This window comes from Squalius cephalus (assembly GCF_949319135.1).
Source record: "Squalius cephalus genome assembly, chromosome: 18".
NCBI lineage: Eukaryota > Metazoa > Chordata > Actinopteri > Cypriniformes > Leuciscidae > Squalius > Squalius cephalus.
Window position 1 is genome coordinate 32,966,885 of NC_137139.1, and position 72,089 is coordinate 33,038,973.

The 72,089-nt window shown below is 41.1% G+C and overlaps 4 protein-coding genes across 7 annotated transcripts in view; all 4 read left to right on the forward strand.

Annotated features, from left to right (window-relative positions):
* Window positions 1–2,760: 2,760 nt before the first annotated feature.
* Window positions 2,761–10,070, forward strand: LOC307146300 (E3 ubiquitin-protein ligase TRIM21-like; the record flags this gene model as incomplete). Its single annotated transcript, XM_079850198.1, has 4 exons — window positions 2,761–3,003; window positions 5,480–5,627; window positions 8,256–8,282; window positions 8,405–10,070. 4 exons carry the CDS (start codon window positions 2,761–2,763, stop codon window positions 8,947–8,949), a joined length of 963 nt encoding a protein of 320 aa, XP_079706324.1. The 3' UTR covers window positions 8,950–10,070.
* A 4,423-nt stretch (window positions 10,071–14,493) lies between these two features.
* Window positions 14,494–35,958, forward strand: LOC307146164 (E3 ubiquitin-protein ligase TRIM39-like). Of its 3 annotated transcripts, none has more exons than XM_079850035.1 (7): window positions 14,494–14,602; window positions 18,581–19,178; window positions 27,878–27,973; window positions 28,094–28,327; window positions 31,206–31,353; window positions 31,665–31,691; window positions 31,817–35,958. In XM_079850035.1, exons 2-7 carry the CDS (start codon window positions 18,624–18,626, stop codon window positions 32,353–32,355), a joined length of 1,599 nt encoding a protein of 532 aa, XP_079706161.1. In that variant the 5' UTR covers window positions 14,494–14,602; window positions 18,581–18,623; the 3' UTR covers window positions 32,356–35,958. The 3 variants fall into 3 exon arrangements, with proteins under 3 accessions (XP_079706161.1, XP_079706163.1, XP_079706162.1); XM_079850037.1 differs by having other exon boundaries at window positions 14,512–14,602; window positions 18,622–19,178; XM_079850036.1 differs by lacking the exon at window positions 14,494–14,602 and adding an exon at window positions 17,259–17,381 and having other exon boundaries at window positions 18,622–19,178.
* Window positions 35,959–39,999: 4,041 nt separating this feature from the next.
* LOC307146162 (E3 ubiquitin-protein ligase TRIM39-like) lies at window positions 40,000–53,253 on the forward strand. 2 transcript variants are annotated; one of them, XM_079850032.1, is made up of 7 exons: window positions 40,000–40,096; window positions 45,966–46,522; window positions 47,270–47,365; window positions 47,488–47,721; window positions 50,796–50,943; window positions 52,417–52,443; window positions 52,546–53,253. In XM_079850032.1, the coding sequence occupies exons 2-7, from the start codon at window positions 45,968–45,970 to the stop codon at window positions 53,085–53,087; spliced, it is 1,602 nt and encodes a 533-aa protein (XP_079706158.1). In that variant the 5' UTR covers window positions 40,000–40,096; window positions 45,966–45,967; the 3' UTR covers window positions 53,088–53,253. The 2 variants fall into 2 exon arrangements, with proteins under 2 accessions (XP_079706158.1, XP_079706159.1); XM_079850033.1 differs by lacking the exon at window positions 40,000–40,096 and having other exon boundaries at window positions 45,963–46,522.
* A 13,139-nt stretch (window positions 53,254–66,392) lies between these two features.
* Window positions 66,393–72,089, forward strand: part of LOC307146175 (uncharacterized protein) — a 9,182-nt gene continuing 3,485 nt past the window's right edge. Inside the window, exons 1-6 of the mRNA XM_079850052.1 lie at window positions 66,393–66,864; window positions 67,805–68,164; window positions 69,491–69,511; window positions 69,659–69,738; window positions 70,810–70,912; window positions 71,054–71,167. Of these exons, the coding sequence (XP_079706178.1) occupies window positions 66,831–66,864; window positions 67,805–68,164; window positions 69,491–69,511; window positions 69,659–69,738; window positions 70,810–70,912; window positions 71,054–71,167 (712 nt within the window). The 5' untranslated portion in view covers window positions 66,393–66,830. The remainder of the gene's footprint in view (window positions 66,865–67,804; window positions 68,165–69,490; window positions 69,512–69,658; window positions 69,739–70,809; window positions 70,913–71,053; window positions 71,168–72,089) is intronic.

A 72,089-nucleotide genomic window follows, 5' to 3' on the forward strand; every position in this document is an offset into this window, starting at 1 on the left:
GTGGCTCAGTGGTAGAACATTAGGCTTCCACGCGGGAGACCCGTGTTTGAACCCGGCTCTGGCGGCAGATAAATAATTTTTTCTGCTGGCTTCTCCGAGCTCGCGGCCAGCTTTCTTACATACAGAAAGCGAACCCGCATCTCGCACCCTCCCGCTCACAGGATGGTGCTTGAGTATTTATGAGCGTCTAAACATATGAGCCATCAAAGCATTTCGCTCTATCAGTTTCCTATAACGCTGATGGTGTTATAAGTGTAGAAAATGTGCCCACTCCCACGTGCTCACTGCTACACACAAACACGGTCTCCCTGGTAACGCTCACAGAGCGCATTCTCATAAATTCCTCCCATTTCTCCACGGTCACCATGTTCTAGTCCGCACGGACAATACATCGGTAGTGGCCTATGTGAATCGCCAGGGCGGTGTCAGATCAAAGACGCTCTGCACCCTGGCAGAACGCCTCCTCGTGTGGGCTCAGCACTCTCTGCGCTCGCTGAGAGCCGCGCATGTGCCTGGCCACCTGAACGAGGGCCCTGACAGACTGTCCAGGGACAACGTTCCCCCTGGGGAGTGGCCTCTACACCCCCAAACAGTCCAGTCACTGTGGCGCCGTTTCGGCAAAGCGGAAGTCGACCTTTTTGCGTCAAAAGACAACGCTCACTGCCCAGAGTTCTTCTTGAAGGTCATCAAGAGAGTCAGGGAAGCGCGCCACATAGTGCTCCTCATAGCCCCATACTGGCATGGAGCCTCAACGATTACACGTTGATCTGCCAAAAGGGGTCATGAACACGATCATACAATCCAGAGCCCCCTCTACGAGGCGGCTCTACACGTCAAAATGGTCGGTGTTTAACAAATGGTGCACTGCCAAGGGGCTCGATCCACAGACATGTGGGGTATCGCAAGTATTGTGTTTCCTTCGAGAGCTGCTGGACGCGGGCAGGTCCCCCTCCACGCTCAAAGTCTATGTTGCGGCCATTTCAGCGTTCTCTGTCTCAGAGCTGGGCCGCACATTAGGAAGGAACGAGTTCGTCGTCCGCTTCCTTAGGGGAGCCAGGAGGATGAACCCCCCGCGACCCCCCTCGGTTCCTATGTGGGATCTTTCACTGGTCTTGGAGGCCCTGAAAGCGCATCCCTTTGAACCCTTGGAAACTGTGGATATGAAATACCTCACGCTCAAAACCGTTTTTCTGATAGCGCTGTCTTCAGTCAAACGAGTGGGAGACCTTCACGCGTTATCTATTAACGCCGCGTGCCTCGAGTTCGGACCTAATGACTCTAAAGTTATTCTCAGACCGAGGCATGGTTACGTTCCCAAAATATTGGGCACTCCCTTCAAGAGCACAGGTCATTTCTCTCTCAGCCCTGCCAACTACCGGCACCGAGGCCGATAGTAATCTCCTCTGCCCGGTCAGGGCGCTGAGAAACTACATTTCACGCTCCGCCACTTTCAGGCGCTCGGAGCAGCTTTTTGTTTCGTTTGGTGGGCGCACCAAGGGTCTCGCCGCCTCGAAACACAGAGATGGATAGTGGACGCTATTGCTGCTGCTTATGCGTCTAAAGACCTGCAGTGCCCACTGGGCATTCGAGCTCACTCCACCAGAGGCATGGCCTCATCGTGGGCGTGGTCCAGCGGGATTCCCTTTCATGACATTTGTACGGCGGCAGGCTGGGCCTCCCCCTCTACATTTGTTAGGTTTTACAACCTGGAAGTTCCCGCCTTGCAGGCGAAAGTGTTATCAGTCTAAGTCTCGCGTAAGCCAGCCCACTATCTGTGCGCGGGCTACGTTGGTTGATTTAGCTCTACTGGTTGAGCTGCACTGTGCAGGGAATTGTCAGTTCGGACCAGCTGTGCCGCTCCGTGCTCCCTAGTATGTGCTTGTGTACTGCGCTAGCCCTCCGTTGGCTGCCCGGCTCTCTGCTATCACGTTCCCCGGGCTCTCCCTGGGACTCATTCAGTGGATGCTGGGCGCGCACGGCGTTGACAAGGGTGTTCCCGCAGCGTAAGCTACTTACGCAATACGAGAGAACCTCTCGTGAGAGAACGTTTCGGTTACTAAACGTAACCTCTGTTCTCTCTAGAAGAGGGAACGAGTATTGCGTAACCCGCCGTGCTCGCGCCACGAGCTCATTCGCTTCATGCGACAGAAACCAGTGAAGCAGCCTCTGAGCCCCGCTTATATACGCTAAGCCACACCCCTTTTGCGGGCTGTGACGCATTAAGCGCGCCAAGCGCGCTCATTGGTCGTGACGTCACGCCAAGGGCTCAGCGGTAGGCTGCTGCAGTTGCCGCAGGGCAGCCAATGGGCACGCTAGTAAGCCTGCCCTAGGTCTGCAGGCTGCCGCACTGTGTTGACAAGATTATTAAAAATTAAGGATAATTTTTGGCTTCAGTATCTCGAGAAAGAAGACTTTCCCGCAGCGTAAGCTACTTACGCAATACTCGTTCCCTCTTCTAGAGAGAACAGAGGTTACGTTTAGTAACCGAAACGGTTTATCCTCAAAGACATTTACTAAAAGCCACATAATTTTGAATTAATTTGGTCTTTTAATTCGATTTTGTAGTTATCTGTTTTTATCTGTATGTAGACTGACGTTCATCAGATGATCCAGGACAGGATAAAGAAGATTAAAGAGATCCAGCACTCAGTAGAGCTGAAAAAGGTGAGTGGAGGTTAAAATATTGTAAAATTGATAATGCATTATAATATTTAAATCGGTTTAATAAAGAACCTCATTTAAATGGATAAAACTTAATAGATGAGCCTTCTAATCATCCTCAATTATCAGAGAAACACAGAGAAAGAGAGATCCACCAGTGCTGAGATCTTCACTTATCTGATCCGCTCCATTGAGAGATGTCAGTCTGATCAGCTGAAGATGATGGAGGAACAGCAGAAAGCAGCAGAGAAACAGGCTGAAGATCTCATTAAAGATCTGCATCAGGAAATCACTGAGCTGGAGCAGCTCTCACACACTGACGATCATCTCCATGTCATAAAGGTCTGTCAACATCTCTCATCAGTCATCATGTACAATAATGCAGGACAAACTCTCTGTTCACAAACATGAGGAGCTGCTTGACCATTGTATTTGTACCAGTCTTTTAGAAATTGTACAAAATGAAATGGTTTTTGTAGTAGACTGAGTTCTACAGTTCTAGCCGTTCCAGTTGTTACCGCTTGGGGGAATTACCCATTACAGTAGAATGTTCTGTCCTGTTGGATAGGCAGGTCATGCTGGTGTAATCCTGTAATCCCATTCCTCTCTCTTGTGTGGTTTTATATACCACGTTACCAGAGTGATAAAGTCCAATTTGAAAAATTAGTTAACTGTGTTAGTGTCACAAACTATGGCTGAAGCGAAACTGACGTTCCGAAGCTTTTCGAGACCCTGAAGCGCAGATGTTTCGAAACACTGATCCAAAGCGTGATTCAAAACAATCATGTCACATGACTACGGCTAAATGAAGCTTCGTAGTGTTTCACTAGTGTTTCAACCATAGACTGTAAAAAAATATGGATGTAGTGTCCGTTACGTCCGTCACCCGCCTCGACACAATATGGCACATTTGCTTCAACTGTTTCATTGTTTCACGAAGCCTCGATTTGCCCACCACTATCACAAAATATATAAACAGGAAGAAGGCTAATTAGTTCATACAGTCTCTTTACTTGATAATTCACTAGGTTCACAATGAAGGAGGCAGGAGAAAGTACTCAGGAACTATGTACAGGAACACTATTCACAGATGAGCCCGAACAATGAAACACCAGGGCTGCGTTCGAAACCGCATACTTCCCTACTATTTAGTATGGGAAAAAGAGTAGGCGAGCGAAAAAGTATGTACGAATCCAAAAGAGTAGGCGAGAATTACCTGGGTGACGTACTAATTATCGCGAGATTCGGACTTAAGTGCGGTCGAATATGCCTACTTTCCTACTATATAGTAGGCGAAAACAGTACGTGAAGGAAGCAGTACGTTCGAAACATCAGTATTCAGTATTCACTTTTGCTTGTGGATGAAAATGTTTGGATATAAAAAAAAAAAAAATTAACAACATATTCAAGAGATGACAATTCGTTTTATTACGATTTCGTTATAAAAATAAATAATATCGTTAAGGATAAAACGGTGGGTCACATTCGTAGGGTTAAATATAAGAACTTAAATCAACCCTAAATGTATTCACAAAATAAATGGGCAACAGTTTCTTCAAAAAGTTGAAGAAAAAAAATGAGCAAGTTTAATCAAAATCAAGATATTTACAGATAGATGAATTAAACGTGTCGTTCAAATCTTGCGCGTGTGATAACGCGTCGTAGGTCACATGATAACGTCAACATGGCAGATGTCCGGTTCGCATTCATACTCAACGACAAAACGTTGCACAACGTTTCTTAAACAGAAACGGTGATGCGTTGAACACACTGTTCTGATGACGCAAGAGTTGCAACTATGGCAGCTGAGAAGGCCATTCTTTGTGTTCTTTGTGAAGAATTTTCTGAGCCTGATGAAGTCGGTATAAATATGTGTTTAATACTACAAAATATGCCCGATGTTACAGTTACAGCACTTGCCGCCCAGAACAAAAGAGAACATCCCAATCGAGTGAAGGGATTTGTGGAAACTGAAGCACACATCTTACCTAATTCAGACTAAAACACATCTATTTAGCCTCACATACTGACTTTATTTGTAGTTCATACTCTTTTAATACCCTGTATTTTCTTTCTCATTTTTAGGAAAAGCACTTAATTACCATTGTTTATTTCTATACCAAATGTCATACACTTGCAATGAAGCTAAAAATATAAACAACTACATCATTTTGTTGATATCCTATATTTTTTACAATAAAACTTTCGACAAACATGTCTTCTAATATCCTCAGTTGTTGCGTATACCGAGCTGCATCGAACACATTTGTAAATGTAATACTTTCCTTGAACCCATTGTGCAAGTTCACTTTAATACCGCATGCTTTATATACATGTTGCTGCTGATTGGACTGCAGTTCTGACACACCCACCAAACAAGAGAAAACGCATCTCAAACCCCGTTGCACACCGGTGCACGCCGTTTCCAGGAAACATGACGTTCAACCCGGAAACCGTAGAAAAACGTTGCGCACCGTTTTGAACTTGAACGTGCCCCTGGCTATAAAGTACCTACTCTTTTAGCGCTCATTAAGTAAGTACTTATTAAGTACCTACTCATTGAGTAGCCTATGTGGTTTCGAATGCAGCCAATCAGAACAGAACTTAAGTACACGTTATAATGAGGGAGATGAGTGCACAGCTGAACATAATGAGTAACCAAGACAACATATGACTTAATCAGGTAGAAGTTGGTGAGACACAAGAAGTCCAATCTAACAGAACTGTGACAGTTAGAAAAGTAGGCAACTGTGTAAAATATACTAACTTTAAATATAAATTAATTACGTATTTAACAGTCTTCTCTCTCCTGCTGTAGATGAGCTCATCCCTGGACACTCGTCCACACACCAAGAACTGGACTGAGATCAGGAGTGACTCTGATGTGAATGTGAACTCTCTGCATAGAGCTCTGACTCATCTGAAGAAAACTCATCAGGAATTAAAAAAAAAACTCAATCAAGCTGGTATGTGAATATTATAGAGTAGATTTTTGTCAGTAATTAAGAAAAAAAAAAAATTCCAGGAATATTACGGATTAAATGGCGGCTGGTCAATAAAAGTCGCTAGGGCGCCGCCCTCCCGGAGCCACACACACAAAACAATAATTATAAGTTATGTAAATTGATATATATGAATCATCTGTGCAAAATATTCACTTTTCCTATATGTCCCCTCTGCCTGTCCGCATGTCTCAAGTTCAGGAGGCGGGTTTATGTAGCAGTTTAGCCAATTGCTGTGAACATTAAACATAAATGACATAAAATCGACGTCCTCAAATCTTGTGGGCGATTTTCTCAATCGCCTCAAATGAGCCACCGCTAAAGTCAGGACTAGTCTGTAGAGGCTGAATAAAGCAAACAAGCATCTCACCAGTAAAGTTTTGATGGATGACGATTGTAATCAAGGTAAAGATGATTATTACAATGGCTTGTATACAGGCACGCGCGAGTCCGTTATTATTCATGAGAAAGCAGTGTATGTGTAATGTAGGCCAGTAGGAGCTTCCCGGGTCTCCGGTTCGAATCCCGCTTGGAGAGGGTCGATGACGACCGGTTACATATGCGGTCTCAGCACTCTGATAGCTTTTTCCACCATCACATTTCAGTATGGTCACGTGTCTGGTGAGTGTTTTATTTATGAGTTTGCGAGGGCCAATGATGTTTATGTACATATGGGCATCAGACTTCACTCCAAGCACAGACACAAACACTCACTCTGACAGAGGAACTGTTCACTGATGATCTCGTTACAGTTTTTTGAAAATCATCCTCAAAGTTAATCCTGAACTTGGTAAAACTTGGTAGAACTTTGTTTAAAATGTTTCAAGCCTTCAGAATATGTTCTAAGTCTTAAAGGTGCCCTAGAATGTGAAATTGAATTTATCTTGGCATAGTTAAATAACAAGAGTTCAGTACATGGACATGACATACAGTGAGTCTCAAACACCATAGTTTTCCCTTTCTTATTTAAATCTCGTTTTTGAAAAACACCCCTGAAAAACAGGCGAATCTCCACATAACACCAACTGTGACGCAACAGTTGGGATCATTAATATGTACGCCTCTAAAAATTTGCATATGCCAGCCCATGCTCAGTGCCAGGCGAAACTGCGCAGCCGAATCATCAGAAGTTCTGCAGGTGAAGAAACAAGCGAGGATCATAGGGAAAATGGCAGATCTATCTATCTATCTATCTATAATCGGATACCGCTACAGTTTAATTCGAAGTTGTTAGTTGCTCTGCCCGTTTCACCACGGACTGTTTTTCTAACCTGGAACAATATCAAGCACCCAGGCTTCTCTCGGCGTCTCATACTGACGAAGGGGGCAATTTCAACTAAGGTTATATTCCCGCAAGCGGTAAGTAGTGATTTTATTAACAATAATTTACACTGTGTTATCTAGATCCAGCGCGATATTGTTTTTTCCTCGAGAGACATCGTGGCTTGCAAACGAGCGAACGAAGCATGGCAGTTGCTCAGTGTTTGGATGTACAAATGAACACAAAAGTATTTTTTTAGTTCCTTCATCCGAGCCTCTGGAGAACCAGTGGGTTATGTGAATTTCTGATGTGTAATTGTTCAAGTTCAGACAGATAATCTTTCTCTCAAAGTCGTTCAACACTGTTTATGCATCAGTAGATCGCGTTGCCGTGATAAGATCTTCATTCACGCGATCAACAGGCTGTCATCTGCTCAATGCTGGAATAGATCTAAATACTTAAACTTCTCATGATTCGTTAATCCCGATAGCTGTAATAGTAAAAACGTATAAAAGCTGTAATAGTAAAAGTTTTCCAGATAGCTCTACATGTAATGCCAGATATTTCATATGCAAGCATGTCAGCCAATCACAGCAGTGGGCAACAACACTGAAGTCTCACAGCAGACACGCCCCTTCAAACAGAGTGTTCAATCCAGGGAATGAAATCAGGCTAGGAAATATGCCTTTTATTTCTAAATTATAACAAATTTTGATCTAAAAAACATACTAACATTATAAGGGCACCCCAGGAAACATTATAAAATAATAAAATAATCCACTCTATGGCACCTTTAATATGTTTTCCTCCTGTTAACTTTTTTCTTAAACACAGCCCTACCTAGAAAATGTTCCACCAGCCACCACTTAATCCAATTTAAGATCAGTTTGTAAAGGATCTCTGTTTCAAGAAAATAATCATAAACTAACCCTTTCTATGTAAAGTTCTATCCATGTAAACTCATGTTAAAGCAGTATTACTTAATAAATGACAAAAAAGGATGTGACTGTGTACAAACTGTAAAAATACATTATCTGTCTAAAACAAGTTTCCCACCTCACAAGGAAAATTTAGACACTTTACAGCTCAAATAACACTTTTTTTATTTTTTATTATTAATAGAAGAGCTTTGATTAAAAAAATACACGCTTCACATTCTCTTAAATCCTCAATGTTTGTCCCCTACACATTCTGCTTTTTTTTTTTTTTTTACAAACTGAGGGACGAGCAACATTTACATGCTATTGATGCTGTCAGTAGAGAGAACTCACTGTTAATTTAAAATTATTGCTATAAATAATTCATCATCACATTGTCATCTGTGTCCACAGGGTTGAAGTGGGCTCAGGCTTATGCAGGTACAGTGTGACTGACACCATTTTCTTCAATACACTAGCAATACTTTGGTAATCTGTATTATATGATCTACATCTGAAAAAGTTTGATCTGAAGTTGATTGATAATGTCTGATCTCTCTCAGTGGATGTGACTCTGGATCCTGATACAGCGAATCCATATCTCATCCTGTCTGATGATGGAAAACAAGTCAGTCGTGGACACGTTAAGCAGGACGTCCCAGAAAACCCAAAGAGATTTAGTCAGGGTCTTCGTGTTCTGGCAAAGCAGGGATTCAGTTCAGGGAGATTTTACTATGAGGTGCAGGTGAAGGGAAAGACTGAGTGTTTTTTTGGAGTGGCCAGAGAATCCATTAAGAGGAACATGACGTTCACACAGAGTCCTGATTATGGACTCTGGATTCTGAATCTGAAGAATGAGAATGAATATGAAGCTGGTGAAAGTCCACCTGTCTCTTTATCTCTGAGAGTGAAACCTGAGAAGGTTGGTGTGTTTGTGGATTATGAGGAGGGTCTGGTCTCTTTTTATGACGTGGAGTCCAGATCTCATATCTACTCTTTCACTGGTCAGACTTTCACTGAGAAACTCTATCCAGTGTTTAACCCAGGCCGTAATGGTAATGGTAAAGGTAAAAACTCAAACCCCCTGATCATCACACCTGTCAGTTAAAATAAAAAATTGAGAAGATTGCGTTTTTTTTTTTTTTTTTTTTTTAAATAGCAAAAACCACAATCAAGAAGTTTTTACTTTCTTTTAATATGTGATGCACAATATGTGTACACGTGCTAAAAAAGAATATTCAGGCCCTCAAAAATCAGTCACTGACAAAACATCAACTATAATGAAATATTATATTTGTGAGTTATGTTGTGTGAAAAAATTATTTGAATGGGCAATTTATCTACAGTGGGGCAAAAAAGTATTTTGTAAGCCACCAATTTTGCAAGTTCTCCCACTTAAAAAGATGAGAGAAGCCTGTAATTTTCATCATAGGTACACTTCAACTATGAGACACAAAATGGGGGGAAAGAATCCAGGAAATCACATTGTATGATTTTTAATGAATTAATTGGTAAATTCCTCTGTAAAATAAGTATCTGGTCACCTACAAACAAGCAAGATTTCTGGCTCTTACAGACCCGTAACTACTTCTTTAAGAGGTTCCTCTGTCCTCCACTCATTACATGTATTAATGGCACCTGTTTGAACTCGTTATCAGTATAAAAGACACCTGTCCACAACTTCAAACAGTCACACTCCAAACTCAACTATGGCCAAGACCAAAGAGCTGTCAAAGGACACCAGAAACAAAATTGTAGACCTGCACCAGGCTGGGAAGACTAAATCTGCAATAGGTAAGCAGCTTGGTGTGAAGAAATCAACTGTGGGAGCAATTATTAGAAAATGGAAGACATAAAAGACCACTGATAATCTCCCTCGATCTGGGGCTCCACGCAAGATCTCACCCCGTGGGGTCAAAATGATCACAAGAACAGTGAGCAAAAATCCCAGAACCACACGGGGGGACCTAGTGAATGACCTGCAGAGAGCTGGGACCAAAGTAACAAAGGCTACCATCAGTAACACACTACGCCGCCAGGGACTCAAATCCTGCAGTGCCAGACGTGTCCCCCTGCTTAAGCCAGTACATGTCCAGGCCCGTCTGAAGTTTGCTAGAGAGCATTTGGATGATCCAGAAGAGGATTGGGAGAATGTCATATGGTCAGATGAAACCAAAATAGAACTTTTTGGTAAAAACTCAACTCGTCGTGTTTGGAGGAGAAAGAACACCATACCTACTGTGAAGCATGGGGGTGGAAACATCATGCTTTGGGGCTGTTTTTCTGTAAAGGGACCAGGACGACTGATCCGTGTAAAGGAAAGAATGAATGGGGCCATGTATCGTGAGATTTTGAGTCAAAACCTCCTTCCATCAACAAGGGCATTGCAGATGAAACGTGGCTGGGTCTTTCAGCATGACAATGATCCCAAACACACCGCCCGGGCAACGAAGGAGTGGCTTCGTAAGAAGCATTTCAAGGTCCTGGAGTGGCCTAGCCAGTCTCCAGATCTCAACCCCATAGAAAATCTGTTGCCCAGCGACAGCCCCAAAACATCACTGCTCTAGAGGAGATCTGCATGGAGGAATGGGCCAAAATACCAGCAACAGTGTGTGAAAACCTTGTGAAGACTTACAGAAAACGTTTGACCTCTGTCATTGCCAACAAAGGGTATACAACAAAGTATTGAGATGAACTTTTGTTATTGACCAAATACTTATTTTCCACCATAATTTGCAAATAAATTCTTTAAAAATCAAACAGTGATTTTCTGGATTTTTTTTTTTTCTCATTTTGCCTCTCATAGTTGAGGTATACCTGTGATGAAAATTACAGGCCTCTCTCGTCTTTTTAAGTGGGAGAACTTGCACAATTGGTGGCTGACTAAATACTTTTTTGCCCCACTGTATGTTTCTGAGTCTATATTTTCTAATTGACACAATTACAGGTATTTGTTTGCTTTTAACTTTTATTAATACTTTGCTTTTGCTTTTCAAATCTACTTTGACATTTTACATATTATGATTTAATATTATGTTGTGAAATTCTACATAATATACAAAATTTCCGAACATGGTACATGTTATTTTGTAAAGAAATCTCTGAAGCCATTTTCTCTCTCGTCTACAGCTGTGAACACTGGTTTGCTTGTGAAATATTGTGATTTTTGGTTTATATTGTAATAACTGCAGCATCTGAATAAAGACAAGTGTTCAAAACTGATATTGTGTATTAACTAAACAGCTTTCTAATTATGCAAATACACATGGATCTTTATGTTGACTTACAGCTGTTGTGAATGAAAATACTGAATCAATGTAGTACATATTCTTCAAGAGAAGCGAGAGCATTAGAAGGCTTCACAATGCCAGTGTTTTTGACTTTGGTTTGAGCACAATATCAGTGAATCCGTGCACCTGAGTGAGCAGACGGCAGTCCATCGATGCCAGGAGCTTCTGAGAGCCGGAGACGGTGGGAACAAACTTCTCCATCAGTGTAACCGTCGCAAGCTTCTCCACATCACTGACAGACACTAAGACAATATCAACTCTCTGGAAGCTTTTCACTCTTTAAATATATTTAATGAAGTACAATTATGTTTTTAAGCAAATCTAAAATGCATGAACACGTCACAGCTGAAATTAAACTGCAGTTAAACACTGAAAGTCTTACCCACACGTGATCTTTCTGACACTGCATTCCCAATCCCTCTACAGTATATGGAACAAAACTTTATTCAACACTTGTGACGGCGGGTTCTGGAACGTGATCTTGATAGAGAGAACAAATTAAGTTTCTCACTTAAACATCATATGACCTCATATAGTGCACAGATATTATGACACTTTATAGATGGAACCAAAATGCAATAACATGTAAACATGTTTTGTGCTCGTTATACATCACAAATAACGATTAGTGTCTAATTGGCTTACAGTGATAATGAGGTCTGGTGTGCGCAGTCTGAAGTTGAACTGTGTGGCCAGAATCTGTTTGGTCTGATTGACCCGTCCGGTGACCGTGAGCATCAGAGCGCCCTGATCCACCAGATGATTCATGTACTCCTTATACAGCAGAGTCCAGGGAATAGTCTTAGCTGAAGGGAGACAAGGGAACATGGCATTAATGACAACAATAAAACAACTGTGTGTCATTTTACAATGTAGTTTTGTGTGTGTTTGAGTGAGTGTTTGTTTTCTACTCTACTTTTTTAGAGTGTAACCTCTTCTTTGCTGTCCATTTTTAACTGCATTGCTGATTTTATTTGGCAAAAATTTGCAAAAAAAAACTTGCTATGTGTTAGGGGGGGGGGGGGGGGTTGTGTATATTTTGCACTCTTGATATTTTAGAGTGTCACCCCTTCATTGCTGTTATTTGTAGATTGTACACACACAAAATTTGACCCGAACCCTACCCGAAACTCGTGAGTTTTTCGGGACCCTCTACCCCAGCCCATCTCGCTGGCTCATTCGGACCATCAGACTCTGCTACACGATTCAGTTCGCCCGGCATCTCCACAAGTTCAGGGGCATCCAGTTCACCTCATGCTGGCCAGTGATGCTCCTGTCTTACGGGCGGAGATTGCAGTCCAACTGGCGAAGGATGGGATCGAGCCGGTCCCTCCAGCCAATATGAAGTCAGGCTTCTACAGCCCTTGCTTCATTGTACCCAAGAAAGGCGGTGGGTTACGGCCAATATTGGACCTACAAGTTTTGAATCGGGCCCTTCACAAACTCCCATTTTCAAATGCATTCGTCACTGAGATTGTTTTGCAGCGATTGACCTGAAGGACGCATACTATCATGTCTCTATTCTCCCTCGACACAGACCGTTCTTTGGCTTTGTGTTCGAGGGTCGGCATTTCAGTTCAAAGTCCTTCCCTTCGGGCTGTCCCTGAAATCTTGCATCTTCACAAAGGTAATTTTCCTATGAGAGAACACGGCGTTCGAATCCTCAACTACCTCGACGAACGGCTCATTCTGGTCCAGTCGCGAGAGCAGTTGTGTGAACACAGGGAACATGGTGCTCAGTCACCTCGGCCAGTTTGGGCTTCCGGTCAACTGGGAAAAGTGCGAACTCTCCCCCCGTGCAGAGGATCTCTTTTCTTGGCATGGTTATGGACTCGGTCACAGCACGCCTCACAGAGGAACATGCTCAGTTGGCGTTAAACTGCTTGAATTCACTCAATAGCAGGACAGTGGACCCACTGAAAGTTTTTCAGAGGCTCCTGGGGCATATGGCATCCACAGCCACAGTGACGCTGCTTGGGTTGCTTCATATGAGACCGCTTCTGCACTGGCTTCACGGGCGAGTCCCGAGATGGGTGTGAAAATCACCCCGGCCTGTCACCAAACCTTCAGCCCGTGGTCGGACCTTGCGTTTCGGTTCAATCCAAGTGTCCAGGCATGCTGTTGTTTTCACGGGTGCTACCACCACTGGCTGGGGTGCCATGTACAGCTTTGGTTATTTGGACGGGACCCCAACTGGATTGGCACATCAAGTGCCTTGAGTTGATAGCAGTACGTCTTGCGCTGGACTGCTTCAAACAGCCGCTACTAGACAAGCACGTACTGGTCCGTACGGACAGCGACTCTAATAGTGCCCTATTTAAGGGGATAGGGGTCGATTTCAGACAACAAAACAGCAAACAAACCGCAGCCGCCTTTTACAGTTTTACAGTCACTAGATGAAAAACTCTGTCAAACTGGTATGTGAATATCGAATACAGTAGATTTTTTTTGCCATTAACTAAGAAAATGGGTTAAATCCAATTTAAGCTCCGTTTGTAAAGGACCGCACTGTTTAAAAAATGTAATAACACAACTAACCCTGTAAAGTTCTATCCATGTAAACTCGTTTTAAAGTTATAAAATGTTGTCATTTTATATCAATACACATTAAATAAACATAACAATAAATTATACACAATATACATATATTAAATAGTTTTCAATCACTTGCCCTAATAATAAATATAATATGACTGCATTCAGAATTATGACTGCAATGACTTATAAAAACTGATAATGAAAATAGTTGATGGAAAATGAGTTTTATTATTGATTAGTCAGGTCTGTATGCTGTGAAGGAAGAGCATTTGTCGGTAATGCCACTTTACAGTAACAAAATAAATACTGTAAAGAAAACTGTTGAACAAAGAAAATTGTTTGATTTTGGATATACTGTAATGTTAAGCATTGTAAGTAAAGCAAGTGACTTTAAAAGCAACTCTTGAGTGATTTGAAACCATCTTTCATGTAACATGTACTGACAAAGCGGACGAATGTCATAAAAAGATAAAAACCACATCAAAGAAACTTTAATTATCTGATAACTATAAGAATAACTGACATGCATGTAAACTTATGAAAAATTAGACTTTTTACATAATTTAATTTTTTTGCTTCTTTTCAAATGGCTTTATAAATTTGTATTGTTTTACCTTTGTACAAGAACCAGGAAATCACAGGAGATTTCACTGTGAAACATGTTTAGTGTGTTGTTTCTATCAAGCTGCAAATGTGTAAACTGTAACTTGATATTCTAAAAGTTTCTTACACCATTTACACACTCAGCAGGGATGAATGAGGAACTGGTCCATATTTATGATTATAGGCGGAGATATGACATCACTGCAGGTGTGTAAAGACTCAAGTAAAAGTGAAACTAAACAGATGAACTGGAAGCTTCCTCAAACAACATCTCTTTTCAGAAACTCTGAAATTAACAACCAGATCTGATATTCTGATATTCACTCACAGGTAAGAGATGGAAATATAAGAGCTAGTTCAGTAGTTTAGTTGCATTTGGAAGCGGCATCAGATTGTTGGTAAAAGTACTGTTATTTTTTGGCTGTAAATCAAAAGTCACACTTTAGAGACTTTAGAACCAGGAAGTTCTTAGACTGGTGACAGAATGAACGAAAGAAAAATCGGAATTATGTTTTTCCTAGTAAAAGTCACAAGTCCATTAAACAAAAATGAAACCTGGTGTTTACAGATGTTTGTTTAGTGGGTTATTTGTTTGAAAAATTACACTTTCACCCATTTCTGTGTTTTCCTTTATATATATATATATATATATATATATACACACATACATACATACATACATGTATATATATATATATATATATATATATATATATATATATATATATATATATACATATATATATATATACATATATATATATATATATATATATATATACATATATATATATATATATATATATATATATATATATATATATATATATATATATATATACATATATGTATATATAAAAAACCTTTTCAGGATTGTATAAAATGGTGTTGTAAAAACTGGTTACATTTGCTGTACTGTGGCTCCCAGAGACACATGCCCGTAGACAGGGGGGGTTTGGGAAGTTTGAACGACCCCCTTCCATATTGTACCTTTAACGAAGCAGTTTTCATCATACTATGCATAAGATTAATAATGAATGTGTAAATATTGTGAATGAATACCAAGCGCTCGTAGCCTTGAGTAAATTAACTCGTCTAAGAAAATGATTAATAAAAAATAGATTAAATATCAGTTGACCCTATGTTTACTTTCTTCACTGACAGACGAAAATCAAAAAGACTATCAGTCAAAGTTCAGCTTTAGGAGGGAAATAAACAGGGCAAGATCAGGAGACTGAGAGAAAAAGAAAGATTGATCGAGATGAGGAGAGAGAAGGTACTGATAAATAATATAGGCTACTGCCCACTGACATGGTATTCAAGCTATTTTGTAAATAACTTTTTTGGCCTTAAATGTCTTGAAATGCACATATGCACAAACTTTCTAGGGGGTGCATTTCTCCCAACCCCCCCTACATAGCTTGTGTTTGTGTGTGTGTGTGTGTGTGTGTGTGTGTGTGTGTTTGCGCGTATAGCAGTATAGGCCAAATAAAGCACCTTTACCCTTTAAAACAAGCTTAGTTGGCGCGGATGACGCCGTCGGTGGCCGTTGGCCCTGGGCTGCGCGGGCGGTCATGGAGTCTTCTGAGGGGGTGTTGGCCACTGGCCCGGTGAAGCAGTCGATTTTGTTCCCTACCGGAATTCCTGTTCCCCACCGGAATTCCTGTTCCCCCTCAACGAGGCGTGTCTAATGACAACATGCGTAGCAGATGCATCAAAGCTCAGCTGGATGTACTGTAAGCGAAAAAGTATTGGTGCAGCATTTAAATGTCTTGCTACACTGCAGCATAATAAGATGAATAAGATGAAAATGTGAATTGAATTAATCTTGCACTTGTTCTTAGTTTTTGTATTATGTCTGAATGTCTGAGTTGAATTTGCCCATACAAATTGCCTTTATATCTTTCCGTGTTGACGTCAAAACTCAATGCCTCATATTATTGTCTTATTATTACTCATAAAGATTGCAAAACGTCAGAGATGACAGATTTATGATATACAACTTTGTAAACAGTATACAAAATGAATTAATAATATGTTCAATGTCACCACAATACACATGAGAAAAAGAGTTCCTCATATTATTGTCACAAGGGAAACACATTTTCAGGTGACACAATTTATGTTCCCTGTATGAAAAAAATTATAATATGAATAAAACCATATATTGCTATTATTACCTTCTTTAAAAAATTTCACATGCAAGATACATGGGTGCAACATAACATTTTAATCATAATTAATTCTGTAATTTTAATTTCCATAATTATATAAATCATACTTATGCATAATTATGTAAATCATAATTAATTAACATAAAAATGCAGAGGGCACTAATTAAATCAATCAATTATTCAAGTTAATAAATGGTGTTATAAATTGGGGAGATGACCACACAACATTGTCTCCTGAATTTCTATTCTTGCGGGCACATTCCAACAATGGATCCAAAATGTATGAAGAAATCATTAGCTATAAAACTCAAGGCTTATACCCATTTGGCATAAAAAATACCATAAATATGTCATTCGCAGACATTCCTCCAATTTCAAAATTTATGCTAAGTAATCTATTCTAAATTATAATTATTCTAGACAGTGGAGATAACTCAAGATAATTCCTCAGACAGGAGTGAGGTATAGTGATATACCAAGACTTGATACAAACAAAAAGCCCATACTTGTCCATGGACTCGCCTTCTTATAATTTACTTGCCAGCAACTAGAACATCAACAATAACCTATACTGCAATTTCAGTTTAAATTGACCTATTTCTTTCATTGGGCCTTCAGAACCTTATAAACATTGCATTGAAATCGTTAATACGTTTTAAATTTGAAAATAAATAAGCTGGATTGAATTGACAGATGGGGAAAAACTTTCTTCAAAAGAAAAAAAAAAAAAGTTTCGGAAAAATTACAATACTTTTTTTAACCTTTTGGCTTCCCGTACATCCAGTTGTGCTTCTTGCTCGTATTCATTTCTGATGGTATTGCGTAAAGGGAACACGAAGCGTCTACAGCTGAGGGCTGTGTTTAGCTCGACAAACTCCAGCGGCAGTGTGAAGGAGGTCATCTCGTTGCGAGAGCGGAATATTACTTCTTCATTGGTGAGTCCCGAAACATACCGGATCGCTATGTGTAGGTCTAACATTGACTATGCCTTCAATTAGATCTAGGAATCCCGTGTTGAAAAAACATCGCATCACAAAGTTTTTCCAAACGCTTAATCAGGCTGGAACTGTGTGGGACGTCTCGATGCAAAGTTAAAGGGTTGTTTGGTGGACATTTAAATATTCGGAGTATGGAAACCAAACGCGAACAACTGGAAAACTTGCTTGTAAATTCTAATATTGATTTTGTTGGACTGATAGAGACTTTGTTAACTCGTTCCTCCCCGGAGGCCCTTATTGTAATGCCAGGATATGATGTTTTTAGGAAAGACAGAGACCATGGGAAGGGAGGGGGAGTTTTATTATATGTGAAAAGTACTATTAATTGCAAACAAATTGAATGGCTCTAGGGAAACTGATATTGAATGTGTTGGTGTCAACATCTCACTTTCAGCTAAAATGGCATTTAGTTTAATCTGTCTATATCGAAAACCCTCAGCAAAATCTGAGTTCTGTGATCAGTTAAAAAACCTCCTTCACAGTTTGTATTTTAACAAAGAGGTTATATTGATGGGGGACTTAAATGTCAATTGGAGTGATAAGGGTGGAAGAAAAAACTATTAGAAAAAACTAATAGAAAAGACTATTTTAATCTTACACAGTTAATTGAACAACCCACAAGAATAACTAATCGGTCTGAAACTAAAATAGATTTATTGTTCACAAATAGACCAGAAATAATTACTAAGACCTTTAATCTAATGACAGGGCTGTCAGATCACAATATTATTATTTTTGCCATGAATCGTTTTCATTCCTCAGCCACAACAATATGTAAATATGAATTACGCTATGAAAATTCTGCAGACTCATGGCATTTTCTTGCCATTGGCTAGTTTTGTATTCTCGAAGGTGATAGGCTTTCTAAGCGAAACCCCATTCGTCGTCACGTCGTAACTGGTAGTGACCTTGAAAGGGAACTCCCATTATCATTAGTTATCATTACCATTAACTCCCATTATCAAGCTTGGAAGAGATAGGACATTTTTTAATATAACTCTGATTGCATTCGTCTGAAAGAAGAATGCCATATACACCTAGGATGTTTTCAGGGTGAGTAAATCATGGGCTAATTTTCATTTTAGAACACTAACTAAATTACATACAACTTGTATTATGAAAGTTGCTCTCTTCAGCAATTTAGATGATATATTGTCATCATTACTTATCTTTTCAGTCATGGCATCCTCCAGTGGTCTAGCACTAAATGAGGAACTCCAGTGCTCCATCTGTCTGGAATTGTCCACTGATCCAGTCACCACTCCATGTGGACACAACTTCTGCAGAACCTGCCTGATCAAGTGCTGGACGGACACACAGACCTGCTTCTGTCCACTCTGTAAAGAAACATTCAGCAGAAGACCTGATCTCAAGATTAATACAACACTCAGAGAGGTTGTGCATCACTTTAAGGAGAAGCTCAATCTAGGAGAATCTGAAGTGTTCTGTGACTTCTGTGGTGAAAGAAAGCAGAAAGCAGTGAAGACCTGCCTGATGTGTCAAAACTCTTATTGTGAGACTCATCTGGAGCCTCATCTCAGTGTCCCACGTCTAAAGAAACACACACTGATCAACGCTGTGGAAAATCTGGAGGATTATATATGCCAGAAACACGAGAGACCTCTGGAGCTGTTCTGCAGAGATGACCAGACGTGTGTTTGTCTGTTCTGTACTGAAGGAGAACACAGGACTCACAACACTGTTCCTATTGAGGAGGAGAGTCGAGAAAAGAAGGTAAAGAGATACAGACAAAACACTTAAACCTTTATAAGCTTTATAACCTTATAAGGACGACAACATTGGCTATTCCTGGTTATTTTTGAACAGTAAGAATGTAACTTTTTTTTTTTAATGAAGTGTTGAAATCAACACTTGAAATCAAAATCAATTATCAAAATAAATTAAGAAATGTCAACTTTTTTTAAGTTATATGAGATTTAACTCAATTTTTTAAAGTACGTTTAATATAATTTAACTTGAAGTTACCTGTACAGCGATTTGAATATAGACATCACAGTGCATTATGGGTATTCCCTAGCCATTGAGCGTACACCGGTTGTACACTCGTTATTGTGGTGCATTGTGGGATTGAATGAGTGCACTCAATAATGAGACCATATAATGAGATATAACCAAAACAATGAGATATGATGCATGGTGTGTCACAAACTACTCCGAGACTTGGATTGAAGATCCAAATGCAGCAGTATTGAGACAATCCAGAATCGTAATCCATATAACAGGAATAGGGTCAAAACCATAGAGCAAACAATCCATACATACAATAGAGTTAAAAAACACAGGCAAACAAGGATATTGACGACAATGGGAAGAAGAACTAGACCAAGACAAGGTAAACCAGGTTACAGGTGCTTAGAATAGCAGTGTAACACAAAACAAGACTACACAAACTGAGAATGAAAACACAGGCCTATTTAAGGCAGACTTTGACAAGGGTAATCACACACAGCTGAACAAAATCACACAATCATGAGAACAGACAATGGATACTGGGAAATTAAGTTCATAATGGAAAATTATAATAATATATATTTTATATATTTCTGGATACTCAAAGCGCTTTAAATATGGAAGGGGGGAATCTCCTTAGCCACCACAAATGTGTAGCATCCACCTGGATAATGCGACGGCAGCCATATTGCGCCAGAACACCCACCACACACCACAGCTTATTGGTGGAGAGGAGACAGTGATGAAGCCAATCAGTATATATGGAGATGATTAGGAGGCCATGATGGACAGTGGCCAATGGGCAAATTTGGCCAGGATGCCAGGGTTACACCCCTACTTTTTTCCAAAGGACATCCTGGAATTTTTAATGACCACAGAGAGTCCAGGACCATTTTAACGTCTCATACAAAGGACGGAGTCAGAAGGAGTCAATAGGAGTGACCTCTGGTGGAGATTAAGGTAACTCCAGCTGGTGGAGGTGACATAGCCTCCCCCTTATGGTGTGTGCAAACCAAAAGCAAAGCAAACATTCGCATCGCGTTACTTGCTCTAGATTACTCGTGGGATGTTTCTTGTTTTTCTCATCACTCGCGTAAATAAAAACATTGCGCGATGAGGAGTGTATTCACGCACATCAAGAACAACATTATTGCTTTTTTTCCATTTTTTCTGTCATCAACCATGGAGATAACTACTATTGCTGCTCTGTACCTGATGTGGAAGTCCCAAATACACCGGAAAGCCAAACACCAACGTGTCTGAGTTCACAGCACACAACTCTGTGAATTTCACTGTCTTCTCCAGGAACTGTGCGTGGATGACAGCCACTTCTAGCGCTACTTGAGGATGACAGGTGCCCAGTGCACAAATGTGTCAATAAGCTCTTCACTGATTGGCTTGTGCGAAAACGCATCTTGAGAATTTTCCGATCGAGTTGAAATTTTTCAACTTGTGCGGAAGACATGATTGAGGTGAGTATCACAATTCGCGTCATTCGCATCACCCGGCTCGAATTCACATCTATTTGCGTCTTGGCAATGACTTTGTAAACTACTCGTGCAAATAATTAAATTAACTTTTGGTGTGCACATATCATTAAGGAGCGGATTCCAGATGCTCCTCTAACAGATACATAAATCCGGGAGGGAGGTGGCGAACCTGGGGGGATGAGGCGTTGCTGGTTTGAAGACCATCTTAGTGGAGCTAGACTACTACGACGGAGCAGATGAGCACCACAGCAGAGCAGACAGGTCTGAAAATCCCCACAGCACAGCAGACGACCACCACATCTTTTGCAATGGACACAAAGACGATGTCAGGACCACTGAGATGCCAACTGCTCGCCCTGACATCAACGGTAGGTCAGCCATCCTAGAAGCCAGACTTAAACGCTTAAGGACCACCTTTGTAGTGTCAGGTGCAGCGTCCATGATTACTGAAGACTCTGGATTTGGGACCACCAGACTCTGAAGTGCTGTGAGCACTGGACTTGGGATCATCAGACTTAATGACGTAATTAAGAGATGGCAACCCATGACGTTCCACCCGGAGCTGTTTACGTCCTCAGACTTGGATTAATGCATTTCTATTTCAACACTATCAACGCCAAAATTAATCTGCAGCAGTCAGGTGATACAAGTAGGAGCTCTGTTAGTTGCATAGACTATAAAAAAATATGGATGTAGTGTCCGTGACGTCACCCGTAGGTTTCTGAAGAGCATTTTTAAGCCCAAAGTGGCCAGAGCCATCTGGGTAGCGCGTCACTCCCGGGTAACCGAAAATGGGCAAAAAGGCGGGATTAGTTGAGGTAACGTAGCGCTAACAGACAAATGGCTAGTAGTGATAGCTGCATCACACCCTTAATTATGTAGAACTTTAACCTGTTAAGCCTCACCAGTGCGTCGGCGCACTGAAGCGTTTTTTTTTTTTTATATATAGCTCAAAGTTACTATCAGATTTAATGTTATACTTCGACAAACTATACATCATTAAAAAGATATAAGACTCAAGTTTCAGTATTTGACCACTATTGTATTCTGAGAAACTTATAGCGACAGTTATTTCTTAATTTGTGTCAGGAGTTATGAAATGAAAAAATGAGTCGATACCTTTAATATGAATTATGCGCGTCAGCCTGTTCCATTCATAAAAAACTCCCGTGCTGTCGTCATGACAGCGATACACAAAACAACGTCCCTCAGGGCTTTAGCTCAAAAATGTGCAGATTTGGAGAAATATTGATATATTCTCATAGATTCACATCATATTTATATAGACAGGAATAATATTTATTGAATTTATACCCAAATGCGTCGATGTAATCATTATGAGCGATTGGATACTCTGATACTGTGTTTTCAATCCATACCAACAGCCTGAGGGCGCTATATGCACAATAATTGTCCATATATAGAACATGAAGAAGAGCCATGATCATGTGACATTCCAGGACGTCACTGATACACACAAAGCTACAGAGTTCGCGCTGTAAAATGCAGATACAGATGTTTTGAAGATAATAAACATGATTGCAATGATATTTGAGTTACCTGTGTTTTTCAAGACATGCCAGGTATTTTCATAATAATAGATTATATTTATAATGTAATGCTAATCTATATAGACTATCATTGTGCAGAACAGTATACAATAGTATATTTTCTGTCTGATTTTTTTATCTGAAGCCAAATTAGATCACAGAAGATTATTTAAAATACTCCACTTGCGTTATAAAAGTAAGTTTGGAGCACAAACATGGTTTTAATCTCATAAATGGTCGTGTATTGATGGTGTGCTAAGCTAACATGCTAGCTAGCCCTAGGTGCACCTGCAACCTAGAAGTTATACTTTTATGTTTTTTTGAATGCTTACTGAAAGTTTCTTTATTCAAGAATGTTCTTTATTCTTTATTTAAAATGTGAGGTGAACTTTGAGAAAATAAATTAGGGACTGAAACCCTGTGAATAGCCAGTCGTTAGTAACTATAATGCAGACAAAAGAAATGCATATTTCGAGCCATAACCAGTCTGGAGAGGTGTGAATGTGTGCAGGGGGAGACTGAGACTGAATGGGGCTCGTTTGCACCACAAAACAATAGAGACAATATACTGGATAGATGGTTAGAAGATGACAATAAACATCAGAAGCATCTTAGAGTCAAATCAAAATAAAGTCACATGACATGGTCTTGAAAAACATTTAACTAAATACAGAGTTTTGGACTTATCTTCAGATTTTAAACATAAAATGTTTAGACATGTGGCTTTAGCTGTAGTGCATTTCTAGATTGCTCCAGTGCCAACTTCAATTTTATTTTCATGAGGATGTTTCATAAAAATTAATTTCTAATAACTTTACAAAACTTTGAAGCTATTTATAACAATTTTTGTCATTATGATAATAATTAATTCTACATTTACAATAAACTGCCAGGTGTCAGCTTTCAAATGAGACCATACTTGTGCTTTTAGTACAAAGGGTTCATGAACTGTATCTGTTTCAGTTTGGGTATGTCATTTCTGGGGATTTTTCAAAAGTGGGGTTGCAGCTTAACAGGTTAAGGCTTAATATAATTTAAATGGATGAGTTATAAAAAAAATCACTCCCCTCACAGTTATTAGCAGATAACAAATATTTGCAGATAGCAAAATTAGCTATATAGACCAAAACCATTTTTTGTTCCAGGCTGTAAACACATTTTTTTTTCTGCTGTAAAGTTGGGCACTTTAACATGGGGGTCTATGGGATTGACTCTCTTTTGCAGCCTGTTTCTAGCAGCCAGTCGATGAATTGCAGTTTAAGTCACTTCCGTGTTGGTTTCGAGAGAGAGATAGGCAGGTTGCCGCTTGGTTAGTTGTTTACGTCAGTGTTTCCCAACCTTTTTTCAGTCACAGCACCCGTTGAAAATTTGCGAAAAGTTTTGTCATCATACTACTTTGATACGCTACCTTGAAATGTATTGATTTTAAATCCACAGGGTAGAACCGCCTACTGTCATATAGATATTTTTAATATTGTCTTTTTTTTGTCCATCCATTAAAAGTCTAGGAATCAGTCATTTCTTCTAAAGAGATCACTTTTTATGATGACATTTAAGTAATGCTTTTATTCGTATTTAAGCTTTGCTCAAATACCATTGTAAATCTCACCTAAATCTTTGCTCACTCAATATATTTGAGTCTTATATTGGGATAATTTTGTTGTAATTGCACAAGATAGCTTGTTTTTAATTTAAGTTTTTGATGTATTTTATAATGTAATAATTTCACAGATAATCTCCAAATTAATGTAGAAACAACATAAAGGCAGTATATTTGAAATAATTGTTTAATGGCATCTTTTTATGAATGAAGGCCAGTATCACTGATACCAATACTGCTACTGATGTCTTCTATTTTATTTTTCCAATTTTAAATCCCCATTAAACATTACAGTATAATTGAAAGTTAGTCATTTTAACATTAGGCTCCAAAAATATACCATACCATACCATCTTCTTCCGCTTATCCGGGGCCGGGTCATGTGGGCAGCAGACGCCCAGACTTCCACACTTCCTCCAGCTCTTCCGCAGGGATACTGAGGCGTTCCCAGGCCAGATGAGATGAGGTCTCCTCCCGGTGGGATGCGCCCGGAACACCTCCCGGGAAAGCATCCAGGAGGCATCCGGAACAGATGCCCGAGCCACCTCAGCTCTACTCTGAGCTCCTCCCGAGTGCCCAATCTCTAAGGGAGCACCCTGGAGAGGGTATAGAGCTGGTCCAGTGTTCCACGACCGGGATGAAAACCGCACTGTTCCTCCAGAATCCGAGGTTCTACTATCGGCTGAATTCTCCACTCCAGTACCCTGGCATAGACTTTCCCGGGGAGGCTGAGAAGTGTGATCCCCCTGTAGTTGGAACACGCCCCCCGGTTCCCCTTCTTAAAAAGAGGGACCAGCACCCCGGTCTGCCAGTCCAGAGGTACTGTCCCCGACCGCCATGCGATGTTGCAGAGGCGTGTCTGCCAAGACAACATCCAGAGACTTTAGGTACTCAGGGCGGATCTCATCCACCCCCGGTGCCTTGCCACCGAGGAGCTTCTTGACTACCTTGGTGACTTTAGCTTGGATCATGGACGAGTCCACCTCCAAGCCCTTGGCCTCTGCTTTCTCAATGGAAGGCGTGTCAGTGGGATTGAGGAGATCCTTGAAGTATTCCTTTCACCGTTTGATGATATCCCCAGTTGAGGTCAACATCTGCCCACCTCCACTGTAAATAGTGTTGGTAGGGCACTGCTTCCTCCTCCTGAGGCGCCGGACGGTTTGCCAGTATCTCTTCGAGGCCAACCGATAGTCCTTCTCAATGGCCTCACCGAACTCCTCCCAAGCCCTATTTTTTGCCTCCACAACCACCCGGGCTGTAGTCCGCTTGGCCTGCCAGTACCCATAAGCTGCCTCAGGAGTCCCACAAGCCAGCCAGGCCCGATAGGACTCCTTCTTAAGCTTGATGGCGTCCCTTACTTCCCGTCCACCACCGGGTTCGGAGCACTAGCACCGGCACCGGCACCGGAGACCTGACAGCCACAGCTCCGAGCGGCCGCATTGATAATGGAGGTGGAGAACATGGTCCACTCGGACTCAATATCTCCAGACTCCCTCTGGGTCCGGTCGAAGCTCCGCCGGAGGTGGGAGTTGAAGATCTCTCTGACAGGGGACTCGGCCAAACATTCCTAACAGACCCTCACAGTACGTTTGGGTCTGCCGAGTCTATCCAGCTTCCTCCCCCGCCATCAGATCCAACTCACCACCAGATGGTGATCAGTTGACAGCTCCGCCCCTCCCGGATGAAACGACCTAGTCGATCATCAACCTCCGGCCTAGGGTGTCCTGGTGCCACGTGCACTGATGGACACCCTTGCACCATGCTTGAACATGGTGTTCGTTATGGACAAGCTGTGACTAGCACAGAAGTCCAATAACAGAACACCACTCGGGTTCAGATCAGAGGGGCCGTTCCTCCCAATCACGCCCCTCCAGGTGTCACCGTCGCTACCCACATGGGCGTTTAAGTCCCCCAGTAGAACGATGGAGTCCCCAGTCTGAGCAATAAGCAAACCCACACCAGCCCGCCACATCTCACCATGGGCAACTTCAGAGTGGTAGAGAGTCCAGCCCCTCTCAAGGAGTGTGGTTCCAGAGCCCAAGCCGTGCGTGGAGGTGATCCCGACTATCTCTAGTCAGTACCTCTCAACCTCCTGCACAAGCTCAGGCTCCTTCCCCACCAGCGAGGTGACGTTCCACGTCCCTGAAGCCAGTTTCCGTGTCCAGAGATCGGGTCGTATGGGCCCCGGCCTTCGACTGCCGCCCGATCCACTATGCACCGACCCTTTACGGTCCCTCCTGCAGGTGGTGACCCCATGGGAGGGGGGCCCCCAGTCACTTGTTTGGGCTGAGCCTCAACCCCAGGCCTAGCTCCAGGGTGGAGCCCCGGCTACGCCATGCCGGGCGATGTCTCGGTCCTTGGTTTTTTCTTCTTCATAATGGGCTTATGAACCACTCTTAGTCTGACCTGTCACATAGGACCTGTTTGCCTTGGGAGACCCTACCAGGGGCATATAGCCCTGGACAGCATAGCTCCTAGGATCGTTCGGGTACTCAAACCCCTCCACCACAATAAGGTGGCAGTTCAATGAGGGGCATCCTAAAATATCACAACTTTTAATTTAAGTGAACTTAAAACAATCTTCACATAAGCCTATAATAAATGTCACAGTTACCTGTGCCCTTCCTATACCTGTCTAACAGGTAGGAAATACACAATTTAATAGTTATCAAACACTTTACAGTCTTCACTGCATAAATTATAAATTAAATATAGATTAATCCTTATTAAAGCTACAAGCGTTCTTTAGTCAAGAGCAGTGAGTAATTTTCTCTGTTACCTATGTTCTTTGATTCTGCTCTCAGTGCTGCACATGTGGATCTCACGTCCCATTTTCTCACAATTCTTTATGTTCATTTAAGACTTTAACTAATTTAAGACTGCTCTTATGAGGATACTCAACAAAACTGACATTTTGGCATAACTATGTGTTATTATTCGTTCAAGCCCGAAAGAGAGGTCGATCATGGCTTGTCCTGTGTGTCAGCAGTAGCCTACATTCATAGACAGCGTGTTCTTTTTTGTCTTGACGCGCTTAAATGGTTTAAAAGCATTTGCATGAATTTTAAAGCAGTGTGCGTTCGTGAAGAAAAACCACACACACACATAAACACATGTTATTTATGTGCCCAACATATAAAAAAAAATATTTAATGTATCTCTCCAAGCCCTTACTCTCTTACCAGAGTCACCAGTCTTCAAGGACTATCCGGACAATCCAGAGGTTCCACCTCTACAATATAATGTAACGCTAGCCAAAAGATAACAGAAAAAACGGATGCTGCGTTAATTGCGTTAAACATTTAAAATGTTAAAAATGTTGAAAACCATTAGGCCTAATAGCATGCGTTACCGTTGAACGCACGGACATAACCGATGTGTTTATGTGAATACGCGGCAAGACGGATATATATAATATATATTTATATATATATGGTTTTTTTTTTTTGCAATTTTAAAATGTTTGAAGGAGTTTTTACACGGCACCCCTGCTCTCGCGGTTGGGAAACGCTAGTTTATGTTCATTATTGTAATGTTATGTGCTCTGATACATGAGGTAAATTAACGCCGTCTCTTGTGACGCTGTGGAGACTCTCTGAAGGCAGGGTGGGATCTTATGCTTTTCAAAACTTAGCTTGCTTGCTAGCCTCTCTGAAATTGACTACCCTACCTTTAAACTGTCAATTGTTTTTTATTATTATAAATCTGCTAAAAGCTGATTTTGTCATCTTTTTAAGAATGTTATCCTCAAAGACATTTCCAGCCACTTTTAATAAGATTTTTTTTCAAAGGATAAAGTTATTTGTTTTTCACTGTATGTAGAATCATCTGGCTAAGAGACAAACTGACGTTCATCAGATGATCCAGGACAGAATAAATAAGATTCAAGAGATCCAGCACTCAGTAGAGCTGAGAAAGGTGAGTGGAAGTTAAAACATTGCAAAATTGATAATGCATTATATTTCATTCTGCTTAATAAAGGTTATCAATTAAAAAGATAAAACTTAATAGACGGACATATTTGATCTCATTCATCAGAGTAACACAGAGAAAGAGAAATCCACCAGTGTTGAGCTCTTCACTGATCTGATTCGCTCCATTGAGAGATGTCAGTCTGATCAGCTGAAGATGATGGAGGAACAGCAGAAAGCAGCAGAGAAACAGGCTGAAGATCTCATTAAAGAGCTGCATCAGGAAATCACTGAGCTGAAGAGGAGAAACACTGAGCTGGAGCAGCTCTCACACATTGAAGATCATCTCCATCTCATACAGGTCTGTTAACATCTGTCATCAGTCAATATGTACAATATTACAGGACAAACTGTCACAGTGTCTGGTTTGTGTTCCCTGGTTAGCACTAGATGTCCTCCTTCCCCACGGTGTCTGTCACATTCTGAACTACATTCCCCACGATCCTTGTTTCCTCATTGCACTCAGCTGTCCCTTGTCACTAATCATTGCACTCAGCCTATTCCCCATTAGCATTGTCATTTCCCTGTGTATATAAGCCTGTCTGTTTTAGTGTTTGTCACGGAGTCGTCACAACACTTCTGTTCTGCGTTTCTGCTCTGTTCTTGTTTGTTTCTGTTGTATTTGGACTGCTATGATGGATTTTGACCCTTGCATGGATGACTAGGAGTTGGATTGCCCTGATATTAAAAAAACAGTTCATGGATCTCTCTGTTTCCCAAGTGTGTTCCTTGACAGAACAACTCCGTCAAAGCAGAGATCCAGCGGTATAGATTTCCGTGGCGCTTCTCCAACCACGAGGACAGAGAGGAGGCAGCGGAAATGGAATTCGCCAGTAGAAGAGGTCCCTGCTCGAATGAACATCTTTCAATGCCTGGCATTATGGACCCGTCAGACCGAGGAGGCTATGGCGGTCAACAGATCAGAGTTCCATTCGCCGCAGGTCCCGTTCAGCTCAGAGCCTGTACATCGCCACCCGAAACAGAGGAGGAGAAGGAAGACCTCCTCCGTGATTGTTCCGGTGGTCTCAGTTCCGGTGGTCCCAGTTCCGGTGGTTCCGAAACGGAGGAGGGGAAGGAAACATCCCTCCGTGACTGTCCCGGTGAACCTTATTCCGGTGGACCTTGTTCCGGTGGTCCCAGTTCCGGTGGTTCCAAGTCCGGTGGTCCCAGTTCCGGTGGTCCCGAGTCCGGTGGTCCCGAGTCCGGTGGCTCATAACACAGAGACCATCCTGGAGGTGACTGCCGTCCCTGACGCACCGCCCAGGCGTCTTGCTCTGCCTGCACCGCCCAGGCGTCTTGCTCTGCCAGCACCCCCCAGGCGTCTTGCTCTGCCCGCGCCGCCCAGGCGTCCTGCTCTGCCGGCACCGCCCGAGCTGCTCGCACTGCCTGCGCCACCCCAGCGATCCATCACGTCTGCTGATCCAGAGACTGTTCACGTCACGTCTGCCGAGCCTGTGTCTTCGGACAAGATGGCCGCCACAGAGACTGTTCACATTAGAGTTCTCAACGGGCCTGAAAATTACAACCCGACCCGACCCGGCCCGTGGCTTTTAAAGCCCGGACCCGATGTAACCCGACACATGAACATGAATTATCTGCCCGAACCCGGCCCGCGGCCCGACGATAATTTTTTTTTCTCTCTCATACACGTATTATCATGACCAGCAGACGGGAATTCAAATCAACCTTTAATGTTCACGCCTTTTAACAATACAAACAATACACACAACTTTCCAGACCTCTGATTTTCCCACTCCTGTAGTAGCGACGGTGAATTCACCTGCGGCAAGTTTACTTTTCACCAACTCCATCTTCTTCTCTCCAGGCTAAAAGCGTGCACGCAGCGCCGTCAGGTCTGCCCCCGCCCGCCCCTCGTCATGATGCATGTTGCACGCAGCAGCAGCCAGACTTTCTTTACGGTGAACAGCAGCGATGATTAATAAATGTTTTTTTTGTTTGTTTTGTTTTTTACTGAGCGGAAAAGATTAAGCCCGAGGTCCGACCCGACCCGAGTCATTTGCTTATATTTTCGACCTGAACCCGCGGGTCCCGTCGGGTTTGTCGGGCCGACCCGACCCGTTGAGAACTCTAGTTTACATCACTTCTGCTGATCCAGAGACTGTTCACGTCACGTCTGCCGGGCCATTGTCTTCGGACAAGATGGCTGCCACAGAGACTATTCACGTCACGTCTGCCGAGCCTGTGTCTTCGGACAAAATGGCTGCCGCCGAACCTGTGTCTTCGGACAAGATGGCCACCGCCAAGCCGGCGTCTGTTCCTGAGCCGGTGGCGTCTGTTCCTGAGCCGGTGGCGTCTGTTCCTGAGCCAGTGGCGTCTGTTCCTGAGCCGGTGGCATCTGTTCCTGTTCCTGAGCCGGTGGCGTCTGTTTCTGTTCCTGAGCCGGTGCCGTCTGTTCCTGTTCCTGAGCCGGTGGCGTCTGTTCCTGTTCCTGAGCCGGTGGCGTCTGTTCCTGAGCCGTGTCGGTTCCTGTGCCATGGCCGTCTGAGGGGTCGTCTCCGCCCTGGCCGCCCGAGGGAAAGTCTCCGCCCTGGCCGCCCGATGGACTGTCGTTTCAGCCCTGGCCGCTTGCACGACCCACTCCGCCCTGGCCGCCCGATGGGTCATCTGCTTCACCCTGGTCGCCCGATGGACTGTCGTCTCCGCCCTGGTCGCCAAATGAACTGTCACCTCTTGTCCCCGTTTTCCCTCCATGGACCTGGCCCCCATCCCTCCCCCTGATCCTCCACCAGTCCACCTCCCGCCTGGACTCTTGTTTTGTCTGTCACGTCTTGGAGCGTCTGGTAGCCGCTCTGTAGAGGGGAGGTTATGTCACAGTGTCTGGTTTGTGTTCCCTGGTTACCACTAGATGTCCTCCTTCCCCACGGTGTCTGTCACATTCTGAACTACATTCCCCACGATCCTTGTTTCCTCATTGCACTCAGCTGTCCCTTGTCACTAATCATTGCACTCAGCCTATTCCCCATTAGCATTGTCATTTCCCTGTGTATATAAGCCAAACTCTCTGTTCACAAACATGATGAGCTGCTTGAACATTTTATCTCAAACGGTAATAATGTCAAATTTGAAAAATTATTTAACTGTGTTTGAAAAGTAATGTATAAACATATTAACTATAAATATAAAACTAACATTTAACATTCTTCTATATCCTGCTATAGATGAGCTCATCCCTGAACAGTCGTCCACACACCAAGAACTGGACTGAGATCAGGATTGACTCTGATGTGAATGTGAACTCTCTGTATAGAGCCCTGACTCATCTGAAGAAAACTCATGAGACACTGAATGAACAGCTCAGTCAAACTGGTATGTGAATATCAAATACAGTTGTTTTTTTTGTCATTAACTAAGAACATTTTTCAAGTAATATTATGGGTTAAAACCAATTTAAGTTCAGTTTGTAAAGGACCATTTCAAAAATGTAATAAAACAACTAACCTTGTAAAGTCTTAGACCTCTATTGTAAGTATATTTACTGTTAACAGATTCTGTCACATATGTTTTACAAACAAATGGACGAGCAATATTTTCATACCACTGATGCTTCCATTACAGAAAAACTCACTGAAATTAGTTCTATGAATAATTTATGATTATATTGTCATCTGTGTCCACAGGGTTGAAGTTTGTGCAGAAGTTTGCAGGTACAGTGTGACTAACTCCATTTTCTTCAATACACTTCAATACTTTTTTATATAATCTGTATTATTTACTCTCCGTCTGAAAAAGTTTGATCTGAAGTTGATTGATAATGTCTGATCTCTTTCAGTGGATGTGACTCTGGATCCTGATTCAGCGAATCCATATCTCATCCTGTCTGATGATGGAAAACAAGTCAGGCATGGAGATGTTAAGCAGAAGGTCCCAGAAAACCCAAAGAGATTTAATCAGGGTCTTCGTGTTCTGGCAAAGCAGGGATTCAGTTCAGGGAGATTTTACTATGAGGTGCAGGTGAAGGGAAAGACTGAGTGGACTTTAGGAGTGATCAGAGAATCCGTTGACAGGAAGGGGGAGATCAGACTGAGACCTGAGGATGGAGTCTGGACTCTGATTCTGATGAATGAGAATCAACATATAGCTTGTGATGATCCAGCGGTTATATTTCCTCAGATAGAGAAACCTGAGAAGGTTGGTGTGTTTGTGGATTATGAGGAGGGTCTGGTCTCTTTTTATGACGTGGAGTCCAGATCTCATATCTACTCTTTCACTGGTCAGACTTTCACTGACAAACTCTATCCATATTTCAGCCCATGCAATAATGATGAAGGGAAAAACTCAAACCCACTGATCATCACTCCTGTCTGTTAAAATGAACAATATTTTAAGAATATGTAAATAAAAATGTGATAGACAAAATGTGTACAAGTGCAAAAAAAACTATTTGCAGGCCCTCAAAAAAAAAAAAAAAAAAAAAAAAAAAAAAACACAACTATAATTAAATATTTGTGAGTTATGTTGTGTGAAAAAAATATGTTCACACTTTAGATTAAGGTTCAATTCTTACTATTAAGAACTTTTGCCACAATAAATTTCTAATTACTGTTTATTAATAGTTAGTAAGTTGTTAAAGGGTTAGTTCACCCAAAAATGAAAATTCTGTCAGTAATCACTCTCCCTCATGTAGTTTCAACCCCGTAAGACTTTCATTCATCTTCGGAACACAAATTAAGATATTTTTGATTAAATCTGAGAGCTGTCTCACTCCTCCATAGGCTTCTATGGGATCGAAACTTGCCGGCCCAGAAAGTTAGTAAAGACATCGTTAAAATAGTCCAAGTGACTACAGTGGCTCAACCTTAAGTTTATCAAGCGACGAGAATACATTTTGTGCGCAAACCCCCCCCCAAAAATAATGACTTTATTCAACTATTCATTTTCTTCTGTGTGTTTCTCTGAGTGAGTTCAACCCAGAAGCGCAGGGCCGGCCCGCGGCATAGGCGGTATAGGCAAATGCTAAGGGCGCCACTCATCCATAGGGGCGCCAGAATGAGTGAACGAGTGATTTTTTTTTTTTTTTTTACATTTTTTTTTTTATAATAGGCTACTATTTTAAAACCATTAATTCGAAATACTACCAAATAAAGCAAAAAAAAAAAAAGTCCGGCTCTTCAATCTTCCCCCGCCCATCGAGTGCTTGAAGTGCGTCAGAAACAGAGCGCGCGTGCGATCAGTTGTTGGTAATTTGTTGTGTAGCGTGCCCGACGCCGCATCCAATGTAGACAGCACTGCTTTTGTTAACACACAGCTCGTAGAAACGGGCCTGGCAGCTCGCGCCAGTTCTAGACACGGTGAAAGTTTCCTGATTGTGACGGAAGGCCGAATTTACATGACACATTATAAATGAGCATAGTCTGCGATAGATACAGTGCCAAAAAGAAGAGAAGAGGATAAAGACAGAGGTAAAGTGATGTAGTGAATGAACAATTTATTGCATAGGAGAAAGATACTATAATTTCATGGCAGTTATTTTTACCTTAAACTTAATGTTAGCAGTTGTTCTGAGTTCTGAGTCCCCAGACTGTGATTTTGTAACAATCATGTCAGTTTTAAGACGCTTTTTTATTATCACTTTTTTATTAATGTTTTACTCTACAGTTGTGCAGTTTTGGGGGGATACAGTACAGGCCAAAAGTTTGGAAACATTACTATTTTTAATGTTTTTGAAAGAAGTTTCTTCTGCTCATCAAGCCTGCATTTATTTGATCAAAAATACAGAAAAAAATGTAATATTGTGATATATTATTACAATTTAAAATAATTTGTTTTCAATTTATTATACTTTAAATTATCATTTATTTCTGTGATGCAAAGCTGAATTTTCAGCATCATTACTCTATCACATGATCCTTTAGAAATCATTCTAATATGATGATTTATTATGAGTGTTGGAAACAGTTCTGCTGTAATGTGTGTGTGTGTGTGTATATATATATATATGCTAAATCATGAACACAATGACAGGGTGAAATGGGCTGTGATGCACGGGGCGCCAGGTAAAATCTTGCCTAGGGCAGCAAATTGGTCAGGGCCGGCCCTGCAGAAGCGCTGCGCTGTTACACTACGTGAAGTTTTATTGCATGGATTAAGGCATTCATATGTGCTTTATAAGTGCTAATAAACAGCCAATATCCTGGTAATAAGAAACTAGATAATAGTGAGAATTGGACCCTAAACTAAAGTTTTACCAAATAACCACGGTTACATTTGAATGGGCAATTTATTACGAGTCTATATTTTTTAATTAACAGAAAGATTTGTTTGCTTTTAGCTTTCATTTATACTTTGCTTTTTAAATCTACTATGACATTTTACATAATATGATTTAATAATATACGGTAAAATTCTACATAATATACTGAATTTTCAAACTTTCCAGAGTTTCTACATGTTATTTTGTAAGGAGATTTCTAAAGCCCTTTTTGTGAAATATTGTTATTTTTGGTTTATATTGTAATAACTGCAGCATCTGAATAACTGATATTTCTTGTAAACTAAACGGCTTGGAAATTATTGCGCAAATATTCTGTCATTTCAAAAGGTGCAGTCCACATATTGTTGTGCTGAATTTCGACCCCTGCCAAATCATTACCCCCCTAGTATTGGTAGGTTTAGGATCAGTTGTGGGGTTAGGATTAGGCAATCAGGTACTGACTTCAACAAGGGGGGGGAATAATTTGGCAGGGGGTCGAAATTTGGCACAACACCTGTTCAACCAACTGTTGAAGTTTGCAGAGGATTACCGAGGAGTCTGATGAGTGAGTTGACTAGCCTATACTATGCAAGCCTGAGGAACGTACTGGAAATATGCTTATTATGGCTATTGTTATTAAATAACATTTTATTAAAACCTGCAAACACCTTTCTGTCGAGATGTAAATACATTTACTGTAGCCAGTTTATTGTGCATTCAGGTTATATTTTAAGTTGTTAAGCAAAATCAATGATAATATTGTGGTCAATAAAACAAAATGCAGTTGATTATAGTTAACATGACAATGTGTACAAAACTAAAGTAGCTTAAATTCACGTTTATTTTTACGTTTCTGTCAGTCTGAGGTGTCGTTGCTATAACTCGTTTCTTTGGGTTGCGTTGCGTGTCTTGCTTCGGTCTTGGCTGACGGGGCCAGTCTCTGTTTTCGAGGGTCTAAAACTCCGGAGTAGTTTGTGGTTTTGCGTTTTAAAATGAAAATGCACTAGTGTAAACGTAGGTATCCCATAGTCTGCTCGGGAACCGATGCTCTCGAGCCAAATGTGGTTCTTTCAGTGAGTATATGGCTCGACGGCAGGAAAAATATAAACCAAACAATTTTTAAACTTTTTTCCCCCCAATAATAAAAGGTAGTGAGTCAATTCAATTAAAAATCCACATATCACATATTTTAAAATATTACATAATTAATTGAAGCCTGTTTGTCATGTATAATACACCGGCCAATCGTCATCTGGCACAAGTTCAAATTTCATTGGACAATGTGAAGTGGAGCGGTAATTTTCCGGTCATTTATAAATAAATCGTTTGAAAATGTACATTTGTGAAGTGATCTGAATCTGCGTCGTTGAACTAATGGATGTTAATTGACTACAAAGTACTGCACAAAACCAGCACCAAAAGTAGCATTAATGGTAAGTATAGTATTCAAGTCACTTGTATTTAGTCTATATTGATACACTGTTTACCATTTGATGAAACTATCATAGTTTGTTAAATGAAGCCAAGGCCTACAGGCCTATTATGTGAAGTGTAGGCTGACAACAACACGCGAAATGGTGACTTTATTATTTTAACATTTTTGATAATTTTGCAGCAATAGTATAATAGTATAGTACTACTGGACAAAAATTTGCACACACATTACTTTTTTCTTTTTTTTTTTTAAAGAAGTCCCTTATGTGCATCAATCCTGCATTTATTTGATCAAAAATTATTACAATTTAAAATAATGGTTTTCTATTTTAATATACTTAAAAAATATATTATTTCTGTGATGCAAAGCATGTATATATATCCAGCTTTTTTCCCACTTTTTTCCCATTGGTTTTTGAGCCGGTTCTTTTGGACAGTTCGTTTCAATGAACCTGTTCTAAAACCGATTCTTCTGTTCCTTACGCGGAAAATTAGACTTGGCAACACTACAACTTAAAAAATGCTGTGAGCAACAAATTTGGCACTAAACAATGCCTTTAGTGGCACATCCACAAGAATAAATAGCATGTCTCACCTCAGACATACTCAAAAGCTTGCACAATAGGCCGACATGATGCAGCTTCCCCCCTCTCAAACTCAGACAATGAATTAAATAGACACCAAATAAATACACATATATACAAGATACACACCATATTTGGAGGAGAAATGGCAGTGCACATTACCCTAAAAACACCATACAACTTGGTGTTGGCTCTTAGACAACTCTTCTGATTATTCTTTTCACTCCTCTGTCAGAAATCTTGCGAGGAGCACTGGTCGAGGCAAATTTATGGTGAAATTATTGTCTTTCCACTTCCGTATTATGGCCCCAAAAGTGCTCACTGGACCATTCAGAAGCTTAGAATGGCGCCTATAACCAATGCCATCATTATGTTTTGCAACAATTAGGTTGCGAAGGTCTTGAGACAGCTCTTTGCTTTTACCCATCATGAGATGTCTTGTGTGACACCTTGGCAATGAGACCTTTTTGTAGGCCATCATTTGGGACTGAACCAGCTGTTATTAATTTCCACTGACAGGGGGCTGGATTGCTTTTTAATTACTGTAAGTTTTCAGCAGTTGTCTTGGCTTTCCATGCCTTTTTGTACGGAGCCCCCCTAGTCCCACTTTGTCAAAAAAATTAATTATAACTATCTTGTGGCCTCAAGATAGTATCCCGTGGCCTCAAGATAGTATCCCGTGGCCTCAAGATAGTAACTCGTGGCCTCAAGATAGTATCCCATGGCCTCAAGATAGTAACTCGTGGCCTCAAGATAGTATCTCGTGGCCTCAAGATAGTAACTCGTGGCCTCAAGATAGTAACTCGTGGCCTCAAGATAGTATCTCGTGGCCTCAAGATAGTAACTCGTGGCCTCAAGATACTATCTCGTGGCCTCAAGATACTATCTTGAGGCCACGAGATACTAACTCGTGGCCTCAAGATACTATCTCGTGGCCTCAAGATAGTATCTCGTGGCCTCAAGATAGTATCTCGTGGCCTCAAGATACTATCTCGTGGCCTCAAGATAGTATCTCGTGGCCTCAAGATAGTAACTCGTGGCCTCAAGATACTATCTCGTGGCCTCAAGATAGTAACTCGTGGCCTCAAGATAGTATCTCGTGTCCTCAAGATAGTAACTCGTGGCCTCAAGGTAGTAACTCGTGGCCTCAAGATAGTAACTCGTGGCCTCAAGGTAGTATCTCGTGGCCTCAAGGTAGTAACTCGTGGCCTCAAGGTAGTATCTCGTGGCCTCAAGGTAGTAACTCGTGGCCTCAAGATAGTAACTCGTGGCCTCAAGATAGTATCTCGTGTCCTCAAGATAGTAACTTGTGGCCTCAAGGTAGTAACTCGTGGCCTCAAGGTAGTATCTCGTGGCCTCAAGATAGTATCTCGTGGCCTCAAGATAGTAACTCGTGGCCTCAAGATAGTAACTCGTGGCCTCAAGATACTATCTCGTGGCCTCAAGATAGTAACTCGTGGCCTCAAGGTAGTAACTCGTGGCCTCAAGATAGTAACTCGTGGCCTCAAGATAGTAACTCGTGGCCTCAAGATAGTATCTCGTGGCCTCAAGATAGTATCTCGTGGCCTCAAGATAGTAAAGTGTCTGACACATGGACCCTTTGTTATTAAACTGGACCCTGTAGTGCAATACTTCACATTCTGTGCAATATTCTCTGTTTTAATATTCAGTGTGCAATATAGTTTGCTGCAGTTCTGCTTCTATTTATTTACTAGTACTGTTCATCACAATTCTGTTAATACAGTAATGTAAATCTTGTAGGCTGCATATCCACAGTCCTTTATAATTCTTCTTCATATTTTATAGCCTATATTTATACTTTTTACATGTATATACTTGTTTATTTACCAACTTCTATTATTATTTATATTCTACGGTGACCGGGAGGGGACATGTTCGGTTCACTTATTTTTGTCGTGGCCACAACATATAAACTCGTGGGAACGTGATATTAAGTCGTGGGAACGTCATAATATCTCGTGTGAACGTCATATTAAGTCGTGGCCACGAGATCATTTTGTTGAGGTAACGACATCATGTCGTGGCCACGCGATGCAAAGTCGTAGCCTCGAGATCATATGTTGAGGGAACGATATATTTTTCTCGTGGCCACGACTTCAAATTTTGAGAGAACGACATCTATTTGTCGTGGCCACGAGTTGAGGGAGCCACAGTGGCCAATACTGTAACCGTACCAAAGCATAGACTGGGCTACAGCAGAGATGGAGATGACAGAAGAAATAACATTTTGCTTTAAATTAGGAATGTCATAAAAAGATATAGTGCGGTCTTTGGCATTCTTAAATTGGATGGGCTTTTTTGTCGCACTTTTGCACTGGCATGAAGTTGGTTTGACGTTGGACGTTCGATATTCGCATACTTAGGGGTCGTCTCAAAATTACATGCGAAGTTGGCATAAATGTTTCTAACTTCAATAGCATTTGAAGACAATGATTTACAGTCATAAAACCAACTGTACATTGTTCACCCAGGTCTCGTGTATGATGCACACCTTTTAGATTTTTGATATTTATGACAATAAACTGCTAAATCATATGCAAATATTGCTATGTATTTCACTACTGTCACATACCTGACACCTAGATGAACAATGTACAGTTGGTTTTATCACTGTAAGTCATTGTCTTCAAATGCTATTGAGCTTTAAATATTGTCATATTCTGTATATGATCACACAGTAGTGCAATACATAGCATTATTTGCATATGGTTTAGCAGTTTACTGTCATAAATATCAAAAATCTAAAAGGTGTGCATCATACCTGACACCTAGATGAACAATGTACAGTTGGTTTTATCACTGTAAGTCATTGTCTTCAAATGCTATTGAGCTTTAAATATTGTCATATTCTGTATATGATCACACAGTAGTGCAATACATAGCATTATTTGCATATGGTTTAGCAGTTTACTGTCATAAATATCAAAAATCTAAAAGGTGTGCATCATACCTGACACCTAGATGAACAATGTACAGTTGGTTTTATGACTGTAAGTCACTGTCTTCAAATGCTATTGAGCTTTAAATATTGTCATATTTTGTATATGATCACACAGTAGTGAAATACATAGCAATATTTGCATATGATTTAACAGTTTATTGTCATAAATATCAAAAATCTAAAAGGTGTGCATCATACCTGACACCTAGATGAACAATGTACAGTTGGTTTTATGACTGTAAGTCACTGTCTTCAAATGCTATTGAGCTTTAAATATTGTCATATTTTGTATATGATCACACAGTAGTGAAATACATAGCAATATTTGCATATGGTTTAGCAGTTTACTGTCATAAATATCAAAAATATTAAAGGTGTGCATCATACATGAGACCTATATGAACAATGTACAGTTGGTTTTATGACTGTAAGTCGTTGTCTTCAAATGCTATTGAGCTTTAAATATTGTCATATTTTGTCATATACAGCGTCTGTTCAAAAACTTTAGATTAAAAAAAAAAAAAAGTGAAGCAAAAACTGTGCTTAGTCGTCTTATTTATACTGATAACCCAAGGGCAATAAGGAGGGGCAAGGTCAAAAGGTCAAATCCATCAATCATCAATTAAAAAGCCATCAATCATTTTTGACAGGTGCCGTCTCTAATCACTACTTATATTCTTACACCGTTTGCACACTCAGCGGGGATGAATGAGGAACTGGTCCATATTTATGATTATGGGCAGAGCAATATGACATCACTGCAGGTGTGTAAAGACTCAAGTAAAAGTGAAACTGTACAGATGAACTGGAAGCTTCCTCAAACAACATTTCTTTTCAGAAACTCTGAAATTAACAACCAGATCTGATATTCACTCACAGGTAAGTGATGGAAATATAAGAGCTAGTTCAGTAGTTTGGTAGCATTTGGAAACAGCATCAGATTGTTGGTAAAAGTACTGTCATTTTTCAGCTGAAATCAAAGTCACACTTTAGAGAGTTTAAAAATAGTAAGTACTTAGACTGGCGACAAAATTAACAAAAGAAAAACGGGTAGTTGAAACGACCCTCTTCCTCACTGCCAAAAGTATTTTCCTGAGGTGCTGTAATTAATGTTGTGAAATAATTTCTTAATTATAGTATCAACACTACAGCACCAAGATCGTCTCATCTGAGCTGCCTCATTGGTCTGTCACTGCTCGTCAATGTCAAAATATTTGAGATGACCAATCAAATCAAAGTAGGCGGACTAAATGTTCACAGAACATGATGAGTGAGAATTCCACTGCGACTGCACACTTCAATAAACGGCATAAGTGTGAGATAAGACACAAGTAGCTAAACTAAACATTTCATATCTGACAGCTGTTTTAGGATAGAAATGTTAAACGACCATCAAAAATAATCTGGCAAACTAATAAACTTTTGTCTAATTTTTCCATTTTGAATTGAAAATAGGGTATAATAATCAAATAATAAATAATAATCGAATAATCAAATTCATCCACATACTATAATGAAATGTGGATTGAAATGCTCACACACATACAAGTGAAATGCTTTAACAAACACAACTGAAACGCTCTCATACATACAACTGAAAATATTACGCTCACACACACAACTGAAATGCTCATACAAGTGAAATACTTTTACAAACACAACTGAAAAGCATTTCAGTATGTTGTATGACAGCATTTCAGTATGTTGTATGAAAGCATTTCAGTATGTTGTATGACAGCATTTCAGTATGTTGTATGAAAGCATTTCAGTTGAAATGGAAGGTGGTTAAAGTCCCCACTCCAGTCCAGTTGGTGGCAGTAGTGCACCTCAAGACGAAGAACTAGAAGCTGTTGAAAGAAAGCAGTGCACCTCAAGACGAAGAACTAGAAGCTGTTGAAAGAAAGCAGTGCACCTCAAGACGAAGAACTAGAAGATGTTGAAAGAAAGCATAGTAAACTGCGCTAGTAAACTGTGTGTGAGTGTTTCAGTTGTGTGTGTGAGCGTAATATTATCAGTTGTATGTATGAGAGCGTTTCAGTTGTGTTTGTAAAAGCATTTCACTTGTATGTGTGTGAGCATTTCATTATAGTATGTGAATGATCGGTTTCATATGTGTTTGTGTATGTGAGAGGAAAAGTACATGTAGATGCATGGTAATTCTGAATAATGTCCCTAGGGGCACCTCATATATGGGCGTCAGTTTGGTTTGAAATGTGCTGGGGACAGAGACGCATTCAGAGGTGCATTTTTAGAAGTGCATTTTTAGACGTTAGGACTTATATATAAAGTGTTAGGACTTATATATAAAGGACTTATATTTTAGTGCATTTTTAGACGTTAGGACTTATATATAAAGCCCATGAGAACCGTGTGGACTCAACCCACAGCCGCTCCGCTGCCCTGCTGAAAATGTGAAGCAGAAACGCTTAATGTCAGATAACGTCCATAATAATTGGACTTTGGGTTAGATTTTTTGACAGTTTTCAGTGGTTATGAGGAGCAATATGAGAGAGAAAATTGAATGAAAAAAAATGAATGCATCATTGTACCAAGCCTTTCCTCGGGCGGCTGCATCCACTGCGATGAACTGACCATGTCGACCCTGCGGGCTCGACTTGAGATGTTCGACGCTGTAACTGCGCCTCCGCCGGACCACGCTGCAAGAAGCGTCGCTCCCAGAGGCTACCGGAGCCTGATATGGCCTGCAAGCGCTCACCGAAACCTTCTCCGCGAGCCTCGCCACCACCTTCCCCGCGCTCCCTCCCAGATGCACAGATGCCTGTTGATGCCTCGGGAGATGAAGCGGAAGAGGACGCCATTAAAGACAGTTGTTCTCTCTTGGCGTCAGAAAGCGAGGACTGGTCTGGCTCCAACCCAGACCCCTCCCCTTCGCTCCAGGAGTCCGCTGGGTCTCAGGCCGGCGTGGAGGCTGAGCTTATTCGCCTCCTCACCAAAGCAGTCGGGCAACTCGGCCTCGAGTGGTCCCCGCCTCAAGAGCCCACGTCCAACAGACTCGACGGGTGTTTCCTGCCTGGCCGCCGTCCAGCGCCCGCGTCCAGATCTCCACCCTTCCTGCCGGAGCTTCACGCCGAGCTCACTAAATCGTGGAACGCTCCATTCTCCGCGAGACTTCACTCCTCTATCTCCTCGACGCTCTCCCAAGTGGACGGCGCTAGTGAGAAGGGATGCAAGTCCATTCCCCCAGTGGAAGAGGCAGTAGCAGCGCACCTCAGTCCGCCGTCCGCTGGATGGCGCGCTAAGGGACAAGCTGCTTCCGCCCTGCACTCGATGGCCATGCTACAGATCCTCCAGGCCGATCTCCTCTGTGAATGGGACGAGAAAGGCACGGATCAGTCCCTCGTGACGGATTTGAGGAGCGTGACGGACCTTTCTCTTCGCGACACGAAATCCGCAGCCCAGGCCATTGGACGATGCATGGCCTCGCTCACCGTCACAGAGAGGCACCTATGGCTGACACTCACGGATATGAGGGAAGCTGAGCGTGCGGCTTTTCTGAATGCCCCGCTCTCTCCAACCGGTCTCTTTGGCCCAGCCGTGAGCGGGATTGTGGACCGTTTCTCTGAGGTACAAAAGACCACTCAGGCCATGAAGCTCTTTTTGCCTCGACACTCGAGCTCCACCGCAGGCCGCTCTCAGAAGCAGCCGCCTGCCCGTAGTTCGACTCAGCAGTCCTCCCAGCCTCCTCCTCTGCAAGGCTCACGCCAGAGATCGCGCTCGTCAAGCCGCCGCAGGCCGCCTCCCCCACGGGGACCCCGGCCTAGGATTGCGCTGACACCCGAGCCAGCGAAGTCCTCCTAGCATCAAGGAGGAAACAGTGGTTGAGTCCCGCTGCGGCCGGACCGCCATCAAAACATCTCGCTCTGTCAGTTCCCTTAAAAAAGGCGACTGCAGATGGGTATTCTGCAGCCAACGAGTGCGTTGTGCAACCCGCTCACCTGCACATAAACACCGTTTTTACGGCGACCCAGAGAAATCTCATGAAGAGTACAATTTCTGGTTATCCGGCTCACGCCGTTGGTGTTAGAAAATGTGCCCTCTTCCCAGTGTTCACCCCTACACATAAGCACGGTTTCCCTGGTGTCATTCACTCATGCAGAGCCCACTCTCATTAAGCTGGCGTACTGTATGGCGTAGTGTTAAGTGTAGGAAATGTGCCCACAGAACAGTGCCCACACCTACACACTGCCCGCTCTGTTACACCCTTGTCCCAGGGAACAGAAAATATAAAGCCGACACACAACGGCTATGTCATAAGACCTGTGGCTGCTCACAAGCACTCACGCTTACTGACAAACACATCACGCCCAGCGCTGTACAAGCGCCACGGCCTTTTTCACATGAAGCGTTTCCCATCCAAGCTGACCGGGACGTTACATGCAAACTCGCCATTCTCAGCACGCTGCTGTATACAAGCACTGAGAGCGCGCTCACAGCGCCAGTGCCTCAGACTCAGGTTCACGAGCCCACACTGTGCGGCGATCGGGACCAAGAGACCATTCTACCCCTAGCCATGCATGCAGAGGCCTGGGAGGCTATTCCGGGAGTGTCAGAATGGGTGCTAAATACAGTGAAGCAAGGCTATTCACTGCAATTCGCTCGCCGCGCTTCCGAGCCCGGACCGAAACGAAAGTGAATCTAGAAGTAGCACACCTACGTTCAAAATGATTACAACCAGACAAATCCTCGCGCAAATTCACCCAAGGGACTGGTTTATATCTCTCGATCTGAAAGACGCATATTTTCAGATTCAGATTATACCCCGTCATAGGCCATTCAGAAGATTCGCCTTCGACGGTCAGGTATATCAATACACCGTCCTCCCGTTTGGCCTGTCCCTAGCACCTCGTACATTTATGAAGTGCATGGACGCGGCTCTCGCTCCCCTCAGAAGTCAGGGTATGCGAATATTGAATTATTTGGATGATTGGCTGATTCTAGCGCAGTCAGAGATAGAATTGATATCTCACAGGACGCGGCTTCTCAGCCACCTGGGAAATTTGGGTCTCACGGTCAACTGGACCAAGAGCTCATTACTGCCCAGCCAGACGACCTCTTTTCTGGGGATAGATCTGGACTCTGTGTCTATGACGGCCCACCTGTCAACGCAGCGCGCGCGCCGCGTTCGACACCTAGCTGCTTCATTCCGGATGGGCAGCCTTGTTCCCCTGAAAAATTTTCAGAGAATGCTAGGCTGCATGGCTTCAGCCGCAGCGGTGCTTCAGCTGGGTTTGCTACGTATGCGCCCGCTACAGCGCTGCACGAGTACCACACCGAGCTTGGGCTTCCGGCGGTCTGCGTATCAGAGTGACTCAGAGCTGCGTTTCAGCTCTGGAGCCCTGGATAGTGGCCGAGTGGTACCAGTCGGGGGTGACGATGGGAGCCATCCCGTATCGAAAGGTTGGGGTGCCCTGTTCGAGGGCAGACCGGTCTTTGGCCAGTGGTCAGACCGGGAGAAATGCCTTCACATAAACTGTCTGGAGATGATGCCGGTCGAGAACGCGCTGACGCACTTCCTCCCACACCTACGGGGCTACCACGTGCTGGTCCGCACGGACAACATGTCAGTGGTAGCCTACGTGAACCACCAGGGCGGTGTCAGATCCATAAATCTCAATGCTCTGACGGAACGCCTTCTCGTTTGGGTTCAGCACTCCCTGCTCTCGTTGAGAGCCGCACATGTGCCTGGACGCCTAAACAACGGTCCAGACAGACTGTCCAGGGACAATGTTCCCCCGGGAGAATGGTCCCTGCATCCTCAGACAGTCCCGCTGCTGTGGCGCCGTTTCGGCAAAGCCAAAGTCGACCTGCTTGTGTCGAAAGACAACGCTCATTGCCCACGGTTCTTTTCAAAGGACGCGCTGGCCCAAGCGTTTCCCAGCTGCCGCTGTACGCTTTTCCCCCGATCTCGCTGTTACCACAGGTAATCAGGAGAGTCAGGGAGGCGGGCCATGCGGTGCTCCTCGTGGCCCCGCGATGGGAGAACCAAGTCTGGTTCCCAGAATTGATGCAGCTGACCGATCTAGCCCCATGGCCAATCCCGGTGAGAAGGGATCTCCTCTCTCAAGCCGGCAGGTCAATTTGGCATCCTCATCCGGAGCGCTGGTCTCTGCATGTATGGATAATCAACGGATACCCGTTGTCCTGCCAGAAGGGGTAATGAACACGATCACGCAGTCTAGAGCTCCCTCCATGAGAAGGCTCTACGCATCGAAATGGTCTGTGTTACCAACTGGTGCGCAGAAAAGGTTTCCACATTAAAGAAGGCGGATCCTCTGCGCACAACTACCTATTACGTAATCGCCACAGGCCAATGGTAGTACAAAAGTGTTTTGCAGCTGAAGCAAACTTTTACGGAAAGTTCCTTTGGCAAGCCACATCAGTTCTTTCTTCGATTTCGCTTGAAGAATATCAGGGCCTTTAAGGCAAGCAGTCTCAGACTGGAAGTTAGAGGCGGAGCTTATAGGCTCAGTGAGGTTAGAGTTAGTGGTGGAGGAACTTCCTTTCAGAAACTGCTGTCTCATATACGCCTTTTTAAGGCACGTATGGCTGCTTTGACTGCTTGACAGTGGTTCATAGTTTAAGTTGTTATAGGTTTTAGTTTTAGTTTTTAACCATGCAACATCCATTTTAGAACACAAACTAAAATATTCAGTCTGTGCACATAACTTGTATTATGAAAGTTGTTCTTTCCAGCAATGTATATGATATATTGTCATTGTTTTGTCAGTCATGGCATCCTCCAGTGGTCCATCACTAAATGAGGAGCTCCAGTGCTCCATCTGTCTGGAAGTGTTCACTGATCCAGTCACCACTCCATGTGGACACAACTTCTGCAGAACCTGCCTGATCAAGAGCTGGCCGAAATCACAGACCTGCTTCTGTCCACTCTGTAAAGAAACATTCAGCAGAAGACCTGATCTCAAGATTAATACAACATTCAGAGAGGTTGTGCAACACTTTAAGGAGAAGCTCAAGCTAGGAGGATCTGAGGTGTTCTGTGACTTCTGTGATGAAGGAAAGCAGAAAGCAGTGAAGACCTGCCTGATGTGTCAAAGCTCTTACTGTGACTCTCATCTGGAGAAACATCGCAGAGTCCCACGTCTAAAGAAACACAAACTCATCAATCCTGTGGAAAATCTGGAGGATTATATATGCCAGAAACACGAGAGACCTCTGGAGCTGTTCTGCAGAGATGACCAGACGTGTGTTTGTTTGTCCTGCACTGAAGGAGAACACAGGACTCACAACACTGTTCCTATAGAGGAGGAGAGTCGAGAGAAGAAGGTAAAGAGTTACAAACAAAACACTTAAACCTTTATAAGCTTTATAACCTTATAAGGATGACACAAACACAAAACAAGACTATGCAAAGTGAGAATGGAAACACAGGGCTTAAATTGGCAGACTTTTACATGGGTAATCACACACAGATGAATGAAATCACACATTCATGAGAACAGATAAAAAGGATACTGAGAAATGAGGTCCATAATACAAAAGCCCAGGCGTCAGGAGGAGTGCCCTCTGGTGTAGATTAAGGGAACTCCAGCTGGCGGATGTGACAGTCGTAACCGTAATTAAGAGATGGCAACCCGTAACGTTCTCCCCGGAGCTGTTCATGTCCTCAGACTCGGATTTATGCATTTCTATGTCAACACTATCAATGCCGAAAGGAATCTGCAGCAGTCATGTGGTACAAGTAAGAGCTCTGTAAGTTGTTTACGTTCATTATTATTTTAATATTATGTGCTTTGAGACATGAGGTCATTTATCGCCGTCTCTTGTGACACTTTCGAGACTCTGAAGGGAGGGTGGGATCTTATCATTATCAAAAGTTAGCTTGCTTGCTAGCCTCACTGAAATCGCCTACCCTATCTTTAAACTGCCAATTTTTTTTTTTATTATTATTATAAATCTTCTAAAAGCTGATTTTTTCAATATTTTAAGAATGTTATCCTCAAAGACATTTCCAGCCACTTTTAATACGATTTTTTTCAAATGATAAAGTTATGTGTTTTTCTCTGTATGTAGAATCATCTGGCTAAGAGACAAACTGATGTACATCAGATGATCCAGGACAGAATAAAGAAGATTCAAGAGATCCAGCACTCAGTAGAGCTGAGAAAGGTGAGTGGAAGTTAAAACATTGTAAATTGATAATGCATTATATTTCATTCTGCTTAATAAAGGTTATCAATTAAACAGATAAAACTTAATAGACAGATCTTCTATTTGATCTCATTTATCAGAGAAACACAGATAAAGAGAAATCCTCCAGTGTTGAGCTCTTCACTGATCTGATCCGCTCCATTGAGAGATGTCAGTCTGATCAGCTGAAGATGATGGAGGAACAGCAGAAAGCAGCAGAGAAACAGGCTAAAGATCTCATTAAAGAGCTGCATCAGGAAATCACTGAGCTGAAGAGGAGAAACACTGAGCTGGAGCAGCTCTCACACACTGACGATCATCTCCATCTCATACAGGTCTGTCAACATCTGTCTCAGTCAAGATGTACAATATTACAGGACAAACTCTCTGTTCACAAACATGATGAGCTGCTTGAACATTGTATTTGTAACAGTCTGTTAGAAATTGTACAAAAGGGAATAAAATGGTTATAAAGTCAAATTTGAAAAATGAGTTAACTGTGTTTGAAAGGTAGCTACTGTGTAAAACATAGGGTTCGTACAAGGTGCTTAAAGGGTTAGTTCACCCAAAAATGAAAATTCTGTCAGTAATTACTCACCCTCATGTTGTTCCAACCCCGTAAGACCTTTGTTCATCTTCGGAACACAAATTAAGATATTTTTGATTAAATCTGAGAGTTGTCTCACTCCTCCATAGGCTTCTAAGGGACTGAAACTTGCTGGCCCAGAAAATGTATTAAAGACATCGTTAATATAGTCCAAGTGACTCCAGTGGCTCAATCTTAAGTTTATAAAGCGACGAGAATACTTTTTGTGAGCAAAAACAAACAAAAATAACGACTTTATTCCACTTTTCATTTCCTTCTCTCTGGGCCTCGGATCTTTTCACGTAGTGTTTTTGCGCAGCGCGTCTGTGTTGCACGTCACCACGTAGGCTCACTATTGGCCGACGCTGGTCATGTGTGATACGTGGTGACGTACAACACAGACGCTCTACGCTTAAACACTACGTGAAAAGATCCGAGGCCCAGAGAGAAGGAAATGAATAGTGGAATAAAGTCGTTATTTTTGTTTGTTTTTGCTCACAAAAAGTATTCTCGTCGCTTTATAAACTTAAGATTAAGCCACTGGAGTCACTTGGACTATATTAACGATGTCTTTAATACATTTTCTGGGCCAGCAAGTTTCAGTCCCATAGAAGCCTATGGAGGAGTGAGACAACTCTCAGATTTAATCAAAAATATCTTAATTTGTGTTCAGAAGATGAACGAAGGTCTTACGGGGTTGGAACAACATGAGGGTGAGTAATTACTGACAGAATTTTCATTTTTGGGTGAACTAACCCTTAAAAGTGCTTGAAGTACCTGAATTTGACTTTTTGAAATTGAAGTCCTGGATAACCCTTGAAAACAGCCATATTTTCGAAGAGGTACTTGAAAAGTGCTTGAATTATTAAAAATAGGGATGCACCAATACCGAGCTCATGTACTCGTACTCGTAAAAATGCTCTGATGCCAACAAACGAATAGGCCTACCAGCCAGCGTGTGTACAGTGTGTGTGTCCAGACAAAGAAACACTCATGACAGAGAGTATAATGGGGATAAAAAAGAAGGCTGTCTATGAAGTAAATGTATGTTATTAGTAGAATATTAAATGCAAAATAGTAAAGCCCCGTTCACACCGCCAGCGATTTTGTTGCTGCATGTCGCTAGTCTCTGTACAGTGAAGTCGCTTGTGGGCGTTCCTATAGTGCTGTCGCTCTAATGTTATTGGTAGACTGCACGTCTGAGCATATCTATAGAAAATACCATCACAAGTGTTATATAAAACTAAGATATGATTCTAATTTGACTAGGAATTGGTCTTAAAAGATTTAAAAGTAATATTATGCTGTTGGAGAGTGTTGTTATATTAACCACAGCAGTGCAGTGCTTTAAATATTTAACTACATTAATGATCGATCAATCAACAAATTAAACTCACTCATACTGTCAACAGTTACTAAAACGTCATTCGAATTTGACAAATAATCCATTTTCTTGTCCCTTATAATCCACATAATGCAGGGGAAACTGTAAAATGAACTGCAGCAGTGCTGAAAACTTGCACCATAAAATTACAACACTCGAACTTTAAATGTATGTATATAAATGTATATAAATGTATATAAATGTATGTTTCTTTTCCATGCATCATTTTATTATATCCATGTATGTGGTTACAGTCAAATCATAACAGTGAAATCGCCCTCGAACTCTTCTGTCTTGTCTGCACTCGAGACGGTGACGTGAGCTCCACTGAAAAGTCTTCTTTCCTATTGGTTGTCGCTCGCAAAAATCGCTTTCTATTTGCATAAAGTTGAAATTTTTCAACTTTTGTCGCTTGTCTCTTGTCGCTTGACACGCCCACATTCTTTCGTCAACGGTCACTGTCGCTCGTGTCGCCGGAAGTCGCCAGCGCTCCATTGGAATGAATGGGATTGTGTCGCTTTGTCGCTGCGTGACGCTGGCGGTGTGAACGGGGCTAGGGTTAGGCATTAAAATAATGCACTCATGGTGCGGCAGCAAAGTTTCTTGATTATTACGCAGGAATGAGAGTATAGTTCCTAGCCATATCAGCCTAGAAAATCGCAACTTTTCATTTTCCGTCGGTCTTAGTACACGATGTAACTACAGAAGAGTCAAGTTTTAAATAGGAAAAATATCGAAACTCTTTGTTCATTTTTTTGAGAGAGATGCTAATGGTCCTGTCCGGTTCAATTCATTATGCTAAGCTATGCTAAAAGTGGGACAAATGCGAAAACGGTAAAACTCAACTGTTTAACTCTGGGGGAGTTATAAAATGAGCCTATTTCCAAAAAAAAGTGGAGTATCCCTTTAAAGCAGAGTGCTCTGGGTAATATTTTATATCCTGTCAAAACATAATCATTGCTATTGCATTTGTATTTTTCAAACACTTACAACACAAAACACATTTCATAAGCTGGAGTGTGTACTCTTGTGTACACACACACACACACATTAATAATACTCTAATATGTAATTTGTTCACAATGTCCCACCACACAATAAATCATTATACCATTTCAACTAGACACATTCAAAATGCAAAAAGATTTGTTTTTCCAAACTGTTTGGAGCAATTTGTTATATTTTTGTAATTTTTGTATAACTTATTTGTAATTTTGAAATATAACATTAAAGAGTATATTTGATGTGATGAATTGCTCTGTCATTTATCAGATTTACCAATTGTTATAATTTCAGTTTGTGCTGGTTAATTATGAACAATGGGTAATTTGGGGGGCGGGGACAGGTGGGGGCGGGGCTCCATTAGGGCTCCTCCCCCAACCGCATGTGATCTCACGCCAAGCTTTTGATAAAACTTGAGAACCCTGCTTCTGCTGTAGATGAGCTCATCCCTGGACAGTCGTCCACACACCAAGAACTGGACAGAGATCAGGATTGACTCTGATGTGAATGTGAACTCTCTGCATAGAGCCCTGACTGAACTGAAGAAAGCTCTAGAGACACTAAATGAAAAACTCAGTCAAACTGGTATGTGAATATCAAATACAGTAGTTTTTCTTCATTAACTAAAACAAATAATGTTTTCAAGGAATAATATGGGTTAAATCCAATTTAAGTTCAGTTTGTAAAGGACAGCATTGTTTAAAAAATGTAATAAAACAACCAACCCTGTAAAGTTCTTTACATGTAATGGGCACAAAAAATGCGTGGCTGAATTAAACAGGCAGAATGAATACAAAAAAAGTTTAAAATAGAAATGAATATTTATTCAAACTTGCAAAAACATAATAATCCTAACCCAAAAATATAACATTAATGGAAAAATAAAAATCTTAATAAAAAACACCCAAATTAGTTAATTTATCAAACTTTAGTTATCAAGCATCAATCTGAAAATGTTCACACATAAAAATGAAGGCCTAGTACACAAATGCAATGTCGAACAAACATGATCTCTCTCTCTCTCTCTCTCTCTCTCTCTCTCTCTCTCTCTCTCTCTCTCTCTCTCTCTCTCTCTCACTCACACACACACACACACACACACACACACACACACACAGTGTTCACTCTTCACTCCTTTTCATATCTGCTTATGCTGATTAATTTCTTGTTCTAAAGTTAATTATGTTTATACATTTAGATTATTGAAATAAATAATATGTGATTACAATCAAGTCTTGACTTAGTGGCAACTTGTGTGGCATAAATACATGTGGCATTGCAAAAACGAGACAACAGACCTCAAACAACAACAACAACAACAACAACAACAAAAATCTCAACTTTGATAATAAAAAAAATACTGGTTTAATGTATTTAAACTTTTTAAATATATATATATTCACAAAATATATACCACAAAAGCTGTATGAGCAGTTAGCCACCTCCAGAAAATGAATAGATCTCTATGGGCCTCTGTTGGATGTATATGGTCATTACACTTTTTTCTAAAAGTATATTCACTGCATATTTTTCTCTAACCAGCAGAAAGCAGAATTCTGCCTCTAACACCTAGATCAATAACAAGAAACAACTCAGTATTTAATTTGAATTAATAAAAATGTAATATTTCATATGCATGCTGATGGTGTAGTTGAGGAATTTTGTTAATAAAAAGGCACTTCATATTCCCTAAAAACAAAGCATAAATGTATAGATGAGAAGTAAACAAAAATGTTATATAAATATATATATATTATATAATATGTTATATAAATGCCTATATAATTTGTATTATTAAAATGTTTATTTTTATACAATCATTATAAATGTTTGCCATATTGACCCTCAAACACCAAGACAGGAGACAAACACAGTATGAGGGTTAAATCCTCATTATATTTGTCCCATAGACCTCCACTGTAAGTATATTTACTGTAAACACATTCTGCATTGTGTTACAAACAACACTTACATGCCACCGATGCTGCCAGTGGAGAGAAACTCACTGAAATTAGTCCTATGATTAATTCATCATTATATTGTCATCTGTGTCCACAGGGTTGAAGTTTGTGCAGAAGTTTGCAGGTACAGTGTGACTGACACCATTTTCTTAAATACACTCACAATACTGTGTTAATCTATATTATATACTGTTGAAGTTGATTGATAATGTCTGATCTCTCTCAGTGGATGTGACTCTGGATCCTGATACAGCGGATTCATATCTCATCCTGTCTGATGATGGAAAAAAAGTCAGTGATGGAGACATTAAGCAGAACGTCCCAGAAAACCCAAAGAGATTTGATAAGGGTTGTGTTCTGGCAAAGCAGGGATTCAGTTCAGGGAGATTTTACTATGAGGTGCAGGTGAAGGGAAAGACTCAGTGGGGGTTAGGAGTGATCAGAGAATCCATTAACAGGAAGGAGAAGATTGACAGTTTCCCAAGTCCTGAGAATGGATACTGGATTCTGGTGCAGATTAAGGAGGATCAAAATGTAGTTAGTGATAATCCATCGGTTATGTTCCTTCAGTGTGTGAAACCTGAGAAGGTTGGTGTGTTTGTGGATTATGAGGAGGGTCTGGTCTCTTTTTATGACGTGGAGTCCAGATCTCATATCTACTCTTTCACTGGTCAGACTTTCACTGACAAACTCTATCCATTTTTTAGCCCAGGCCGTAATGATGGAGTTGAAAACTCAAACCCACTGATCATCACTCCTGTAAGTTAAAATGAAAAAAAAAAAAAAAATGAAAAGATTGTTAAAACAACAACACATCACCTATAATTAAATATTTGTGAGTTGTCTTGTGTGTAATAATATGTTCACACTTTAGATTAAGGTTCAATTCTTACTATTAAGAACTTTTGCCTCAATAAACTCCTAATTACTGTTTATTAATGTCATGGTTCATAAATCCACTGTCTCCCTCTTATGTGTTTGAGTGTGTGTGTGTGTAGGTGTGTGGGCGTGGTTATCAAATCTCAGGCTGATTATTGCGCCAGCTGTAATCAATTCCATTTCCCTTTATATGTTCAATGATCACTGTCTCATGTTGTCAGATCGTTGTGGCTTCCCCGGTGTTGTGTCTTGTTCCAGTGTGCTTCTCTCACCTTCCTCGTGTGGATTATCTTCGTTGTGCTTCGTCTTCGTTGGATTGTTGGTTCCCTGGATTCCTGTATCATTACAGAACGATCTGACCACATCATGGATGCAGCGAGTTCAACCAGTTTGAGCTAATTCATTTGACACAGTATCACAAGAATGGATCAGCAAGAGGAGAGCATCTCTAACACAGGTTGGCGGTACAAGCACTTGTGGCGCAGGTGTCCGAGCTCACCAAACAACTTCAACATCTGAGGGCTCCCGCTGCGCCACCCACACCGCCCGTTCAACCCACCCCGCCAGAGCCGGATTCCCAGCCAGAGCCACGACTACCGACACCAGAGGGATATTCAGGTGAACCTGACTACTGCAGAGCCTTTCTCACTAGATGCTCCATGCATTTTTCGTTGCAGCCACGGACTTTCAACCGTGAACAGTCAAAGGTAACATTTGTACTCCCATTGCTATCGGGTAAGGCGAGCCGGGGAACGGCGGTGTTGGAGAACCAGGATCCATGCTGCACCTCATTCCAGGGACTCTCCGAGGAGATGAGAAGGATTTTCATTCGTGCGGTGGCGGGTAGGGAGGCGGCCAGACTACTTGCAGACCTTCGCCAAGGAGATGGCTCGGTGTCGGAATATTCCATCCAGTTCCGCACCCTGGCCGCAGAGTGTCATTGGAACGAGGAGGTGCAGTGTGACATGTTCCTGCATGGGCTGGCTGACCGTGTTCAAAAGGAGATTTACATTCTGGATCTTCCCAGGAATTTGAATGGACTAGTGGAACTAGCATTGAGAGTCGACGCTCGTTTAAGTCGGGTGGTTCAACAGGCACGCCCGAACCGACCTCAGTACGGCACGGAGGACTCGCGTGCCAGCGGCGGGAACACGGTCAGCCCAGTTTTCGATCACGAGCCCATCCAGGTGGGGAGAGCTCAGCTTTCCCGGGAGGAGGGGGAAAGGCGGAGATCCCAAGGACTCTGCCTGTACTCTGGCAGAGCGGGCCACTTCATCCACTCCTGCCCAGTAAAAGATCAAGCCCGTTAGTAACTGTGAGGCTACTATCGGGTGGGATCTCCGCCCAGAAGACCTCATCATGATCGACCCTCCTCCTGGTAAGACTGAGATGGGCAACCCTTACTGTGCGTTCACACCAAACGCGAACAGCGTGTCAAATTAGCGTCTACCGCGTCTAGTTGGACGCTTGAACATTTTGAATCCATTCGCGTGTCCAGAGCGAAATCCGCTTGTCTGTTTGCAAGATGGCTGATGTTGATCGAGCATTCTATGAAGGTAAAATGATGCCATAAAGTATTGCATGCGCAGGGTAAGATTTGTGAAAGTGTACATAAGATTGCAAGCGTAAATTAAATTTGCATGCGCAAGAGAAGATTTGTAAAGGTGTAAATCGCCTTTCAAGTGTAAGAAAAAAATATTTGCAGCATTTAACTGTTATTCGTAAGTGTAATTCATATATTGTGAAGCTGCAGCTTCATGCTAACGCAAAATAAATAGGATCTGTATTCCTCTGACTTCCATTTTTCCGCGCGAACACTTTTGGCACGGTTTTTGCGCTCAAATACGGCCAAAAGTATTGCAGGCCCGTGAACAGCAATTTGCGACCGAAAACAACAGAGTTAGGAACTGCAAAACAGATTCACTGCATAAAATCAAACTTTGTGTAAAAAATAAACTGTTGCAAATGTCTAAATGTGTGCATAGGGCAACAAAGTTCCCGAAATAACCCGATTTGTACAGTTGCGTCTTTCTTTTACCTGCGCTTCCAGTTTTGGCACGATTCTCGTTTTGCAAGCGCGAAGAGGAGGGCGGGTCCACCTTCTTCATGTAGCCAATCAGATGAGCTTCTCGCTGACTCTAGGTTTACTCTTATCTGATTGGTTCAATAAACACGCCAGTCACCAGAACACATCTTTATCTTCATTTGGCTCAGAAACCTTCTGGTTGCCGAAATGGTACTTTTAATGCACACATACATGTTAAATAAATAGATAAACAAATAAAGAAACAACTAAGTCATGATTGCTTAATAAGTTGTGCACCATTAGGCTGATTAAAGCTGACTAACATTCATACTGAATTTCAAGCTGGTGTTAACGTTACTGGATTGAAATTTGATATGTTATATAATTGCAAAGTTACACCACTGAGCAGATGTTAAACTTTACAATCAAAACATTTAATACCCATTCTTTATGTAATAATACAATTCTGATGCAGTGTTTTTCACATCATGTCTCTGTTCGTGGCATTTAACACTCAATTACATATTTTGAAATATTGTCTTGGTCGCACTGCCAATATTAATTCTGATTTAGTGATTACTTTCGTGTGACTGATCAAGCTATTATATGTAGCTAGTATAAATAACAAAATGCTTTCTTTGTGTCCAGATTTGACTGTAATGAAAAACTGATACTAAATCAACTTAAACTCAACTTTGACAAAAAGTAACTAATTATGTCTGAATAAAAACCCAGCAACCAGGGAATATACAGCGTCTTGATATGTTCATATATAGGGCTATACAGCCATCTAGTGGTTACACGATGGCATTGCAGGTGATAAATGGTGCATAATTTAGAGATGCTCTTTAACACACGAAAAAATATTATTGTAACATAATAATAGTGGAATCCCCCAATCAGTAGACAGGTGAAATTATGCATGCAGTAGTTCAGATACAATTTTTTTTTAACACACCAGCTCGAAATTCAGTATGTACTCATATAGTCATCCTATGGTGCACAGCTTATTAAGCAATCATGACTTATTTGTTTCTTTATTTGTTTATCTATTTATTTAACATGTATGTGTGCATTAAAAGTACCATTTCGGCAACCAGAAGGTTTCTGAGCCAAATGAAGATAAAGATGTGTTCTGGTGACTGGCGTGTTTATTGAACCAATCAGATAAGAGTAAACCTAGAGTCAGCGAGAAGCTCATCTGATTGGCTACATGAAGAAGGTGGACCCGCCCTCCTCTTCGCGCTTGCAAAACTCAATGAGTGAGAGAATCGTGCCAAAACTGGAAGCGCAGGTAAAAGAAAGACGCAACTGTACAAATCGGGTATTTCGGGAACTTTGTTGCCCTATGCACACATTTAGACATTTGCAACAGTTTATTTTTTACACAAAGTTTGATTTTATGCAGTGAATCTGTTTTGCAGTTCCTAACTCTGTTGTTTTCGGTCGCAAATTGCTGTTCACGGGCCTGCAATACTTTTGGCCGTATTTGAGCGCAAAAACCGTGCCAAAAGTGTTCGCGCGGAAAAATGGAAGTCAGAGGAATACAGATCCTATTTATTTTGCGTTAGCATGAAGCTGCAGCTTCACAATATATGAATTACACTTACGAATAACAGTTAAATGCTGCAAATATTTTTTTCTTACACTTGAAAGGCGATTTACACCTTTACAAATCTTCTCTTGCGCATGCAAATTTAATTTACGCTTGCAATCTTATGTACACTTTCACAAATCTTACCCTGCGCATGCAATACTTTATGGCATCATTTTACCTTCATAGCATTCATCGAGAGAGTTACCGCATCGGAGCCAGGCTACAGAGAATATTTTACCCGAGACCCTATTTGTCTCCACACTCACATGGGAGGTCGAATCGAAGGTCAAAACGGCCTTAGAAGGGGTAACACCTCCGCCCAGTTGCCCACCGAATCGATTATTTGTCCTGGAGGGATATCGGTCTGACGTCATTCAGTGGGGGCATTGTTCCAACGTGGCGTGTCATCCAGGAGTTAACCGCACCAGTTTTTTGGTCAAGCAACGATTCTGGTGTCCACTTATGGCTCGTGACATTCGCAGTTTTGTCTTGGCTTGCTCGGTTTGTGCCACTGGTAAGACTTCCAATCGACCCCCATATGGGTTACTCCAACCGCTGCCTGTCCCTTCGAGACCCTTGTCCCACATTGTGCTAGATTTTATTACCGAAAAGATTAGATTTGGAAAGAGTGTTGCGATGTTTGGTTTCTAGGAATCCTTCCTCCTGGAGTCAGCAACTCTCAATGGTGGAGTACACCCATAATTCGTTACCAGTGTCATCTACGGGCCTTTCTCCATTTGAATGTAGTTTAGGTTTCCAGCCACCTATTTTTCCCAGTATGGAATCCGAAGTCGCGGTCCCCTCCGCTCACACCTTTGTCCAGAGGTGCTGTCCAGAGGTGCAGAGCCCGTGAGACTCTTCTCCAGGCCGATCATCACCGGTCGAAGCCTCCCGTATACGTCGTTGGTCAAAAAGTGTGGCTTTCAACCAAGAACATTCCACTCCGATCCATCTCTAATAAACCTGCTCCCAAATTTATCGGCCCGTTCACTGTCACCAAGATCATTAGTCCGGTGGCAGTCCGACTCAAACTTCCTTCTGCGTACAGGAGAAATCATCCCACCTTCCATGTGTCTAAAATAAAACCCTTGTTACATTCACACATTAATCCGCCGGTCCCGGTTCCTCCACCGCCGCGACTCGTAGCTGATTATTGCGCCAGCTGTAATCAATTCCCTTTCCCTTTATATGTTCAGTGATCACTGTCTCATGTTGTCAGATCGTTGTGGCTTCCCCGGTGTTGTGTCTTGTTCCAGTGTGCTTCTCTCACCTTCCTCTTGTGGATTATCTTCGTTGTGCTTCGTCTTCGTTGGATTGTTGGTTCCCTGGATTCCTGTGCACACCGATCACCGCATACCATCACCGGGTTGCCCGTCGAAGTCCCTGCGTCATTTGTCATCTGAGTGTTTTGTTCCCTGACCTGTTGTTATCATCTACGAAGCTCCAATAAACCGTTTTACTTGCATTTGCATCCGTCTCTGTATCATTACAATTAAGGCATTATTATGTGCTTTGTAAGTACTAATAAACAGCCAATATCCTGGTAATCAAAAACTAGTTAATAGTGAGAATTGGACTCTAAACTTAAGTTTTACCAAATATTTAACCACGGTTACATTTGAATGGTCAATTTATTATAAGTCTATATTTTGTAATCAACAGAACGATTTGTTTGCTTTTAACTTTCATTTATACTTTGCTTTTTAAATCTACTATGACATTTTTCATAATATGATTTAATATCATAAAGTGAAATTCTACATAATATACTGAATTTTCAAACTTTCCAGAGTTTCTACATGTGGGGTCGGCTAGCATTTTTTCTTATCAGTGCAAAAGAGACTCAAATAACTTCGTCGATTTTTGTTATACAGGCAAGTGTTATACATCATTCGAAACTGTTAATTGTCTTCTTTTATTTGTGTACACTAATAATAAAAACAAAATGTTGTATTTTTCGTAAAATAAAGAAAATAAACATGATGCGCGTTCTCCCGTCTCTCTCAATGTGAAGATCATTCTGAAACGCGAATTCTAGTTTTGCACTGATGTAAAAAGACTGACAGTGACACAAGACCTGATGTCAAAATGTTTTAATCTTTTAAATGAAAACCATTAAAAATAACTATCAAAAAAACACCACGTATGTTTTTTTAATGTTTGATTGTATTTTATATAGTACTGTCAATCGATTAAAACAATTAACTAGCCTATTCGCGATTAATCACACTTAACATTAAAGTTTTTAATATATGTTTATATTGTAATAATTTCACATTTAATCTCCAAATTAATGTAGAAACAACATAAAGTATATTTTAAATATTTGATCTATTAGGTAGGAAATATACATAAATTGAATAAAGTTATCAAACACCTCTCAGACTTCACTGTAATTTTCTCTGACTTTTTTATTTGATTAGATTTTTTTACATTAATGTATCACAGAAGCGGGTTCAATAGGTTGCTGTCGCTTTAAGATCTGATGCACAGAATGCGGATCTAGATCTGACAAGCATCCGATGTTGTCACAACTCTTTGCGTTCATTTAACACTTTTTAACTAATTTAATACTGTGCTTACGAGGATACTCGACAAAGTGAACATTTTGGCATACTTTTGTGTGTTTTTGTCCGTTCAAGCGTGAAAGAGAACTCAATGTGGCTGCGCGCTGTCTGAAGCGGCATTCTGTGCGCATGAGTCCTGTGTGTGTGTGTGTTGTGTGTATCACACAGAGAGGAGATTTACAGACAGCGTGCCGCTATATTTAGCATGCTATATTATATTTTAATATATTAAAATACTTTTAACGCGTTTAACTGAAAAAATGAATCGCATGCGTTAACGTGTTCATTTTGACAGCCCATCAATTGATGTTTATTCAATTAAACATAATATGTATTTGTTACATTCCTTTGCTCTCTTGGTTCCTCCCTGTCCGCACCTGTGCCCTCGTCATCAGTTGTGTCTGAGGCTGTATGCTTGCTCGTTGGCTTGTAATTCCTGAATTCCTAATTGGCGCGTTTCACCATCAGTGTGCAATGTGCGTGACATGTACGTTCGTTAATAAATAAACTGCAAGTGTCTTGCAGAAGAACATTGTAGCCGGAGCTACTTCTCTCCGTTAATGTATATGGCGAGTCACGCAGGCACTAGGCAACTCCGCAGCCGAGCCGACCCCGGGATAAAATAGTCCGAATATAAACACTTATTATAGGCGTACCGTAGTGATTCAGGATAAGTCAAAAACACGGTTTGGAAAATGGATTCATGATGTACTCGTTCATTTTGAACATAAGTTACGGACTGCAGCAGCTGCTGATACAACGGCGTTCTGTTGCGCATGCGTGAATTTAACTGAGTAGTACATGACCATGCACTCGCACAAATGCGACCATTTTGGTCGCAGTCTGGAACCCTGATTCACATGAGTACATGAACATGGTAAATGAAAAATCAAACACCTTGGAAATGACAGGTATGTACTATGTTTCAGGAATGGCACAAAGGTGTGTGACTGGTTAAGTCTCTGTCTTTAGTTCAGTGTGTTAAATAATGTGCTTTTTTGTCCTTTGTTGTGTATCTTTGGATTATGTTATGTTGTAAATAAATCCAAACAATCAAAATCTCCTCATTCTTTGTGCAAGGTTTCTCAGAATGATAGGGCCTGATAGCCCCTGATAGGGCCATTAGGGGAGGGTCTTTGTCTTTCTCAAAAAAAAAAAAAAAAATAGTGTGAAAGACATTAATATTCATGATGTGTTCACGCATAAAGATTTCTTTCACAAAACATGTCTTACAAATTTAAAATCGATATATTGTTTTATCTGAATGAGCAGTCAGGGTGATTTTCACATAGTTTTGGAGCAAATATTCTAGGCTACGTGATACAATTTTCAAAAGTCTTGTGAAGAAATAATCAGTATGGGTTTCATGACCTTATTTCAGTGACATTTTTTTTTGTTTTTTCACAAACCATGCATAAACGTCATTATCTCAAAAATACAAACTTTTACATACATGCTGCTGACATATTATTGTAGCAGAGTTTGTGCTAAATACAGTGTAATCAGACTTTAGCCATGAAAATGTCACAAGTAACAGAAATAAGCACAAATGTCAGAGCATGTCAGAACACCTCCAGGACCCAGAAAACACCTCAGACCCCAGAGGGTTAAATGTCCCCAACTAAGCAAGCCAAAAGCCAAGGCAACAGTGGCAAGGAACCAAAACTTCATCAGGTGACAGAATGGAGAAAAAAACCTTGGGAGAACCCAGGCTCAGTCGGGGCCAGTTCTCCTCTGGCCAGCGAGCGAACAGTGTAGGATTATGATTCAGGCAGCATTACAGATAAGAGCTATGCTGTCCTTCCTGCAAGAAGGGTTGGAGCGAAGGCTGTCTCCCTCCACCCTGAAAGTGTATGTTGCCGCTATTGCCGCATATCACAATACAGTAGTCGGTAAATCCGTGGGGAAGCACGACCTGATTGTTAAGTTCCTGAGGGGTGCTAACCCCGTTCCCTCTTGGGATCTCTCATTGGTGCTTACCGCATTGCAGAGAGCCCCCTTCAAACCCCTGCAGTCAATTGAGCTTAAAATCCTGTCAATGAAGACAGTGTTCCTGACTGCACTGGCTAACATCAAGAGGGAAGGGGGCCTGCCTGGAATACGGACCGAACAACTCTTAGGTTATCCTGATACCCTGGCCCGGATACGTGCTCAAGGTTTCCACCACTTCTTTCAGGAACCAGGTGGTGAACCTTCAAGTGCTGCCCCTGGAGGAGGCAGACCCAGCCCTAGCTTTTCTCCGTCCCATCCGCGCTTTACGCCTGTACGTGGACCGAACACAGAGCTTCAAGACCTCAGACCAGCTCTTTGTCTGTTATGGAGGCCATCAGAAGGGAAAGGCTGTCTCCAAGCAGAGGTTGGCCCACTGGATAGTGGATGCCATCGTATTGGCATATCAGACCCAAGGTGAGACGTGCCCCCTCGGCACGACTGAGCAACACTCAACACATTTGCGAGGTTCTATAACTTACGTGTAAAGCCTGTGTCTTCCCGTGTACTCACCTCAAGTAGCCAGTAAACACCAGAGACCTGCTTGCTCCCATCCTAAAGACCAGATACATGCGCTTTTCCTGCTCCTCAGTTGAGTTCCCCAGCTGGCAAACCCTGTTGGAGTTCCTCCACTCACTTCGGCAGTCAGACGTGGCGGAGCGTCCGAAACCAGGCCTGACACTCGTATCCAGTAGTGGAGCCTGTGCTAGGCTAGGTGCCCATATGTTGTGATCCCTACGGCGATCCCATATGTGTATTTTTCCATGTGTCTTTCCCTTGGGAGAGTCCACCCTGCTATCCCTGCCGGTGTTGACTCCCCCTAACTAGGCTGGAGCAACCATAGAGACATTCTCGATGTAGCACTGCCCTAAAGGCCAGTCCACATGTGTAACTTCTATTCCTACAGGCAAAATGTGGCATTCGAAGCGTTCCTTTCCGCTTGGAAAAGGCACGCTTTCTAAGTTTTATCCAAATAGTCTTAGGGGCTGTTTACACCTGGCCACTTCATGCATTTTCTCAGATCGGATAGCTTTCTGATTTATCAAAACGGTTCCATTTACACCTGGTCACATAAATGTGTTTTTGCGAAACGAATATAAATCCGATCTTCAGTTACCGCGCTATATGCAGATTTAATGGAGTGCACGTCACCGAAAGCAACAGATATGAGCTGCATTTTATTGATCATCAGCTAAAATTTCAAAATCAAAGACCGCTAGAAGAGAGAGCGGCAACAGCCCTGGAAGATCATTTTGTTTCTTTACTTTTAATGATGATGATTGTGTGTTAAGCGTCTGTGACTTACTTTCACTTTGATTTGCGATAGTTTGCACGTTGGCTTAATGAATAGATGCTCAGCTTTTCATCTGCGGTGATGCATGTTCCAGTAGCGTCGTCATATCTGGCTATAACATTACATATAGCCTATTACACGCTCTCACACTTTATTTATTTAGCATTTTTGGGAGGAGTACAATTTACATACAGTGCCCTCCACAATTATTGAACCCCCTGGTAAATATGATCAAAATTGGCTGTAAAAAATAAATCTGCATCGATTATCCTTGTGATCTTTCATTCAAAAAATGTGCAAAATTCTAACCTTTCATTGAAGTAAAAGAATTGAAAGTGGGGGGAAAATCACATTATGAAATAAATGTTTTTCTCCAAAACACGTTGGCCACAATTATTGAAACCCTTTTATTAAATACTTTTTGCAATCTCCTTTTGCCAAGATACCAGCTCTGAGTCTCCTCCTATAATGCCTGATGAGTTTGGAGAACACCTGACAAGAGATCAGAGACCATTCCTCCACACAGAATCTCTCCAGATCCTTCAGATTCCCAGATCCATGTTGGTGCTTCTCCTCTTCAGTTCACTCCACTCATCAGGTCAGGGGACTGAGACGGTCATGGCAGAAGCTTCATTTTGTGCTCCACAACAAATTTTTGTTTTGATTTTGATGTTTGTTTTGGATCGTTGTCCTGATGGAAGATCCAACCACGGCATATTATAAGATTTCTAGCAGAAGGCGTCAGGTTTTGATTTTTTATCTGTTGATATTTGATAGAATCCACAATGCCATGTATCTGAACAAGAAGTCCAGGACCTCCAGCAGAAAAATATGCCCACAACATTAAAGATCCAATGGTATATTAAATTGTACACATGGGGTACTTTTTATCCTTGTGTTCACCAAACCCATCTAGTGTGTTTGCTGCCAAAAAGCTCTGTTTTAGTCTCATCTGACCACAGAACCCTGTGTTGTTTGAAGATCCAGTCGTGTCTGACAATTCAATTTGCTGGAATTTGTTTTTGGATGAGCGAGGAGGTTTTTTTTTAAACCCTCCCAAACAACATGTGGGGATGTAGGGGTTGTTTGATATTTTTTTTTTTTAGGCTTTCTGACCCTAAGACTCAACTAATCTCTGCAATTCTCCATCTGTGATCCTTGGAGAGTCTTTGGCCACTCAAACTTTCATCCTCGCCGTGCATTAAGACAGTATAGACACACGTCCTTTTCCTGGCAGATTCATAACATCTTTAGTTGGTTATAACTTCTTAATTATTGCCCTGATGGTCAAAATGGGGATTTTCAATTCTTTAGCTATTGTCTTACAGCCACTTTCTAGTTTGTGATGCTCAACAATCTTTTGCTGCGCATCAGAACTGTATTCTGTGGTTTTACTCATTGTGATGGATGATTAAGGGAATTTGGCCTTTGTGCTTCCTCATATTTAAACTCCTGTGAAACACGAAGTCATAGCTGGACAGTTTCATGTTCCTAGTCACCCTGGTGTACTAAAAAAGGTAAATATTAATGGGAATATACTTCAGAGATATTTTACTCGTAAAAAATTCTTGGGGTTTCAATAATTGTGGCCAACATGTTTTGGAGAAAAACATTTATTTCATAATGTGATTTCCCCCCACTTTCAATTCTTTTACTTCAATGAAAGGTTAGAATTTTGCACATTTTTTGAATGAAAGATCACAAGGATAATCGATGCAGATTTATTTTTTACAGCCAATTTTGATCATATTTACCAGGGGGTTCAATAATTGTGGAGGGCACTGTATGTGGTTTCAACAACCAGATGCATTTACACTTGTCCAGTTTCGTCTGGAATGCGGCCCAGACCTCCTCCTGAAGTGGTTTGAGCGATCGGATTCAAATCCGTCTCGAATGCGTTTCGGAGGGCATTTACACCTGGTCTTTTCACGATCTGATAGCTATCCGATCTGAGAAAATGCATTAAGTGGCCATGTGTAAACAGCCCCTTACAGTACGGGTCAAGCGGAACAGCAGTAATGAACTTCTCTGCGGAGCGCTGGAAGGGTCACCAATAGTGGCGCTTTGGAAGGGATCCCAATTCATTCGTCAGTTCACGTCTGACGTAACGTTAAATGTGACTGACTGAAAGGGAACGTCTAGGTTACGTATGTAACCCTCTGTTCCCTGAAGGAGGGAACCGAGATGTTACGCCCATTGCCACAATTGCCCTACCACCGCTGAGCGACCGGGTCACCGGCTCGGCTCCTCAGCGAAAACCTGAAATACGAGCGCACCTGCTTCCGTGTTTATACCCGCGCTGCTGTGCAAATCCTGCATGCTAATGTGCATTGGCTCGTTTCGTTTACACTCGAAGGTGATTGGGCTCTCAGACGAGATCCCAATTCATCAGTTCAAATCTGTCGTAACGTCTCCATTCCCTCATTCAGGGAGCGAGGGTTACACACGTAACCTAGACGTTCTTCCTCAACAGTGGCTTCTCATTTGCATGGATTTTTAAGTGTTGTTTTGATGCCAAAATAATGTTTTACTGATCACAGTTTAAATTACTTTACTCCAGAGATGATGATCTTTGACAGTCTCTGCCCGAGTGAAACTCTTTCCACACTCCTGAATAAGGTTTCTCTCCAGTGTGAATATGTATATGCATTTCAAGGTTTCCTCTTTGCGATAAACTCCTCCCACACTGAGAGCATTTGTTCGGTTTGTTATACCTTTCTGAATGAAACTCTTTCCACGTTGATGGCCTTTGAGAGACCTTTCTTAAGTCCTGAGATTATGATGTTTCTGACACTGATGTAAATGCACCTTAAGGCATGACGAGTAGTGCCTAAAACCCCTTCTTTAAATCACGGCTTCAATGGGCTCATATGCTTTTATAAAATGGTCATTCACAAACCTGGCAAGGTTTCATCAAAATAAACACACTGACACAAAATTTTAATGCTATTGATAAAATAAATATTATTCCACCAAGCCATGTAGTTCTTCAGAAGGAAACACACAGACGCAGTAATACTGATGTAATGCGGTCACAGTAATTTACAACGGCTTCAAACGCAACTCAACCATAGACTGTTAAATAAAGATGGAGGACGCACCTTTACTCTCTTCCATTGTAGAAAAGTGAAGCCGCCAATGTCCCATTATGGCGCTGATATCTTGCGCTGATTCGGGAGTCGGGACCCGAGTTTGCTCAGTAGTGAGTGTGAAGTGGAGCCGCAGAATCGGTCAGTTTTCTGCAGAATAACTCATTATGTCAGTGTGAAATAAACAGTTATGGAAATTTAGACAATAAAGGTAAAGCTCCAATCTCCTCCCGAAAATCCAGAAAAAAGTTTGTTGGTGCTTCAGGAGCTAGTCTACTTCACTCAGAGAAGCTGTCAATCACAGCTGTCAATCATGACGTCACACTCCCGTTTTTATAACAGCAAATAACTAACTAACTCGCCCCACTGAAACTTTTTTCCAAGAGTGTTGCAAAATTCTGAGTTATGTCTGTGAAACAAGCTGTTTGTTTTACAATTGCTGAAATATTTATTATAATTTCTTTAATCAATATATAATCTAAATGCAGTCCTTGCAGTACACAAGTGTCCACCAGGGGTTGCTATTTATCAAAAAAATAAGAGTAGTGTACACTAAGAAACTTCTGTAACAGCCACTCTTGGATATCAGTATGCATTGATTTCAGCTTCTGCAAACGTCAAAACAATCCATTGAACATTACACGTGTAGTGATTTAACTCTAAAATTTAAGTCTGATCATGATATGCAACTATATTATCACCCAAACATTTAAATATATATATGTATTCAAAAACCTGCAGCCTATTTGATGCAACCTCATATAAACACATTTAGAGGCAATCCATCAGGGAAGGAATAGAGATCTGTTTTTATTGTCATTATTAATGGAATAACATATAATGAGTGATATGATGTCAGGTCTTGCATTAGAGCCTTTACTCTTGAACTTCCTCTGAACGGTTGGAAAGGCTGCAGGTTTGCATGCGTCTCTGAGCTGCTGGCATCCTGTTTAGGCCTCACTGTGGTTTGCACGATTCAAAGGCTATGATGACGAAGTGTCAGAGAGCAGAAGACTCAGTTTAGGTGGAGCTGGACTGTTACCATCAAGAAAGAAAGACCCGACTCAAAGATGCGCTCTTACTGGGGTTTTGTACACATTTTTGGTGAGTTACTTTACATTCTTTCATCAGCTATTGTTTCAGGAAGATCTGGCGTATGGAGTAGAGCCTTGAGCTTGAACTTAGTTCCTAACATTCATTGTGTCTGAAAGTTTATTAAAACTGTTCAAAGAGAATAATATGAAAAAAAATCTGTTTTTGTTTTAATCGTTGGCTTTGAATTTTCAAAAACCTGAAAATATCTTCCTGTATCCATTTGCGACTGTCTTTTTCCATAAACAAACAAGATTTCCTAAATATCTCAAATGTTTTCCTCAATAGCGAAGAGATCGAATGAACTTTTTGCAAAATTCTCATTTCTCAGATGTTTCTCCTGAGAAAAACATTTAGATATCTCAACAACGTGCCCATATTTGCAATCTAGTCACAAGATCTCAAAATGAGCTTGATGTATGATTTTTTTTTTTTTTTTTTTTTGGTCTGTGTGGCTTTTCGCATTCATTTGAGTGTAGGACCACTATTGTCTCATTTGGGTCTGTCTTTATTTCTCTAATGGTTGTTTGCAATGTCATAAATATATAAGATGCTGAATTTCTATATAAATAATTTATATACACAAATATTTGTGTGTGTGTGTGTGTGTGGTTTTAAAACCTACTTTTGGAACCGATATCTGTCCCAAAAGTAAAAATATTTTTAGTTCCTCAAAGAACCTTTCAGTGATCAGTTCTCAAAATAATATTTTTTCTCTCAATGTGAAGAACATTCTAAAAATCTAAAAACATTCTATAAAGAACCTTTTGTGGAATGGAAAGATTCCACTGATGTTAAAGTTTCTTTATGGACCCATCGATGCCAATGAAGAACTTTATTTTAAAAGAGTGTGTATATACAGAATACATGATATTATTTGCTGCCTATATCAAATGAAGAATTTTTTCTTTTTTTATTCATTATTTTTTGTCCTCTTTTATTATATTTTCAGCTGTTCTTCTCTTGTGTGATTATGGGATGTTCTTCACCCCATCACCTTCTTCTACAGAGAGGACCATTGAAATATCAAACATATCCGACTCTAACACTACTAAGACAACAGCACAACCAATAAGATTTGGAAACTTCACAAAGCCTAATGAGGATGATGATGAGTCAAGTGGTCAGCCTGAAAAGCCAAATGGATCGCTTGAAATTCCTACAGATACAAGCTATGAAAGCACCTCGGTTCCAGACATTTCAGTCCATACATCTAAAGGACCGGACAGAAATCAGAAAACAGAGATCCCTCCCATGATCCGTCCCGAGAGCACCACGCACAGCCAGACTCCTCCTCATGAGAGGAAAAACGGTTGGAGGAAACTTCATAATGTTAAAAGTTTGAAGGTTTTTGAAATCTAGTAATTTGTTAGGTGTTTATAATGGGCAATGGGAGCTGTTGTCTATTTACTGTAGTATTTAGAATTATATATCTTCATAATCTATATAGAATTATATAATAGAACTGTTATAATGTATGAGGTTCTGTTGTGCATCTAACTGATGTTGTAAAGCCGTTGAGCAACTTTCTTCAGAGTCAGAGCGCTAAACCAGCTCAAGGTTGTGGTTTCAAGTGAGAAATCCAATTTTCACTGACCTTTTGTTCGCATGCAATTCAAACAATAACTTTCAGAAATATTCATCACTCATTTTAAAAAAGTTCATTTTATTAGAGCTTGAAAAATGACTCGCTCTGAGCTTAAGCGCATTTTTTTACATCAAACATTGATAGACATTCGTCCACATTCACAGTCAAACATTTGAAATAAAATACATAGATTTTTTTCATATTTTACATTTTTCAATATTTTTGAAAGAAGTCTCCTCTACTCACTAAGGCTGCGTTTGTTTAATTAAAAACACAGTAAAAATTGAGTGTGAAATATTATTAGAATTTAAAACAGCTGTTTTCAATGTGGATGTATTGTTAAAATGTAATTTATTCAAAGCTGAATTTTCGGCATCATTACTATGGTCTTCAGTGTCACATGATCCTTCAGATCAAATCATCATATTAGAGTGATTTCTGAAGGATCATGTGACACTGAAGACTGGAGTAATGATGCTGAAAACTCAGCTTTGATCACAGGAATAAATTACACTTTACTATATATTCACAAGCTTTTTAAAATTATAATAATATTTCACAATTTTTACTGTATTTTTGATAAAAAATATGCAGCCTTGAAGAGCAGAAGAGACTCTTTTAAACATATCAATGACTATTCTGTGTTTTGAAATTTGTGGTAAATTTTGTAATTAGTAATTAAGTACTTCTATATTTAAAACCCCCTTTGTGAACATTACACCTTCAGAACAAATGTATAATTAAGAGAAACTGAACCGTATAAGACGCCTCTAACAGTTGAGAAAATGGCAGCTCTGCGAGTGTAAAGTTTCAGATCTGAGCGGTTAAAGTGTGTGTGGGTGTGAACGTGAACAACTGCTCGTCTTTCTAAATGCAGACTTGCCACAACAGCAAAATCTCTCTCTTTCTCTCAGTCTGTCTGTTTTATTTAAACACACATGCATGCATGTTTAATAGCTTCACATCAGATCTATAGTTAATCAAAGGTTTGATCATAATTGCGTGGTTGAGATTTGTTGGTTTGCTAACGTGAGTGTTCTTCTGTTTCAGAGTCAGCATCATACACAGGAGGTGAGCTTGATTCTGCTGTGCGGAAGACACCTAACACACCCTCTCTTCCTGTCTCTTTACTTTCACACATTTATTCTGTTTTCACATTAAAACAATGTCCCATTATAAACTAAACACCACAACAACAGATCTTCATGTTTTTGACAGGCGTCATCATTCTGATCATAATCCTCATCCTGATTGTTCTTCTGCTTGGCCTTTTGTATTTTCTGAGAAAGAAAGGAAGGGTAAGATTTTCTGCTGCTTGTATTTTGTACATTTTGGATCTGTTACGAACCCTAGTGAGCTTTAACTAGCTTCTAAGGTAGTTTATAATTAAATCTCATAAGAAAGGTTCAAAAGAAACTTTTTGCCATTAATTCAGTTAAACAGTTAATTAGAATTAATCAGTTAATTCAGTGAATTCACAACATTATTGACATTTATTATTGACAAATATATATATATATTTAAATCACTTTAAAGAGGGTCACACTGCCATTTCTTAAAGTTAAAAAAAAAAATTATTTCTTTTTTAATTTTTATTGAATCTGTATTGTATTTGTTGATTGTTCATTTTGGATCCTGATCATAAGTGGCTGATTCAGTTAGTTATCTTTCATGCTACATTTTTAACATGCGTTAACATGGCGGTCAAATGTTTTGAATAATTCAGATGTTTAATGTGTTTAAAAGAAGTCTCTTCTGGTTACCAAGTCTGCATTTATTTGATTAAAAAATGCAGTAACAACAGTGAAATATTATTACAATTTAAAATTGTAATACTGTAAAACTGTTTTCTATGTGAATATATTGTGAAATGTAATTTATTCCTTTGATCAAAGTCGAACTTTTATCAGCCATTACTGCAGTCTTCAGTTTCACATGATCCTTCCGAAATCATTTTAATATATATGTATATATATATATATATATATATATATATATATATATACACACATAAATATATACATATATAATTTTATAAAATAATAAAAAAATTAAATAAATTAAAATAGGAAATTTAAATACATTTTAAATAAATTATAAAATTTTATGAAATATAACAGATTTTTTTTAAGTTTTATTTTATTTTTATATAATTTATTCATTTATAGGCAGCTCACTAAGTTTTCGAACAGAGTCGGTGTATGACCAACACTGAACGCTGACAGGAATTTTTCATATATGTATACTCACACACACACACACACACACACACACACACACACACGCGCGCACACACACACACACACACACACCTGGTCTGAAATGATCTACTGCATTCTTTGTCAATAATTCTTCCGTTCTCATTGTAGAGTTACTCATTTGATCTGACTCGTGCCGACGGACCTGCCAATGATTACGACACTCCTCTCAGGAGCGAGCATCAAGGCGTTAGTTATGAACAAACCAACAAAGGCAAGTGTGAATTAAAAACTCTTAATAAACCTAAACATGAACATTTAGGGGAAATTGTGCTTGATTTAAATGTGTGTGCGATGCATTTACATTCTCTCTGGTCATCTTTCTGTTAATCTCTCTGTACATCTCTCTGCTCAGATCTGCCTGTGAGTCTGGATTACATACAGGAAGACAAGCCTGAGGAAAAGTCCAGCCCGATAGCCAATGGGTGTGCAGGAGAGAAAACTGAACAAACAGCTGCCAATGAGAATGGTAACGACTAAGTAAAGTCATGGTCATTGGTATTGTAAGAGAGGATAGGCGCTCTCTCGTGGCATAGATATGGTCATGGCCGTTTTGATTCCGACACGCACTGTAAGCGGTTGACCAATCACAACAGACTGGGCCATCTGACCAATCAGAGCAGAGTAGACGAATCACAACAGACTGGGCCATCTGACCAATCAGAGCAGAGTAGACGAATCACAACAGACTGGGCCATCTGACCAATCAGAGCAGAGTAGACCAATCACAACAGACTGGGCCATCTGACCAATCAGAGCAGAGTAGACGAATCACAACAGACTGGGCCATCTGACCAATCAGAGCAGAGTAGACCAATCACAACAGACTGGGTCATCTGACCAATCAGAGCAGAGTAGACCAATCACAACAGACTGGGCCATCTGACCAATCAGAGCAGAGTAGACCAATCACAACAGACTGGGCCATCTGACCAATCAGAGCAGAGTAGACCAATCACAACAGACTGGGTCATCTGACCAATCAGAGCAGAGTAGACCAATCACAACAGACTGGGCCATCTGACCAATCAGAGCAGAGTAGACCAATCACAACAGACTGGGTCATCTGACCAATCAGAGCAGAGTAGACCAATCACAACAGACTGGGCCATCTGACCAATCAGAACAGTGTAGACCAATCACAACAGACTGGGCCATCTGACCAATCAGAGCAGAGTAGACCAATCACAACAGACTGGGCCATCTGACCAATCAGAGCAAAGGAAGCTCTCAGAAAGGCGGGGTTTAGAGAGACTGAATCTTCAAACTAACCGTTTTCAGACTTGTTGAGCAATGAGGAGATGTACAGGGCTCTCAAGTGTCACGCATTGAGCGTGACAGTCACTCATTTCGGTCTTTTGTCACGCACTCCCGCCACACATTGTATTTCT

Bases quoted from the DNA above. Each gene is read 5' to 3' on its own strand.
- LOC307146164 (XM_079850035.1), top strand. From the start codon at position 18,624: ATGGCATCCTCCAGTGGTCTAGCACTAAATGAGGAACTCCAGTGCTCC. The intron at 31,354-31,664 runs GTATGTGAATAT...CTGTGTCCACAG, and splicing joins TGAACAGCTCAGTCAAACTG to GGTTGAAGTTTGTGCAGAAG. The intron at 31,692-31,816 runs GTACAGTGTGAC...GATCTCTTTCAG, and splicing joins GTTTGTGCAGAAGTTTGCAG to TGGATGTGACTCTGGATCCT.
- LOC307146162 (XM_079850032.1), top strand. From the start codon at position 45,968: ATGGCATCCTCCAGTGGTCCATCACTAAATGAGGAGCTCCAGTGCTCC. The intron at 46,523-47,269 runs GTAAAGAGTTAC...CTCTGTATGTAG, and splicing joins AGGAGAGTCGAGAGAAGAAG to AATCATCTGGCTAAGAGACA. The intron at 47,366-47,487 runs GTGAGTGGAAGT...CTCATTTATCAG, and splicing joins ACTCAGTAGAGCTGAGAAAG to AGAAACACAGATAAAGAGAA.